General features: G+C 45.4%; 1 protein-coding gene across 2 annotated transcripts; it reads right to left on the minus strand.

Moving 5' to 3' along the window:
• Nucleotides 1-2,459: 2,459 nt before the first annotated feature.
• On the minus strand, nucleotides 2,460-36,759 carry C2H21orf62 (chromosome 2 C21orf62 homolog). 2 transcript variants are annotated; one of them, XM_040338887.1, is made up of 2 exons: nucleotides 36,527-36,759; nucleotides 2,460-3,242 (listed from the first exon to the last, which is right to left on the minus strand). In XM_040338887.1, exon 2 carries the CDS (start codon nucleotides 3,210-3,212, stop codon nucleotides 2,514-2,516), a length of 699 nt encoding a protein of 232 aa, XP_040194821.1. In that variant the 5' UTR covers nucleotides 3,213-3,242; nucleotides 36,527-36,759; the 3' UTR covers nucleotides 2,460-2,513. The 2 variants fall into 2 exon arrangements, with proteins under 2 accessions (XP_040194821.1, XP_040194822.1); XM_040338888.1 differs by lacking the exon at nucleotides 36,527-36,759 and adding an exon at nucleotides 22,696-22,894.
• Between the last annotated feature and the right edge of the window lie 35,330 nt (nucleotides 36,760-72,089).

Here is a 72,089-nt window from a genome sequence, read left to right on the forward strand (position 1 = left end):
CTGTCTGTCTATCTAATTATCTATCTAATTATATATAGCTCTATCTCTCGCTCCCTCCCCCTCCCTCTATCTATCTATCTATCTATCTATAGCTATCTGCCTAATTATCTATTTATCTATCTAATTATCTATCTATATCTATCTATCTATCTATCTATCTATCTATCTATCTATATCTATCTATCTATCTATCTATCTATCTATCTATCTATTTGTTTTATTATCTGTCTGTCTATCTATCTATATCTATCTATCTATCTATCTATCTATCTATCTATCTATCTATCTATCTATCTATTTGTTTTATTATCTGTCTGTCTATCTATCTATCTGTCTCTCTGTCTGCAGGTCCCATTGTCTGCGAGTGGCGGGGGGGGGGGGGGGGGGTTGACTGGGGTTTTGTTTGCGCCCCCCCAAAAAAATAGAGCACCAGCCGCCACTGTCCGCCACCGCCATAATATCCGGGTATCGTGGCTCCAGCGCTGTGTCTGGCCTGAGCTATCAGTAACGGCACAATCGTCTTCACTAACGGCACGCTCAGTGCGCCTGCGTCGTTGTCTATGGCACGCATGCGCCGTAGACATCGGTGCAGTCTTTTCTGCAAATATCTCGTAAACCATTGGTGCCTAACCTGTGGCCCTTCAGCTGTTGCAGAACTACAAATCCTATTAAGTAGTGCAAGGCTGGAAATTACAAGCATGACTCCCAAAGGCAGAGGCATAATGGGACTTGTAGTCCTGCAACAGCTGGAGGGCCACAGGTTGAGAACCCATGTCCTAAACCATGTAGGTTTAGGTGGTCTGTAAGGGTTTATAACCACTTTAAGTTTTTTCCAATGAGATTTGAAAAATTATGCTGAAACCAAAGCTCCTTATACATGCGTTAAAGCTTTGTATCGTGTTTTCCCGAAAATAACAATAATTTGGCAACAAAAGACACAGTAGGGCTTATTTTTGGGGTAGGTCTTACCATGTAATGTAATGTCTTATCTCCCCCTCTTTCTCCCTGCCTAACAGGAGGAGGCGGGGCTGTGGGAGCGAGCAGAGCGTAGGAAATTTCAATGCAAGTTTTAACAGCGGGCTATACCGCTCTGTGATCCCACAGCTCTCCTCTTCCTCTGTGCCATCGAGGCGATCACTGCGAGAATGGCTATCCTCTTCCTACTGTCATAATCTGGCCCGCAATGGGGGGCGCGGTGAGTCCGCAATGGTGGGCGCGGTGAGTCCACAACATTTCACAAGATAATTTATGAGGGCGTGATTAACGGGAGAATTAGGGGCGGGGTAGGGGTTAGGTGGGGCAACTAGTGGCGAGTAACCCTTGAGGCCTGGCTAGTGGCTCAAGACTTGAAATTTTGAGCCCTGAAACAATGTGTGTGTTTCTGTAATATAATTGTGCCAAATACCTTCCTTATAGCGCCGCTCTGCGCTTCTGTGATCTACCAGAGCTCCCTTCCTGGAAATGTTATTACAGAAACACACACATTGTACATTATATTCTACTGTAATAGAGTGGATTATAGGATTTGACAAGCATTTTAAACTCAGGGTAGGGCTTATATTGCAGCCCTCCTGGAAAATAGCGCTAGGTTTTATTTTTGGGGTAGGTCTTATTTTCAAGGAAACAGTGGGGCAGATTCACATAGAATCCGCGGCGGCGTAGTGTAAGCCATTTACACTACGCCGCCACAACTTACTGGAGCAAGTGCCGTATTCTCCAAGCACTTGCTCCGTAATTTGCGGCGGCGTAGCGTAAATGGCCCGGCGTATGGCCGCGTAATTCAAAGGGGGCGGCTTGTATTTAAATTAAGCGCGCCCCCGCGCCGATCGAACTGCGCATGCGCCGGCCTTAAAAATAGCCCAGTGCGCATGCTCCAGCTCACGACGGAAAACGTCAATGAAGCCGACGTGAGCGTCATTGAAGTAAAGTCCTATTCGCGAACGACTTGGTAAAACGGCGTAAACGACGGAAAAAGACGACGCTGACCCGACGCCATACTTAACATGGCATACGGCGGACTGACGTAAGGTTACCCCTCATATAGCAGGGGTAACCTTACGCTAACGGAAATGACGTAAACGATGACGAGGCGGCGCAAAATCGTTCGGGAATCGGCGTATCAGGCTCATTTGCATAGTCAAATGAGAAATCAACGTAAACGCCACCTTGCGGCCAGCGTAGAATTACATCTAAGATCCGACGGTGTAAGTGACTTACACCTGTCGGATCTACGCCGTATCTATGCGTAAATGATTCTAGGAATCAGACGCATAGATACCCGGGGGCCAAAAACAGAGCTACGATGGTGTATCTTGAGATACACCGTCGTATCTCTTTTGAGAATCTGGCCCAGTAAGTTTAACCTATTGTAAACTGTAAAGTAAAGCAAAATCTACAGAAACTAACATTTATTTAGCATTATTCACTTTCAGAGCACTTTTACAATAACACAAGATAAATACAAAAAAATTATTGTACTTTTATTTACAGTTAAACATAGTCATCCCTGTCTATCAGTAGATTAACGTCACTATGTAACTTGTGTCTGCTGTGGTGATCACATTAGACACAGGCAAGTTTGGGAAGTGTTCCAAAACACTGGAGATGTTCTCCACGCTGTATGATTTTACCAGGGAAAGCCCACTAAAGACAGACGTGTCCAGGTAAGAAATATGTTGTGACTGCTTGTCTCTGGATGTGGGACAAGGTCCGACTCCATCCTTGACCTTCTCATCACTGCAACTGTAAATGATCACACTTTGCTCCGCCATATCTTCTGTTTGTACCCTTAGATGCCGGAGTCCCAGAATGGCCAGATATTCAGTTGGCAGGACTGTAGTGCCGCAAAGTGAAAGTTTTAGGTTTTGCACAAAAGTGAAGTTCACCAGCTTGCCTAGAGTGGATGTATCGGAGAACCAGATGGTCAGGTTGCCACTGTAGCTCAGCCTAGATCCAGTCTTGTTCTTCGGGTGCACAGTCTTACAGCTACACTCCAGGTTGGCCAGGTTGTAATCGCAGTTATGGATGTTAGAGGAGCAACTGCAATTTCGGATGTTGTTGTCTTTGGAAAATATCAGCGTGTGGTTCTGACTGAGCACAAGGCCAGAAATACTACAGAGACCCAGAAAGCCTAATAAAAAGAGATGTTGACTGTAGAAGGACATTGATATCCTAATACCAAATCTGACAGTCTTCAAAGAGCACAGCTTCATCCATCAGGGGCTGCACAGGACAAGATTTCTCTAGAGACAAGAATGTATATCAGTTAGTCCAATGTAAGATATAGGGACATATTCATAATAAATCCACAAATCCAGGCAGTCGGGTTGCCGAAAGAAGCCGAACGGCGAGTCGGCGCTATACGGCGCCTGCGCACCGACGTTCGGCTTCTTTCGGCAACCCGTGACGCTCCTTATGCGACGGGTGGAGATCGTTTTTGTCATCACGTCAATCACCTGCTGGATAGGAACGCCCAGGGGCGGACTGACAACTCATGGGGCCCCTGGGGCAATAGAAGATTATGGGGCCCCCAGGCTTACAGATGGCCACCAAGCCAGGAGGCAGGGCAACTAAAATCTCGGGATTTTCACATCAAAAGCATGTCGGTTTTGGACATATCAGGGACAGATGGAAAAAAAACACAGATTTTTACATACTGTCCCTGGTTTTACTGAGCCTGGCAACCCTGATGGGGCCCCCTAGTGGCATGGGGCCTTCGGGCAGTGCCCGAGGGCCTCAATGGTCAGTCCGCCCCTGGGAACGCCCACTCCCGCGGGAGGCCCTACCCGGAAGCCGGGGAAGAAAATAGCTGTACAAAGGTATGTACAGCAAAAAATAAAAAATAACGGCATACTGTCAATGTATAGAGTGAGCTGGATGTAATGTTAGAAAATCGTTTTTAGGGTGAACCCCCACTTTAAACAAAAGTAATAGAGTGAGAAAGATTTACAATTTACGCAATGTATTTTACACCCATGTGCTAGAGCCTTTTTAACATAATTAAACTTTAAAGTAATACTAAAGCTTCGTTTTTTTTAAAATAACAAACATGTCATACTTACCTCCACTGTGCTGCTCTTTTTGTACAGAGTGGCCCTGAACCTCCTCTTCTGAGGGCCCCCCGGCAGCTCTCGTGGCTCCTCCCCGCATCAGATAACCCCCCTGGGAAGCGCTCTCCCGAGGGGGTTACCTTGCGGGCGCGCTCCCGAGTCCAGCATTTGAGTCCAGACACGAATGCCGGACTCGCCCCCCCCCCCCCCCCGGCGCCCACATCATTGGATTTGATTGAGAGCCAATGGCTGCGCTGCTATCAATCTATCCAATCAAGAACCTGTGGAGAGAGGGACGCGCTGACGGAAATTTAGCGCTTAGGTAAGAAAAACGGGGGCTAGGGGGCCGGTCACTGCAAGGTGTTTTTTCACCTTAATGCATCCTATACGAAGGTATACAAACCCCTTTAAGTATAACTAAACTAAAAAATAAAATAAATATTTATTGGAGCTTACCAACCAATAAGTAGCTCAATTCATTTCAAGCTTTTATTGCTATATTTTCACCTGTTGATCAGCCAGTAACCTACCTCCTGTCTTAGGCCCCTTTCAGACTGGGGCGGGAGCTGCGGTGGCGGTATAACGCCGCTAAAAATAGCGGCGCTATACCGCCGGAATTGCCGCGGGTATCAGCCGCTAGCGGTGCGGTATTAACCCCCGCTAGCGGCCGATAAAGAGTTAATACCGCCCGCAATGCGCCTCTATAGAGGCGCATTGCGGGCGGTATTGCCGCGGTTTCCCATTGTTTTCAATGGGAAGGAGCGGTGAAGGAGCGGTATACATGCCGCTCCTCTCACCGCTCCAAAGATGCCGCTGACAGGAGATTTTTTTGTCTCCCGCCAGCGCATCGCCTCAGTGTGAAAGCCCTCGGGCTTTCACATTGAGTCTGCAGTGAAGGAGTTTTTCAGGCGCGATAGCAGCGCTATTTTAGCGCTGTACCGCCTGAAAAACTCCTCAATGTGAAAGGGGCCTTAGGGTGGCTATATGCACTCCTCCACTGCATCTATGGAGGAGCAATCAAGTCCCCCTTGGAAAACAGCATTTTAAAGCTAAGGTAAAAAAGTGACCCTGATGGTTGTCCAAAAAAATTCATGCGTATGCATGCAGCGTCGTCTGACGTTTTTGTACTTCGAAGTTTTTTATTTTAGCCAATAGGATAAATTATCATCTTTTCATCACGTGTTGCTATGTTGGTAGATTTTATTTATCTTCTGCCTGGGTGAAATGTTCTATTGATTAAAGCGACAAAACGCCCGTAGCAAAGCTCGTTGTCGCGCTAGTCGCTTGAATCGAGCGTTTCCATTACTTTCTATGGGAAATACAAACACTCAAAAACGCCCAAACCGCCAGATTCGCGCGACAAAAAAAGGGTCCGGAACTTGTTTGAGCTTCAGGCGTTCGGCGTCAGGCGTTTTGGAGTGGAGATGTGAACCATCTCCATTAAGAATAATGTATTTTTTCCCCTCTAGCGTTTTGGAGCGTCGCGCTTCAGGCGACAAAACGCTCAGGTGTGAATGCAGCCTAAGGGTGTTGAATGCTGATATGCCTAATTCAGCACCATAAAAGAGTGATGGGCCACTGGAGAAGTAAGTATAATACTTCTTCTATTACAAGGAATCTCTATACTGGCGGATGTGCCAGTATAAAAAAATATTAAAAGCCAGCAGGTACAAATACTGCAGCTGCTGACTTTTAATATTAGGACACTTACCTGTCCTGGAGTCCAGCGCCGTCCGCAGCAGAGGATGAGCGATCGCTCGTCTCTCTGCTGCTCCCCCCGCCATCCTCAGTGAGGGAACCAGGAAGTGAAGCGCTCCGGCTTCACTACCCGGTTCCCTACGGCGCATGCGCGAGTCGCGCTGCGCCCGCTGATTGGCTCACACGCTGTGTGCTGGGAGCCGAGTGTTCCCAGCACACAACGGGCGACAGACGGGAAGTCAGAAAAACCCGTCTTTTGCCCGTAGCGTGTGGCCGGAAGTGGGTGCAAATACCTGTCTTTAGACAGGTATCTGCACCCCCCTCCCCCTGAAAGGTGTCAAATGTGACACGGGAGGGGGGGCGGGTGCCGATCAGCGTGAGTTCCACTTTAGGGTGGAGCTCCGCTTTAAGTTTTTTTAAACATAATGTTGAAGTTAGAGGAAGTTAAGGGTTAATTGTTAGGAACAGGTTAAAGTATAAGTAAACCCTCCTATTGTTTTCAGCCAAGGAAGTTGCCATCTTTGGGCCGGATTCAGATAGAATAGCCTATCTTTCTGCGGGCGTAACGTATCTCGCCGTAAATTAGGGCGCAAGTTCCGTATTCAGAAACCACTTGCGCCCTTAGTTACGGCGGCGTAACGTAATTCAAATGTGGATGATGTGGGCGTGTTTTATGTATATTAACTGTGACCCCGCTTATTTGACGTTTTTTACGAACGGCGCCAAATTACGCCGCAAATCGTCAATGCTTTAGACCTTTTACGAAAATAAAAAAAATTGTTATTTGGAAAAAATAAAATGCGCCGGACGGACGTACGTTTCTCAATCGGCGTTTCTAGCTCATTTGCATAATCCTTGCGTAAATATACGGAAGCGCCATCTAGCGGCCAGCGTAAATATACACTCTAAGATACGACGGTGTAAGACACTTACGCCGATCGGATCTTAGGGAAATCTATGCGTAACTGATTCTGTGAATCAGTCGCTTAGATACGATGCCGCACACTCAGAGATACGACGGCTCCATTCTGAATCTGGCCCAATGCCTCCGTTTAATCTACAACTGCCATGATGCTGCACATGTGATCAGTCATGACACCAGCCATTGGATGGTTTGACAGTTTGGTTGAGAGCACAACCAATGAGAGTGTTACATTTCTGGCAGTTTTATGGATGTGTTTACTTCTGCTTTTAGGGCCAGATTCACAAAGAGATACGACGGTGTATCTACAGATACACCATCGTATCTCTGACTTACACTGGTCCTATCTATGCGCCTGATTCATAGAATCAGTTACGCATAGATAGGGCTAAGATCTGACAGTGTTACATAGGGGGTTATTTACTAAAGGCAAATCCACATTGCACTACAAGTGCAAACTACAAGTGCAAAGTGCACTGGAAAATGCACTGAAAGTGCACTTGGAAGTGCAGTCGCTGTAGATCAGAGGGGGACATGCGAGGAAAATAAAAAAAACAGCATTTTAGCTTGCACATGATTGGATAATAAAATCAGCAGAGCTTCCCCTCATTTCAGATCTACCCCTCAGATTTACAGTGACTGCACTTCCAAGTGCAATTTCAAGTGCACTTTGCAATTGTAGTTTGCACTTGTAGTGCAAAGTGGATTTGCCTTTTGTAATTAACCCCCACTGTGTTACACTGTCGGATCTTTTTTTCAATTTAAAAATGGCGCCGGGGGCGTTCCCGCTGATTTACGATAAATAATATGTAAATCAGCGAGATACGCAAATTCACGAACGTACGCGGACCCGTCGCAGTGTTCTTACGTCGTTTCCGTAGCGGTTTTCCCGTCGTATACTTACCCCTGTTTTTAGCAGGCGCAGCCAATGTTAAGTATAGCTGGCGTTCCCGCGTCGAATTTGAATTTTCCAACGTCGTTTGCGTACGCCTAGTGACGTCAGTGGGAGCAATGCACGCCGGGAAATTCCCCGGACGGAGCATGCGCATTTAAATCGGCGCGGGAACGCGCCTGATTTAAATAGTACACTCCCCTAGCCGCGGAATTTGAATTCCGCCAGGGGATTTAGGATCCGTCGTCGCAAGTTTGGAGGTAAGTGGTTTGTGAATTAGCCACTTGCCTCCTAAACTTGCGGGAGCGGATCTTAATTCACGTAGATCGAGCGGATCTATAGATCCGCTGAGCTACGTGAATCTGGCCCACTGTGTTCATTGTTAGATGTTATGGTCATATTATAAGTTGTTTTAAATTAGGGATCAGCTTAACTTTTTGGGTATGAGTGAGAGCAGGGCTGCATTTTCCATAATGGAACCAGTAGGCCGATTGGCACGGCAAACTTTTTTTTTTTTCCAATTGTTTTCCTTCCTTCAACCCCCCCTGTATTTCCCCCATACATACAGTACTATATACAGAAATCCAGTGGTAGAATCGAGTGTGTTCAATTTCCTTATAGCATGCTGCTACTGTCTTCTAAACTGCCCTGCTGCCAGGTGCTGGGAAGTGTTTCAACACCCGGCAGTAGGACAGCTTAAGACCCCTTTCACACTGAAGCGTTTTTACAGCGTTAAAAATGGCGCTATTAAAACGATCATAAAACACTCTCCATGCATCTCAATGGATCCTTTCACACAGAGTCCTGAAAAAAAAACGCTCCAAAAACGCCCCTATCCATTGAAATGAATTGAAAGCACTGTAAAAAACATCTTACCCTTTCACACTGAGGCGTTGCACTGGCGGGGTGTTGAGAAAAGTCCTGCAAGCAGCATCTTTGGAGCAGCTTTTGGGCGCTAAAAAAAAATGCTCCAAAAACGCCCCTGTCCACTGAAATGAATTGAAAGCGCTGTAAAAACGCGTTACCCTTTAACACTGAGGCACTGCAAAAACTCCCTAAAACGTTAGGGTCTTAGCGGTGCTTTACCAGCACATTGGGATTGCAGATGAGGCTTCGCTCGAATAATGCTCGAATAACGCCCCAGTGTGAAAGGGGCATTAAGATCAAGGGGGCATATTCTTAAAGATCTGAGGCGGCGGAACGTATGTCCTTTACGTTACGCCGCCGCAAGTTTAAGTGGCAAGTGCCTGATTCCCAAACCACTTACCTGTAAACTTGCGGCGGCGTCGCGTAAAGTCCACCCGCGCAAGCCCTCCTAATTCAAATGATCCTGGTAGGGGGCGTGGATCATTTAAATTAGGCGCGCTCCCGCGCCGATCGTAATGCGCATGCTCCGTCGGGTAAATTACCCGACGTGCATTGCGCTAAATGACGTCTCACGGACGTCATTTGTTTTGACTGTAACGTAAATGGCGTCCAGCGCCATTCACGGACGACTTACGCAAACAACGTAAAATTTTCAAATTTCGACGCGGGATCGACGGCCATACTTAACATTGAGTACGCCACCTAGGGGGCATGTTTATCTTTACGCCACGTATCGCTTACGGAAACAACGTTAAAACACTACGGCGGGCAAGCGTACGTTAGAGAATCGGCGTGACTAGTCATTTGCATATTCTACGCTGACCGCCACCTAGCGGTCAGCGTAAATATTGCAGCCTAAGATACAACGGCGCAGGCCGTCGTATCTTAGGCATGTTTAAGTGTATCTCAGTTTGAGAATACACTTAAACATAGGATCGGACTTACGTCGGCGTATCTGCTGATACGCCGGCGTAAATTATTTGAGAATATGGCCCTCGGAGTGTGAGGTTCACTTTAATTTTAGGCTTGTTTTTAATGCCAAAATCCTGTACCAACAATTGAAAACATTATTTGAATAAGGCAGAACTACAATTGTCTTCCAGCTTTCCTATTTGACGTCACCTCCAAGTTCCCGCAGGGCATTTGTTCTAAAAATAACTTGTGCCGACAGCCAAATTTATAACTTTGGAATTACACAACACACATCTTCTGCAGATTACCATCGACTTCTCATACTCTCCAGTGCTTTTCATTGTACATGGACGTGATTCTGTAGAGCCTTAGTAGATCCCACATGTTAGCCCCTTCTATTCCATCCAACCTTCTGAGATGATAAAGAGAGCGACCTATAAGCACAGTGGGCCGGATTCAGGTACAGCGACGTATCTTTAGAGCGGCGTAGCGCATCTCATATGCGCTACACCAACGTAACATAGAGAGGCAAGAACAGTGGGGTAGATTCAGTAAGCAATTGCATCTGCGTAACCATAGTTACGCAGCGCAATTGCTTAGTTGCGCCGGCGTATCGACTGCTCCTGATTCAGGAAGCTCGATACACCAACTGCAGCCTAAGATATGACTAGCATAAGGCTCTTATGCCGTCGTATCGTAGGCTGCATTCTTACGATGGCTGCTAGGTGGCGTTCCCGTAGTGGTCAGCGTAGAGTATGCAAATTGCATACTAACGCCGATTCACAACCCTACGCGCGCCCTGCATATGCATTTTACGTCATTTGCGTTCGTCGGGTTCCGCGTTAGGCTGCTCCTGCTATTAGCAGGGGCAGCCAATGCTAAGTATACCCGTCGTTCCCGCATCGCAATTTAAAAAAATTACGTCGTTTGCGTAAGTGAATCGTGAATGGCTCTGGACGCCATTTACGTTCACGTTAAAGCAAATGACGTCCTTGCGACGTCATTTGCCGCAATGCACGTCGGGAAAGTTTCCCGACGGAGCATGCGCACTACGTTCGGCGCGGGAACGCGCCTAATTTAAATGATCCACGCCCCCTACGGGATCATTTAAATTACGCGCCCTTACGCCGGGCAGTTTTAAGGAGCGCCCGCGCAAATTACGTAGCTACTGCTTCATGAATGAAGCATAGTGCAGGTAATTTACGGAGGCGCAGTGTTAAAACGGTACGCTGCGCCTCCGTAAGAGGGCGCAATTCGTACCTGAATCTACCCCAGTATTCACAAAGCACTTGCTCCCTAAGTTACGTCGGTGTAGCGTAAATGGGCCGGCGTAAGTCCGCCTAATTCAAAGTAGCAAGGCAGTGGGCGTGTAGTATTATAATGAAGAGTGACCCCATGTAAATGCATGGCCAAACGAACGGCGCATGCGTGCGCATGCTCAGAATCACGTCGCATATACTCCCTAAGATACGACGGCTCAATGCCTTCAACGTGAACGTAACCTACGCCCAGCCCCATTCACGTACGACTCACGTAAACAACGTAAAATTCGACGGCTGTTCCGACGTCCATACCTTAACATGACTTACCCCTGCTTTATGAGGGGTAAACGTATGCAGGACGTACGTCTTACGTAAACGGCGTAGATTACAGCGACGGGCGCAAGTACGTTCGTGAATTGGCGTATCTAGGTCATTTACATATTCAACGCGTAAATCAATGGAAGCGCCCCTAGCGGCCAGCGTAAATATGCACCCAAGATAACATTTTTGTAGTCAAATAATTTTTAGAGCTGTATATGAAAGACAAAATGAGCAACATCTAAGGAGGAAAGTGGGATACGAGTATTAGGTTCCCAAAGAGGGACAGCTGGGAGCCATGCTCACCCCTACGACCTTTGGTCAGCAGTAGGAAGGAACTAAAAATTATCAACTGGTACTGCTGATTTTGACCTTTATGTCTGAAAATACTAGCTGCCTGGCTGTCATGCTGAATCAGTAGCTTGAGCGAATTCTGGGACACTGACCTGAACTAGTCCACTCCTATTTATACTGCATGCTAGATATAGCATGTCTGTGTGTGGTGGCTCTTGATGCACTGACTCCAGCCTCAGTCCACTCCTTGTGAAAGTCCCCAACACCTTTGTATGGCCTTTTCCTGACAATCCTCTCCAGGCTGCGGTCATCCCTGCTGCTTGTGCACCTTTTTTCCCACACTTTTCCCTTCCACATAACTTTCTATTAAAGAGCTTTGATACAGCACTTTGGGAACATCCATCTTCTTTTGCAATTACCTTTTGAGGCTTTTATTCCTTATGGAGGGTGTCCAGGGCCGTTTTTACCGCAGGGCAAATGGGGCAGGTGCCCTGGGCCCTGTCACTGTTGGGGGCCCAAAGCAACCCTCTTTAAAAAAAAAAAAAAAAAAAAAAATATTTTTTTTTTTTTTAGGGGTCCGGAGGCCCCCCGGGGCCCGGAGGCCCCCAGGGCCCCAGATGGCAACCCCCCAATTTTTTATTTATTTTTAAATAAAAAAACATTTTTTTTAATATATTGTTATTTTATATTTTATTAAAGGGCCATTTTTTTTTTTTAGAGGTCTGGGGGTCCCCAGGGGCCCGTAGTTCCCCAGGGCCCCGGATGACAACCCCCCTTTTTTTTATAAAAAAAATCTTTTTTTATATATTTCTTTATTTCTTATTATATATATATATATATATATAATATTATATATAATATAAATGTTATTATTATTATTAAAGGACCCAGAGGTCCCCAGGGCCCCCGGATGGCAACCCCCCTTTTTTTATAAAAAAAACATTTTTTTAAAATTTTTATTTCTTTTTTTTCTTTTTTTATATATTTTTTATATATATATATATATATATATATATATATATATATATATATTTATAGTATATATATTTATTAAAGGACTCAGAGGTCCCCAGGGCCCCATGTGGCAAACACCCTTTATTTTTTTTATAAATGTTTATATATTTTTTTTTATTGAAGGTCCCAGAGGTCCCGGATGGCAACCCCCTTTTTTTGTAATTTTTTTATTTTTTATTAAAAAACAATTATTAAAGGGCCCAGAGGTCCCCAGGGCCCCAGATTGCAACCCCCTTTTTAAAATATATTTTTTATATATATTTTTTATTTCTTTTTTTCTTTTTATTACAAGGGCCCAGAGGATGGCTACACCCCTTTTTTTATATATATTTTTGTTTATTTCTTTTTTCTTTATTTGTTTTTTTGTAAAGGGCCCCCCCCCGCTTCTAAATTCGTGGCAGCCCCCCCCCCTGCTTCTCAATTTCAGGCGGCAGCACCCCCCCATCCCGGTTCTCTGCTCCAGGGGGCCCATGCCTGAAGCTGTGTAAGTGGCCCCATAATTCCTGATGGCGGCCCTGCCGCCCGTTAAGCCCCTGTGCTGCCCACAAATCAGGCTGAAAATCATCAGCGGCACGCAGCCAGTGACAGTACTGCTTACCTTCCCAGTGTTTTAAAATGTACAGCACCCCTGGCTTCCCTTTAGACGTGCACTTCTCCCTTCCTGCCACTGGGTGCTGCTTGTATATAAAAGTGAATTAGAATGTGATTTTATAACATCCCCAGTTTTCTCTTCCCGAGGCTGACTTCTTCATGTCCTGCTCCTCAAGGTATGTCACTGTTTGCTAATCTATATTGTAAATAGAAGTTTTCTGTAGAGTGTGCCCAAAGTCTTTATAATATTTGATGATTCACTGCAGGTCTGGTCAGTGTTTTAAAAAGTTCCTCTATTTTACACATGGCATGGCATGGGGTCACAGCACCGTCTGTCCATTCTGCTTTAGCACCATGGGACCCCATGCCATGCCATGTGTAAAATAGAGGAACTCTTTAAATCACAGACCAGACCTGCAGTCCAGGCTGAGTAAGGCCTCAGAGCACATGGCATTACTGTCTGTATTTAACTGCTTGATGGGCTTATTTTGGGCCTGGCTGGTTCACATGTATGTGTTTTGGCGGCCCACATTTGCGCAGGCATAGCAGTCCATTCATTTGAATGGGCCGCCATGCCTGCGTTTCCTGCAAAGAAAAGCGCATGCCTCATGTATTAGGCTGCGCACACGGCACGCCTATGCCCATCAAGCACTGAAATACAGCACTGTCTGTCCATTCTGCTGTCTGCTGTGACTTATCTGCAGTTCCCGCACTGTCAAACTTGCTGCATTTTTAGACGTTTAGGTCACGCTTTTAAAAACACAGTGTGTTTGTGTGTGCAAGAACTGCAGGTAAGTAGCATGGTGCAAAAGCAAAATGGATTTCAAGGTAACTGTATTTTTAAAATGCTGCATGCAACTTTTTTCTGCAGGAAACAAAGGCATGGCAGCCCATTCAAATCAATGGGCTGCTGTGCCTGCACAAATGAGGACCGCCAAAACATACATGTGAACCAGCCAGGCCCAAAATAAGCTGGAGGGGGGCCCAAAAAAAATGTTTGCCCAGGGCCCAAACCATATTAAAGACGGCCCTGAGGGTGTCAATGATGGTTTTCTGCACAACTGTCAGGTCAGTAGTCTTTCCCATGATTGTGATTCCTACTGAACCAGACTGAGAGACCATTTAAAGGCTCAGGAACCCTTTGCAGGTGTTATGGCTTAATTAGCTGATTAGAGTGGGACACTTCGAGCCAAGAATATTGCACCTTTTCACAATATTCAAATTTTCTGGGATTGTGGATTTGGGGTTTTCATGAGCTGTAAGCCATAATCATCACAATAACTTTTGAACGATATTCTAATTTTTCGAGTTTCACTAAGGCCTTGTACACACGGTCGGACCAAACCGATGAGAATGAACCGAAGTTCAGTTTCATCGGACCAAACCGACCGTGTGTATAGGCCATCGGTCTGTTTTCCTTCGGTCCAAAATTTTAAAACATGCTTCAAAACCGAACCGATGGACCGCTGCCCCATCGGATCAAACCGATGGTTAGTACTGAAAAGCATCGGTTCAAAACCCGCGCATGCTCAGAAGCAAGTCGACGCATGCTTGGAAGCATTGAACTTAGTTTTATTCAGCACGTCGTGTGTTTGACGTCACTGCTAGTGTTGCTCACGATTGCGAATATTCGTTACGAATATGGCATATTCGAATATTCGCGAATAACTCGAATTTCGTGGCCAAAATTCGCTATTCCGAATATTCGTATTTTTTCAAATTTATTTTTAAAACAGATCACATCCTATCGACGTCTAAAAGCATTGCTGGTATGATTAGAGACCCTGGGCCGAGTAGCTAAGCTGAGGCGATCCTTTTATGTTGCCGAATATTCGCAATCGCGAATATTCGATTTCCGAATATTCGCGAATACTTTCTCCGCCCTTCTTTTGCATCAGAGCCAATCAGAGTTCTTCTACCACAGTTGTCAAAATTTCGCAATCAATTTCGCATTCGCATTAGTGAAATTTCGATAAAATATCACGAATATTCGCGAATACTTTCTCCGCCCTTCTTTTGCATCAGAGCCAATCAGAGTTCTCCTACCACAGTTGTCAAAATTTCGCAATCAATTTTGCATTAGCGAAATTTTGCTAAAAAATTTTTTTGATAAAATATCACGAATATTCGATTTTAGCGAATATTTCACGAATATTCGTCTATATATTTGTGATATATCGCGAAATCGAAGATGGCGTATTCCGCTCAACACTAGTCACCGCGTTCTGACCCGATCAGATTTTGGACTGACGGTGTGTACACATATCAGGCCGTACGGCCACTTCAGAGGTGAACCGATAAACGGTCCGACGGACCAGTCACATCGGTTTGGTCCGACTGTGTGTACAAGGCCTTACAGGGAGTGCAGAATTATTAGGCAAATGAGTATTTTGACCACATCATCCTCTTTATGCATGTTGTCTAAGGCTGGGTTCACACTACGGTTTTCCCGTCCGTCAGCCGCATACGATTTATATGAAAAAACGTATGCGGCTGAAACGGACGGGAACGTATGGCACCGCACATATGTGCTTTTTCGATTAACATTAATGTTAAAGGAAAACGTATGCGGTTGCCATACTGTTTTAAAAACGACCGCAAAACCGTGGTTGAACACGGTTTTGCGTACGTTTAAAAAACGTTTTGCCAGCAAATCGTACGCACCCGGATGCATCCGAGTGCATACGATTTGCAATGCATTGTCTATCTCTACGTTTTCCCGTCCGGGCCCGTACGTTTTCAATACTGAAATCGTATGCGGCTGACGGACGGGAAAACCGTAGTGTGAACCCAGCCTTACTCCAAGCTGTATAGGCTCGAAAGCCTACTACCAATTAAGCATATTAGGTGATGTGCATCTCTGTAATGAGAAGGGGTGTGGTCTAATGACATCAACACTCTATATCAGGTGTGCATAATTATTAGTCAACTTCCTTTCCTTTGGCAAAATGGGTCAAAAGAAGGACTTGACAGGCTCAGAAAAGTCAAAAATAGTGAGATATCTAGCAGAGGGATGCAGCACTCTTAAAATTGCAAAGCTTCTGAAGCGTGATCATCGAACAATCAAGCGTTTCATTCAAAATAGTCAACAGGGTCGCAAGAAGCGTGTGGAAAAACCAAGGCGCAAAATAACTGCCCATGAACTGAGAAAAGTCAAGCGTGCAGCTGCCAAGATGCCACTTGCCACCAGTTTGGCCATATTTCAGAGCTGCAACATCACTGGAGTGCCCAAAAGCACAAGGTGTGCAATACCCAGAGACATGGCCAAGGTAAGAAAGGCTGAAAGACGACCACCACTGAACAAGACACACAAGCTGAAACGTCAAGACTGGGCCAAGAAATATCTCAAGACTGATTTTTCTAAGGTTTTATGGACTGATGAAATGAGAGTGAGTCTTGATGGGCCAGATGGATGGGCCCGTGGCTGGATTGGTAAAGGGCAGAGAGCTCCAGTCCGACTCAGACGCCAGCAAGGTGGAGGTGGAGTACTGGTTTGGGCTGGTATCATCAAAGATGAGCTTGTGGGGCCTTTTCGGGTTGAGGATGGAGTCAAGCTCAACTCCCAGTCCTACTGCCAGTTTCTGGAAGACACCTTCTTCATGCAGTGGTACAGGAAGAATTCTGCATCCTTCAAGAAAAACATGATTTTCATGCAGGACAATGCTCCATCACACGCGTCCAAGTACTCCACAGCGTGGCTGGCAAGAAAGGGTATAAAAGAAGAAAAACTAATGACATGGCCTCCTTGTTCACCTGATCTGAACCCCATTGAGAACCTGTGGTCCATCATCAAATGTGAGATTTACAAGGAGGGAAAACAGTACACCTCTCTGAACAGTGTCTGGGAGGCTGCGGTTGCTGCTGCACGCAATGTTGATGGTGAACAGATCAAAACACTGACAGAATCCATGGATGGCAGGCTTTTGAGTGTCCTTGCAAAGAAAGGTGGCTATATTGGTCACTGATTTGTTTTTGTTTTGTTTTTGAATGTCAGAAATGTATATTTGTGAATGTTGAGATGTTATATTGGTTTCACTGGTAAAAATAAATAATTGAAATGGGTATATATTTTTTTTTTGTTAAGTTGCCTAATAATTATGCACAGTAATAGTCACCTGCACACACAGATATCCCCCTAAAATAGCTAAAACTAAAAACAAACTAAAAACTACTTCCAAAAATATTCAGCTTTGATATTAATGAGTTTTTTGGGTTCATTGAGAACATGGTTGTTGTTCAATAATAAAATTAATCCTCAAAAATACAACTTGCCTAATAATTCTGCACTCCCTGTATAGGTCAGTGACTCATAAAGCCCTGAAGCTGATATCAATAAGGCAGTCGCCTAACTAGTATTTTTACATGACAGGGTCAACAATGGCAGCCTCCATACTCTTTTAGTGCAGGTTTTCCTTAAATGACAGAAGAGCACAGGGGATTATAAGGAAGGAGTCCAGGCCTACTGTGGGCTACTTGTCCACATACCCACCTAGGGCCTACCCTTCATAAACATAGTAATTCTGTAATATGGCAATGATACCACAAGGGGCAGGGGGATCCCACCATAATATCCCCTGTACTCATACCTCCCAACTGTCACGGATTGGGCAGGACTTTCCCGCAATGACTACCGTTTCCCGCACTCCTGCAATAGAGAGCTATTTCCCACAGCAGAATTTTCTTCTCCAACCTTCTTCCCATGCCTGTTCGGCAGCGGCAGTCCCGCCCCCCAAGCAACTTCTTTCTCCCGTGATCGTTCAGCGGCGGCAGCAGTAGCACCCAGCCTCCCCGCTCAACTACTGCAGCGGCAAGGCAGCACCCCCCCCCCCGCTCAACAACTTCTTGTTTTTATGATCTTGCGGCGGCAGCAGTAGCACCCCCCCTGCTCAACAACTTCTTCCTCCTGTGATCTTGCGGCGGCAGCAGTAGAACCCCCCGCCCATCAACTTCTTCCCGTCATCTTGTGGCAGGAGTAGTAGCACCCCCCCCCCACTCATCAACTTCTTCCTCCCGTGATCTTGCGGCGGCAGTAGTAGCACCCCCCCCGCTCATCAACTTCTTCCTCCCGGGATCTCGCAGTGGCAGCAGAAGCACCCCCCCCATCAACTTCTTCCCCCCGTGATCTTGCGGCGGCAGCAGTAGCAAACCCTCCCCTCCCCCCCCCCCCCAACAACTTCTTCCTCCCGTGATCTTGCGGTGGCAGCAGTAGCACCCACCCTCAACAACTTCTTTCTCCAGTGAGTGTTTGGCGGCGGCAGCAGTAGCAGTGTCCCGCACAGCAATGTTGAAAAGTTGGGAGGTATGCCTGTACTGCCTGCCAGGAAATAAAAGTTGGATTCCTTTTGCTAAAGGCCAGAAGGCAGTGAGGGATGCACAGCCTACTTTCCAGGATAGAGCTAGGCCGTTCCACAACTGGTAGCTGTGAAGTAAACAGGCCCCAGGGTCCCCAGACTTCTTCACCAGTTTATAAAAGAGTGGATTGGTTTGCCTGGGATACGCAGTGATTCATGGTGACTATACCTCTTAACTTTCTGAAATTATAAAGAGGGACACTTTTTGGCACACAGGGGTAGATTCAAGAAGCAATTGCGCCTGTGTAACCATAGGTTACACAGCGCAATTGCCTACTTGCCCCGGCGTAACGAGTGCTCCTGATTCAGGAACCTCGTTACGCCGTCTGCAGCCTAAGATCTGTGCGGCATAAGGCTCTTATGCCCGCATATCTTAGGCTGCATTCTTGCGGTGGTCGCTAGGTGGCGTTCCCGTTGTGCTCAGTGTATAGTATGCAAATTGCATACTAACACCGATTCACAACGTTGGGCGAGCCCTGCGTACGCAATTTACGTCGTTTACGTACGGCGGTTTTCGCGCAAGGCGGCCCCTGCTATTAGCAGGCGCAGCCCATGTTACGTTTACCCGTCGTTCCCGCGTCGCGAAATTTGAATTTTACGTAGTTTGCGTAAGTGAATCGTGAATGGCGCTGGACGCCATTCACGTTCACTTTGAAGCAAATGACGTCCTTGCGACGTCATTTGCCGCAATGTACGTCGGGAAAGTTTCCTGACGGAGCATGCGCTCTACGATCGGCGCGGGAACGCGCCTAATTTAAATGATTCCCGCTCCCTACGGGATCATTTAAATTGCGTGCTCTTGCGCCGGGCATTTTGCCGGCGCGCCCGCGCAATTTACGGAGCTTCTGCTCCGTGAATCAAGGGCAGCGGAGCAAATTTGCGGGGGCGCAGGACAAAAACGTTGCCCTGCGCCTCCATAAATTATGGGCAATACTACCCGAATCCGGGCCACAGTATATAGAGAAAGGACATGCTCCTGCCAAATCCCCGGTTACCAACGACCACAAACATCTGATATGCAGATAATGATTGGCTAAATCGTACAAGGGCTTTTTTTAACTTCTATTTTTCTTCATATTGGCTTCTCAAAATAAAAAATGCAGTAATATAGAGGTTGGATTAAAGTGTTACAGCGTAACACTTTTGGTAATAAAATAGTACCTTTTTTTTATAGGGATCTACAAATCAGACAAAAAAAAAAAAAGGGACAACAGAGGCTGCATAAGGGGTTTGGCCTCAAAAGAGGGACAGTCCTTTAAAATGAGGGGCAGTTGGGAGCTATGATGGTGATCACATATCAACCAATCCACTCATCCTATGCTCGGTGTTAGGAAAGGTCCTTTAGCACCTATGTCATAAAGGCCAAGGTGTGCTTCCCCATGAGCTCTGAACCACTTAATTGACACAGGTTGCAAGCCTTGTTCTTTTTTTATGATCCTTCCTTCCCGCTAAAGTGCCCAAGGCACCTTATGCTGCCTACCCCTTGGCCTGCCCTGCCTATCCTTAACTGCTTGCCGACTGCCTCATACATTTATACGTCGGCAGAATGACATGGGCAGGCAAAGCAACATATATATATATATATATACGTTGCTTTGAATCTGCCACCTAGTGGGCGCACGTGCCACGGTCTCCGTGACCGCAGGACCTGCAAACTAGATGTCTGCCGGTGTCCCGCAATCGGGTCATGGAACGGCAGAACGGGGGGGATGCCTTTGTAAATAAGGCATCTCCCTGTTCTGCCTAGTGACAGGACACTGATCGTCTGCTCTCTCTCATCGGGAGCAGTGATCAGTGTCATATCACAGTAAGCCCCGTCCCCACACAGTTAGAATCACTCCCTAGGACACACTTAACCCCTTCCTAGCCGCCTAGTGGTTAACTCCTTCACCGCCAGTCACATTTATACAGTAATCAGTGCATTTTTATAGCACTGATCGCTGTATAAATGTGAATGGTCCCAAAATAGAGTCAAAAGTGTCCGATGTGTCCGCCGTAATGCCGCAGTCACGATAAAAATGGCAGATCGCCGCCATTACTAGTAAAAAAAAATAATAATAATAAAAATGCCATAAAACTACCCCCTATTTTGTAGACGCTATAACTTTTGAGCAAACCAATAAATAAACTTATTACGATTTTTTTTTTTTTTTAACAAAAATATGTAGAAGAATACGCATCGGCCTAAACTGAGGAAAACTATTTTTTTTAAATATTTTTTTGGGGTATATTTATTGCTTTTTTTTCAAAATTGTCGCTCTATTTTTGTTTATAGCGCAAAAAAATTAAAACGCAGATACTACCAAAAGAAAACTCTATTCTTTGCAAAGTGAAGCTTTACCTCACTAAGCTCTGGAGCAACTGCACTTTGCAATGTGCACAGTCTATTTGCCTTTAGTAAATACGGTAAACCCCTATGTCTAATTCCTAGGTTTGGAATCCTTAAAGGGGTTGTAAAAGATTTTTTTTTTTTCATAATAAGCATCCTTTACCTGCAGACATTCCTCTTTTCACTTCCTCATTGTTCATTTTTGCTCAGAAGTTGCTCTATTTCTTCTCTGTTCTGTTCACTTCCTGCTTGTCTGATTGTTACTCACCACCGTGATGGGAGGCTTTACTGCGGTGGTGAGTAACGTGCTCACCCTCACCTGGGAACTACATCTGTGCGGCAGGAAGCTCTCTACGTGTGGGGCGTGCCGCAATTCATACTGGGAAATGTAGTTCTTACATGAACGAGCGCCGCAAACCAGGAAGTGAATGAGAGAACAGAAACTAGAATGCCGGAGGTGATATAGATGAAGGAATTTAATAGGTATTAACTAGATTTTTAACAGAGGGCCATATTCTGAGTATAGTTACGATGGAGTATCTCAGGATTTTCGCATAGATACGCTTAAAGCGGGGGTTCTCCCTAAAAATTTTTTTTTTTTCTAGCATCTTATTCAGCATAGTAGCGTGAGCTACAGTATGCCTTTATATATTTTTTTGGCGCCGTACTCAGTGTGTAATCGCCTACGAAAGTTTCCAGGGAATGGGCGTTCCTATTCAGAGGGCTCGTGATTGACGGGCGGATGTTTGGCGCGTCACGCTTCACGGAAATAGCCGAAATAGGTGTTTGCTCTTCACGGCGCCTGCGCAGTCAGCTCCGATGTCTGTGCGCAGGCGCCGTATAGCGCCGGGAAGAGCCGAGACCTACTCCGGCTATTTTCGTGAAGCGTGACGCGCCATAGCCGGCCGTCAATCACGAGCCCTCTGAATAGGAACGCGCGCTACTATGCTGAATGAGATGCTAGAAAGTTGTTTTTAGGGTGAAACACCACTTTAAGATCCGACATGTGTAAGTCACTTACACTGTCGGATCTTAAATGTAATTACCCAGCCGGCCGCTAGGTGGCGTTTACGTTCAGGTCTCATTTGTTTATGCAAATGAGCCTGATACGCCGATTCCCGAACGAATTTGCGTCGCGTAACCGTCGCTAACGTCGTTTGCGTAAGGTTACCCCTGCTATATGAGGGGTAACCTTACGCCAGTCCCACGTACGCCATGTTAAGTATGGCGTCGGGTCCGCGTCGTCTTTTCCCGTCGGGTACGTCGTTTCCCTAAGTCGTTCTTGAATACGACTTTACGTCAAGGACGCACACGTCGGCGTCATTGACGTTTTCCGCCGAGAACTGGAGCATGCGCACTGGGCTATTTTAAGCCCGGCGCATGCGCAGTTCGTTCGAATCGGGGGCGCGCTTAATTTAAATTCAAGCCGCCCCCTTGGAGTTACGCGGGGATACGCCGGGCCAATTACACTACGCCGCCCCAAACTACGGAGCAAGTGTTTGGGGAATACAGCACTTGCTCCTGTAGGTTGGGGCGGCGGAGTGTAAATGGCTTACGCGACGCCCGCCCGAAATCTACGGGAATATGGCCCAGAATCATTACACTATTCTGTCTGTCTACCTTGCAGACATTAATTTTAGGCAAACATTTTTTTTCCTTTAGTGACCCTTTAAAATGAGGACATGCCCTGAAATAGGCTTGATTTCCTGTTACAGGCCACACATTTATAGAAGGTTTGTTTTCTTTCAGATAGTTTGTCATAAAACGAAAAATGGGTTTTGTTAACAAGAACTCGCATTGTATGTTTAGGACTGAATTTTAGTTTTTTCCTGGAATTTTCCTTTGATGAGAGAAGGAAAGAAGCTTGTAAAAAAATCTTTGCTGCCAGTATAAGATTTCTGCTGGATCCACCGGATGTTTTTCATTATGCACAGTTTGTAAGAAGTGAAATTGGACTTAATCCTTTCTAATCAAGATTCAAGGGATATGCAATGCATGTTAATAAGGGAGGGAGTAGCCATCATAGAGGGACTACAATTCCCAGCAAGCCCTTCAATCTCTTACAGGGAACCTTCAGTCTTCAGGTTGGCTGCCCACATCTAGAAGGGTAGCTTGGCAAATCTTTGTACACTGCATTGGCTGGATGGCATTAGCAGCAGTGCATAACAGTGTTAAATCAGTGGTGTAAACACTTACCAGCTCTGGGCATTTCTCATCAGTTCGGGTTACACTGCGGACGTACGCATTCCGCACACTCGAATCGCATTCTGTTTCTGAGCGCTTCCTCATTTTTGCTCTGTTTTTATTCAGCAATATAGTTTTTTTTTCTGATCTATCTTTGGTTCGTCTGCCACGCAGCAACACCAGTAGCAGGAAATGGATCTCAGACGTTTTTTGGCCAACCGTCTTGAGTTAGTTAAAGGAGCAATGACATTCTACTAATTTAATATGTCTGTGCAAATACCTAAAAGAGAGCTGGAGAAGGAGATTCCAGGGCTTGGAATATCTACAAAGAGATGATGCTTAAAGCGGAGCCCCAGCCAAGAAGCTACGCACCGCGCTAAAATACATCTATATCTGCCAAAAATATTTGGCAGGCGTTCTTGTGATTTGCACACTTCTTCTGCTTTGCATAACCAGCCGGGTGACACCATTGTTATCTACAGCAGCTATGCAGCTTAAATAAAAGCCAGGCAGTACGTTTATTGAAACATCTAAAGCATAATCTCACCACGATATTGCTCCAATGCTCCAACGCGTTTTACATCATAGGTGGAGCTTATTCATAGGGAGAATACACCCAGGATTGGAGGACGCTAGAGATATAAGTGTAGCGCCCTGCTCCTGTTGATCAGGCGCTGCTTTAAATTTAGTGGGGGTCTGAGCTGTTATTTGACCCAGACTAATGTGATTAAAGCGGTGGTTCACCCTTATTAACATGTTTTTAGCATAAAATGAGGCATAGTAGCGCGAGCTACAGTATGCCTGTCTTTATTTTTTTATCCCCGTACTCACAGTGTAATCGTAGACACAAGATTCCGACTCCCCGCGGGGAATGGGCGTTCCTATGGAGAGGGAAGGTGATTGACGGGCCGGCTCTGGCACGTCACGCTCCCCGAAGACAGCCGGAACAGGTCTCGGCTCTTCGCGGCGCTATACGGCGCCTGCGCATAGACTATGCGCAGGCGCCGTGAAGCGCCAAGTCCTATTTCGGGTATTTCCGGAGAAGCGTGACGTGCCAGAGCCGGCCGTCAATCATGCTGCCTCTCCATAGGAACGCCCATTCCCCGAGGGGGGTCGGAATCTTGTCTCTACGATTACACTGTGAGTACCGGACTAAAACAATAAAGACAGGCATACTGTAGCTCGCGCTACTATGCCTCATGTTATGCTAGAAGAACATTTTTTATTTCATTTTTTATTAATAGGGTGAACCCCCGCTTTAAGGGCAATTTAGCCTCTGTTCCAGCCATGGCTGTGCTGAGAGTCCCACCATTGTTCGCCTGGGGGTGTCATCACCACTCCAGGCCAAGGGTGGCAGCAGTAAGGTCAAGGTGCATTGGGTGTTCCTGGTTCCGGGACCACGTTGGTTCGGAACATTTGAGCTGTGGCTGGGCCCCAGTGATCGACTGGGTCCCTAATCCTGGGAAGATCCCAAGCGTTGTTCCTTTGAGAGAAAGTTGTCCGGTGAGGAGTCCGCCTGAGGAGAGCCAAGAGAGGTTGGCAATCCAATAGGGTCTCGACCATCCACCGGGGATGATGGTAACCAGGTCCTGAAAGGTTGGACGTTGGTCACCTATCAGTCGGTAACCTAACTATAAACTACCTGAAGGAGATCCAGGTGTGGAGTTTACTAAGGAAGATTATCTCTGCTATCTCAATTCTAAGGAGGGTCCGTGGCAGAGACTTTCCCCTTAAAGTTCGGAGTGATACTCTGGCTGCCAGGTCAGTGAGAGAGGCCTGTCCAGGTACACTAAACCCACTCTGGCTGGAGTGGCCAAGAAGAAAGTGTTGTTGGAAGCAGGACTGTTTCCCTATTGCTACGCCTGAATCTGCTATTTCTCCTTCTGCTGAATCTCTACTCTTCACCACAAGCTTTATTGTTTTTATCCGGCTGGGTAATAAACAGAAAAAGACACCTGTTGTGGACATTCCGTTACTACTACTTTCACCATACACCCCTAGATGGCGAAGGAGCCACGGGGTAACATGCCACCCAAAACAAACCAGCAGCTCCTTAGGGGGTAGTGCTACACATAGAATGAGGGTTTACTGCAGTAGAGAAAAGTCTTATCACTAGACTGATTGTACATTGTGGCTGAGCTATTTAAAGTGATACTAAAGGTTTTAAAAAAACAAAAAACAAATATGTCAGATTTACCTGCTCTGTTTAATGGTTCTGTACAGAACAGCCCCAATCCCCTTTTTCTCGGGTCCCCTGCGGGCGCTCCTGGCTCCCCCCCCTTATTCAGTGCCCCCAATAGCAAGCTGTTTGCTATGGGGGCACTGGTGAGTGCTTTCTCCCATGTCCCGCTCTATTCGTACATAAGGCACATAGAGCCGGGTTCGGGCCACCCCCCGCTCTCTCCCCATTGGCTCACTGGCTCTGATTGACAGCAGTGGAAGCCAATGGCTCCTTTTGCTGTGTCTCAGCCAATGAGGAGAAAGAGACCCAGGTCAGCTGAGGCCCTTGTGCACATCGCTGGATTGAGAGAGGGCTCAAGTAAGTATTGGGGGGCTATGGGGAGGGAGCAACTAATACAACCACTTTAAACCTATACACTGAATATACAGAAATGATAATTATTTTGCAAGTAAAAGCGTTCCCATATATCGTATTTATCGGGGTATTGCGCGCTCCGACGTATAGCGTGCACCCCTAATGTGGACCCGCATTCCTGTAAAAAAATCATTTTAGTACTTACAGTTTTGGTGTCTTGCGCGGCGTCCATCGGCAGCCTCGTCGGGTCCGGCGTCCGTCTGCGGCTTCGGTGGTGTCCTCCTCGTCGGGTCCGGCGTCCGTCTGCGGCTTCGGTGGTGTCCTCCTCGTCGGGTCCGGCGTCCGTCTGCGGCGGTGTCCTCCTCGTCGGGTCCGGGGTCCGGCGTCCGTCTGCGGCTTCGGTGGTGTCCTCCTCATCGGGTCCGGCGTCTGTCTGTGGCTTCGGTGGTGTCCTCCCGGCTTCTCCCCCGCTGTTACCCGTTGAATCGGTGCTTCCTGCGCTCAGTTTGAATGCCTGCGCCGACATATACCGTCGTGCAGTACACGCGGCTACATTCGGCCAGGTTCGGCTTCGCTCGTGCTCACGCTCTGTGACGTTTATGCGTGAGCACGAGCGAAACCGAGCCTGGCCGAATGTAGCCGAGTGTACTGCACTCAGTATATGTCGGCGCAGGCATTCAAACTGAGCGCGGGAAGCGGGTATCGGCGTATATCGCGCACCCACGATTTTCCCCTTATTAAGGGGAAAAAAGTGCACGGTATACGCCGATAAATACGGTATGTATTTAGCTGTTTGCCTGCAGTTCAGCTTTAGGGCTCTAGAAAGAACAAAAACCTGCGCTATAGAACAACTTTGCACCCCTCTTGTTTTCAACGGGGAGCTTATTTATTTTGACCCTCTTCCCTACCTTCTGAGTGACATTTGCAGCTTGTGTTGATTTCCTTTCTAGCCTCAGAAAACAGCAATAGAGAAAGTTGTCTTTATAGCTGAGCCATAAGAAGGATTTAAAGATTAATCTCCTTAGTTACTCGGAGAAAAAACTCAGTGGGGAATCAAAACATAAAGGTAATTAACAACTTAATTCAGTGCCGGGAGGACAATCCCCTCTGTGTTAGGCTGTTTGTTCTGCTCATTCTCCTGAAACAGATATTGCAATGTAAATAGAGATGTATCGGCGTGAACAGGCACCATGATAAAAAAAAAAAAAAAACAAACAAGCACCATGATAAAAAAAAAGTGGAAATGGGAAATATTCCAATAAAGCATTTAAGCCAAGGTACCGTATATAATCTACCCCATAAATTCTAAAAGCTACTGCAGGATGAAGCAATACCTTAAAGGAAACCGTTCTGTGTTTTATGTATGTACACATTTTTGTGCATGTCGAAAAAAAAAAAAAAAAGTCTTTGCACATTTATTAGTTGTACTGTGTTCAGTGGCCATCTGTCTTTGGTAAACCAGAGTGAAGTACGTTTAAAGCGGACCTTTATAATGTATTTGCACCTGTTCCACCCCCTCCCTCTCCCAGATAAAAAAAAAAAAAAATGCTTGACTTTTCTTTTGCTGTAGCACTCCCTAATATTCTTGCCTTATTGAGGATGATTTTGCGCTCCCTGTAGCCACACAGAGGGCCGGATTCAGAAAGGAGTTACGACGGCGTATCTCCAGATACGCCGTCGTAACTCTGAGTGTGAGGCTTCGCATCTCTGCGCCTGATTCATAGAATCAGATACGCCTCACTGTTGCCTAGATACGAGCGGCGTAAGTCTCCTACGCCGTCATATCTTGGGATGCATATTTACGCTGGCCGCTAGGTGGTGCTTCCGTTGATTTCCGCGTAGAATATGCAAATGAGCTAGATACGCCGATTCAGAAACGTACGTGCGCCCGGCGCATTGATTTACGTTAACATAAGGCTTTTTTCGGCGTAAAGTTACCCCTGCTATATGAGGCGTAGCCAATGTTAAGTATGGACGTCGGGACAGCGTAGAATTTTGCGTCGTTTGCGTAAGTCGTACGCGAATAGGGCTGTGCGTAAGTTACGTTCACGTCTAAAGCATTGACTATTTGTGGCGTAATTTGGAGCATGCGCACTGGGATACTTTCACGGACGGCGCACGCGCCGTTCGTTAGGAGCGTCAATTATGCGGGGTCACGAGTCATTAGCATACAACACGCCCACTACATGCCTACTTTGAATTAGGCGGGCTTACGCCGGACCAGTTACACTACGCCGCCGTAACTTAGAGCGCAAGTTCTTTCTGAATACGGGACCTGCCACACTAAGTTACGGCGGCGTAGTGTATCTGAGATACGCTACGCCTGCCGAAACTTACGCAATTCTATCTGAATCTGGCCCAGTGTGCAAAAAAGGTCTGGTCCCAGGAACAAGATGACTGCATGTAATGTAACCACTGCATTGCTGGAAGGATTCAGTGAGGGTGAGGATTTTGCAGCGTTTAGGTCCACTTAAATTAAAGCCGGGCTTTTTTAAAGTCAGAAGCTACAAACACTGTAGCTGCTGACTAGGGATGAGCCGAACAGCCCCCCCCCCCCCGTTCGGTTCGCACCAGAACCTTGGAACGGACCGAACGACGTTCATGCGAACATTTAGAACCCCATTGACGTCTATGGGACTCGAACGTTTGAATTCAAAAGTGCTCATTTTAAAGCCTAATATGCAAGTTATTGTCGTAAAACGTCTTTCAGAACCTGGGTCTTGCCCCAGGGAACATGTATCAATGGAAAAAAGTTTAAAAAAAAATATTTTTTTCAGGAGCAGGACTCCTGAAAAAACAACCGTCTTTAAAACTTTTTTTCCATTGATACATGTTCCCTGGGGCAAGACCCGGGTTCTCAAAGACGTTTTTACAGGCAAACTATAGACACCCAGCAGGTACAATATTTAACGGATTTTTTTATTTTTTAATTTTTTATTTAAGCATCATTAAAAAAAAGCATCAGGAGCAGTGATTTTAATGATGCTTAAAAAAAAAAAAAAATTCCTTTAAATATTGTACCTGCTGGGTGTCTATGCCTGTGATAACGTATTTAAATAGCACAATCACCTGCCTGCCAGTAAATTAGGAAGAACTGATCTAGCTAAGCTATACAGTGTTTAAATATATGTACAACACCTGGGATGTATATATATCCTCTACACACTGTAACATTAACTGACTAGCCTGCCTGCCTGCCTGCCTGCTCTATCTACCTGCAAAAAATGACACTCTCTCTGTCTCTCTCTGTTAACTGCCGCAACACACTACACAAGGCCGCCCTGCAGGCGCCCTTTTATAGTGTGGGGCGTGTACTAAACCCCCTGAGCCATTATTGGCCAAAGCCACCCTGGCTTTGGCCAATTATGGCTCTCCGTTTTTTGCGCGCTGTGATTGGCCAAGCATGCGGGTCATAGTGCATGCTTGGCCAATCATCAGCCAGCAATGACGCAGTGAATTATGGGCCGTGACGCGCCACTCGCATTTGGCGCGAATGGCCCATAACGTTCAAATTTCGACGAAAGGTCGAACAGACGATGTTCGAGTCGAACATACGTTCGAATCGAACGCGGAGCTCATCCCTACTGCTGACTTTAAATAAGGACACTGTCAGCCCCCCTGAGGCCAATCCCTTGATCGTGGCAGGTCTCGGCGCCGCCATCCTCACTAAGGGAAACAGGCAGTGGAGCCTTGCGGCTTCACTGCCCGTTTCCTACTGCGCATGCCCGAGTCTCACGACGCTTTGTGAATAGGCGGCTGCTCTTTGGGATACACACAGTTCCCAGAAGGCAGCGCGCCACATCGACCAGAAGACAACGCAAGGATGAAGACCTGCTGCGGACTAGGAAAAGGCAGATTAGGAATATCCACATAGCAACTGGAATTTCTGGTAAGTAAAACATTTTTTTCCAATTTTGTTTTGAGCATTTTGGTGTAATTTTTTTTTTAGGGTGGACCTCCACTTTAAATGTCAGGGTTCCTCTTTAATTATCCTATATATATATATATATATATACAGGGCCACTGATAGGGGGGACCACCAGTCCTCCTGTAGGGGGCCTGGGCAAACAGGGGGGCCCAAACAGCAGGGGGAATTCGGGCAGTTTGGCATAGGGGCATTTACAGAAGGATGCTCTGTGCGGCCCTCTGCAGCAGCTGAAAGCCAGTTGCTGCAGGAAGAGACACAGGGCATCATTCCTGTAATTGCTTCTCTGACACTGATCACTGATTCCCCTCCCTGTTTTGCCTGTTTTGGATCCTCCCCCCCCCCCCCGTGTGCCCCTCTGTCACTGTGAATATAATTTTTCTTTTTTTAAATGTAAAATACAAATATAAAACGGCTAATACACACAGGTTCTCTGTTATGTTTGTGTCCACTAATAATGATTTTAGTGTATTTTTTTGTGAAAATATGGTATTGATGTATTGGATGGGGGGGGGGGGGGATTTGCCAGGTAGGCTGTATGGGTCCCCGTGATTTCTAACAGCAGCCCTGTATATATATATATATATATATATATATATATATATATATATATATATATATATATATATATATATATGTGTGTGTGTGTGTGTGTGTGTGTGTGTGTATATATATATATATATATATATATATATACTCTCTGTGGAACACCTTCTTGAACGTCTCTCCTTCCTTCCAGCCCTCATAGTAACCTTAACTCACCCCTCCAATCTCTCTGGACACTGGCTGGCTCCCATGTTATTTTAAACATTAGATAATCCAGGCAACCCTTTCTAGACCACCCGGAAAAAAAAAGTCAGCAATGGACATTCCTAATTCTACAGATTATATAATTCTACTCAGGATCAAAGCTAAAGCTGATCTTATGGCCTACAAAGCAAATAGCACAATACCGGCAGTTTGGACCATACAACCTACTGTGCCATACAGCGATAGTGATGTATGATACAGAGATGGGGGCTGACCGGTGAACAGTAAAACAGAGGTTAATGCTCTTGCTGAGCAGGTGGTGAAAAAAAAGATTCCAGTACGCCTCGCCCCCCATTCATCACTAATGGTTTAGTGTCAACACACAGGCATTAATGGGAGTGCATAGCATTACATATTGTAAATGTCAGTTTTGGTTACATTTTCTCGCTAATCTGTGTTTATTTTGTGAATATTGTTCACACTCTGGCCCCGAGCGCGCTGAAAGATCCACCTGTGAAGATCAGTAAATTCTTTGAAAATTTTGCACTGAGCTCTTTTGATATCGGCCAGAATACAAGTTGTTGGCTAATTTATTACTCCAGAATTATTTTGATGGGCAGCCAGTTAAAAAACCAACACCATTTCATAATTAGTTACATAGTTACTGTATACACTCGAGTGTAAGCCGACCCGAATATAAGCTAGGCACCTAATTTTACCACAAAAAAATGGGAAAATGTATTGACTCGAGTATAAGCCTAGGGTGTCCATCTGCATGCTTCACTGTGCCCATGCCTCACTGTGCCCATGCCTCACTGTGTCCATGCCTCACTGTGTCCATGCCTCACTGTGTCCATGCCTCACTGTGTCCATGCCTCACTGTGTCCATGCCTCACTGTGCCCATGCCTCACTGTGCCCATGCCTCACTGTGCCCATGCCTCACTGTGCCCATGCCTCACTGTGCCCATGCCTCACTGTATGCATGACTAGACTTACGTTTAACATGGGAGTATATAGAAGGGGTGCCCGGGTTTGAAAAATCGGTGCTCCCCGGCCGTAGGTTCCCCAGACAGCAAACTTTGCACACTTGTAGAGGAGAACTGGGGCTAAGTTTCAGGTCCAAGGGACCTACGACTGGCCAGTATTGGGTCCCCAAATTTACCAGAGAAATGACCGTTTAACATGGGAGTCTATGGAAGGGGTGCCCAAATTTGAAAAATCGGTGCTCCCTGGCCAACAAACTTTGCACACTTGTAGAGGAAGAGTGTGGCTATATGTGTGCCAAGGTTGGGGTCCTACGGCCGGCTGGTATTGGCCTGTGGACCACGGCTGAAGAAATCGGTGAAAAGGCGCCACAAAAATCTCAGTGAGGGGCGGAGCCAATGGGGGGGGCAAAATGAGGTTTCGCCTAGGGTGCCCTGCTTTAAATAACGCCTGAAAACCGCCTCCTATTCACTTCAGTGTGACTTTTCACACTGGGGTGGTGCACTTGCGGGATGTTAGGAAAAGTCATGCAAGCAGCATCTTTGGGGCAGTTTGGGAGTTCTGTATGCACTTCTGCTCCACTGCCCCTGCCCATTGAAATGATTGGGGAGCCCTTCCAATGCGCCTGAAAAGCACTTCAGAAGCGCCGCAAGATGGGCGCTTTTTTCACCCTTTCTTCGACCGCTAGCGGGGGTTAAAAACATGCCGCTAGTGGCCGAAAAGCTCCACTAAAGCGCTGCTAAAATTAGCGGTGCTTTAGAGCTAACGCTCTGTGGCCCCAGTGTGAAAGGGGTCTTATCCAGGGCTTTTTTCAGCGAGAACGTTGGGGAATGCAGTTCCAGCACCTCTGGCACTGAATGTATGCAATGGCTAGGACGTGCTGGAGGGTCTATTGCTGGGGGAACTGTTACCTCTGGAGATTTATTGTTGCAGGGGGACTATTGTTGCTGGTGGGGGAACTATTGCTGCTGAGAGGGACTTTCTATTGAGGGAGGAGTCTATTGATGCTCGCTGCTGGGAGATCTATTGTTGCTGGGGTGGATCTATTTTTCTGGGGGAGCTACTGTTTGTGTGGGGGGGGGGGTCTTTTGCTGCTGGTTGCAGGGAATATATGTTACTGCTTTCCTTGTTATTAACAAACATCATACAAATTACGTAGCACCACAGAATGATACTTGGTTCAGTATTTTCCAAAAGTGGTGATAATAGGAGGTAGGTAGGGGGTGGAACCAAGGAACAGTGCTCTGAGGTGGCTAGGGGGGGTGGAACCGTGGAACCAGGGGACACTGCTCTGAGTAGGGTAGGGGGTGGAACCAAGGGACACAGCTTGGAGGTGGAATCATGGGACACTGCTCGGAGGTGGGTAAGGGATCGAACCAAGGGACACTGCTCGGAGGTGGGTAGGTCATCCGCTGACACCCGTAATCACATAGGGACCAATGTATGTCCCGTTTTCATCCGCAACGGACGGATGAAAATGCGGACATACGGTCCGCACGTCTGAAAGGGCCCTTAATCTGGCCATAGATGGATCGAAATTTGGCTGGTTCAGCAGGAACTGGCTGAATTTCAGGGCCAGTTAACATCACATGCAGTTTTTTTTCTGCATCAATAACGCATGGAAAGTAGGTTATATGGTTTCCAATGGCATAGTTCACACCAGTGCGGGCAGTTCCAGGGATTTTCAGTTCCAGAAAAAAAAAAGTAGAACATGCTGCATTTTTCTTGCACTGGAAAGTACTGGAATGCCATAAAATGCATCAAAAATGCACAAGAATGCACTGGAAAGCATCAAAAACTCACAGGACCCCAGTACAAAATAAAAAAAAAAAACAGGAAAAAGAAGAAAAAAGCAAGAAGTAAAAATGTGCATGCAGAAACGCACACCCGGAATAGATATGAAGTGCGTTTTTGTGTTGTGAACCAGCCCTCAATCCATCTATGGGAAGGCTGCTTGTGGAAGTCAATCAACTTTAATATAACCAGCCTGTCGTTTTTTTTTCCGTATGATCACTGCTGCTGGCTATAGCCGCCTAAAGTAATCATTGTATTCTGATGGCGGGGAAACCTCCCGCTGTCATAACACAATAGCACTGCAGGAGCAATTCCCCCGTCAGCACTAACTGTGTTGATGGGGGAATCAAGTGATTTTTTTTCCCTTCAACCTGTAGTTGAAGGAAAGAAATATATATAAAATATATATATTATATATATATATATATATATATATATATATATATATATATATATATATATATATATATATATAATTAGAACTGCACGATTAAGAATTAAAAAAATTGCAATCTCGATTTAACCCACCTCACGATCTTAATCCAGCATTTCCACGATTCAAGAAACAAGTGCAGAGCCGTAAAAAAAAAAAAAAGCCGGCAAATGTTTATCAACATTCCTCAGCGCTGGGAAAAAATTGAAACATTATAGCATTTCATTCTTAAAGGGAAGAACTTCTGTCTGTAACTGAGGTCAGTTTAACCACTTAGGCTGCATTCACATCTAGACGGACGAAATCGCGGCGTTTTGTCGCCGCAAATCGCGGTAAAAATAGCGGCGTTTTGTACCGCGATTTGCGGCGACAAAACGCCGGTATTGTCCGCCTAGATGTGTCCCAAGATGACCCCCTCTATGGAGATGATTCCCATCTCCTAGCCGAACGCTCGAAGTCGCCTGAAAAAAAGGTCCGGGACCTTTTTTCACGCGGCAGGCGACAGGCGTCCGGCGTGGAGATGTGAACCATCTCCATAGAGGGACATCTGTTTTCAGCCCTCTGGCGGCAGTGGCGTAGCGCTACAGGCGTAAAAACGCCTAGATGTGAATGCAGTCTAAGACTAATGCCGCGTACAGACGGTCGTTTTTTGTGATGAAATAAAACGACGTTTTAAATCATGAAATAAAACAACATTTTTGAAACATCATTTTCAAAAACGATGTTGCCTACACACCATCGTTTTTTCACAATGCTCTAGCAAAGCGAGGTTACGTTTCACCACTTTTTTCCATTGAAGCTAGCTTCATAACTAGCTTCTGGGCATGCGCGGGTTTAAAAACGTTGTTTTAAACGTCGTTTTTTGCTACACACGGTCAATTTCTGTGAAACAAAAAACGACGTTTTGAAAAACGACACAAAAAATTCGAGCATGTTCAAATTTTTTTTTTGGTCGTTTTTTTTAAGACATAAAACAACGTTTTGCCCACACACGGTCATTTTAAATGACGTTTTTTAAAACGTCGTTTTTTTTCATCACAAAAAACGACCGTCTGTACGCGGCATTAGACTCCATACACACTATTAGATTTTCTGTCTTCAGATTTACCAAAACCATGTTCAGTAGTGCAAGGGCCTGCCTGATTGCATACAACTCTGAAGCCCTGTACACACGATCGGTTTGTCTGACGAAAACAGACCAATGGACTGTTTTCATCGGTCAAATCGATCGTGTGTGGGCCCCATCGGTTTGTTTTCCATCGGTGAAAAAAAAATAGAACATGTTTTAAATTTTTCCTATGGATAAAAAACCGATACAAAAAAAAACGATCGTCTGTGTGGAAGTCCATCGGCCAAAAATCCATGCATGCTCAGAATCAAGTCGACGCATGCTCGGAAGCATTGAACTTCATTTTTCTCAGCACCTCGTAGTGTTTTACGTCACCGTGTTGGACACTGTCGGATTTTTGACCGATGGTGTGTAGGCAAGACTGATGAAAGTCAGCTTCATCGGATATCCGACAAAAAAATCCATTGGATTAGATTCCATCAGATATCCGATCATGTGTACAGGGCTTTAAGGTTTGACCTCATATTATATGGTTTTGGTAAATCTGAAGACAAAAATGGGGCTTAAGCCTTTTTCTGACACTTGTTGCTTACAAGTTAAAATCTGTATTTTCTGCTAGAAAATAACTTAGGACCCCCAAACATTATATATATATTTTTAGCAGAGACCCTAGAGACAAAAATGGCGGTCGTTGCAATATTTTATGTCACAGTGTATTTGTGCAGCGGTCTTTGAAATGCAATTTTTTGGGAAAAAATACACTTCAATGAATTAAAAACAAAACGAAACAGTAACGTAAAGTTAGCCCAATTTTTTTGTACAATGTGAAAGATGTTATGCTTTATTTTGTTAAGTGTTGCGCAAACTGTTGGCGCTATATATAATGGCCAGGATTCACAAAGCACTTACGTCGACGTATCTACAGATACGCCACGTAAGTGTAAATATGCGCCGTCGTATCTGTGCGCCGTGCCCACAGAACTAGATACGCCTGAAAATAGGCTTCATCCGACCGACGTAACTTTCCTACGCCGGCGTATCTTAGGCGCATATTTACGCTGGACGTATTTGGCACTCCCATTGATTTTCTATTCACATATGCAAATGAGGGAGATACGCCGATTCACGAACGTACTTGCGCCCAGCGCATAATATACTCAAATGGCTGCACCAGGGAACACAGCCGTCGTATTTTACGTCGTTTACGCAGTACGTGAATAGGGCTAGGCGTAGGTTACGTTCACGTCGTAGGCAGCGATCCGTCGTATCCTAGGGAGTAGTTCCGACGTGATTCTGAGCATGCGCACTGGGTCACGCCTCATTAGCATGTCTCACGCCAACTTCCACCTACGGCGGCTTACGCCGAGGAAACCCAACGCAGTTTGGGAGGCAAGTGCTTTGTGAATACTGTGCTTGCCTCTCTGCGCTGGTTCGGCGTAGCGTAAAAAAGATACGCTACGCCGGCATAAATATGCGCCAATGTATGTGAATCCGGGCCAATCTGTTTAATAATAATAATAATAATAATAATGCGGAGAATTGTGAGCGAATCGTGATCTTTATTCTAAGCATTATAATTGTGATTCTCGTTTTAGCCAGAATCGTACAGTGTGTATATGTATGTATATAATATATATATATATAAATATATATATATATATATATATATATATATATACACACACACTCTTAGAGCCGGTTCACACTGGGGCGACTCGACAGGCGGCTCAGCCGCCTGACGAGTCGCATCCCATTCTGTGCAATAGAACCATTCTAATAGGAGCGACGCAAGTCGCTTCGACTTAGAAAAAGGTTCCTGCACGACTTCGGGGGCGGCTCGGGGGTTCTATACAGAAGTCATTTTGCAGAGTCGCCCCCGAAGTCGTCCCACCGCTGTGTGAACCGGCTCTCACACATACATACAGACCATATATAAACAAAAACATAAACATTTCACACACATAATATAAGCAAACAAAAATAAACAATATTTGTTTTTTAAATATAAATGTATACACACATTATATAAACAAACAAAAATAAATACATTTTTTTATATATATAAATGTTTACACACACACACACACACACACACACACACATAATATAAACAAAACAAACAATATATATATATATATATATATATATATATATATATATATATATATATATATATATATATATATATATATATATATATATATATATAAAGTATATGAAATATTTCAGAAGGCATGGTCCAGTTTTGTTGTGAGCATTCTATTTGAATGGCAGTCTCTAATTTCTCGAATCTTTCTATTTTTCCTGCATATATGATACAGATGGGTAGAGCCATGTACCAGTATACATACCCTGTGCTGGGACTGTCGGGGAGGGTTCCAGTCCTCAGATAAGTCAGTGGTTAGGTTATCAGGAGCTGTGTGAAGACCTGGCTCTCTGCATCTAACTGGCCCCACATCCCAGACTGTGCCAGCTTAATGAGCCCACAGTTCATGGAGAATGGGCCGTGCCGCTGATTAGCCAGGCGTACCTTCCAATGCTCTCTTTGATAAATGCCTGTGTTTAGATTTGATATGTACTTTGCATTCCAGGGAAACACTCCCTTTCGGGAAAGTTTACCAATCTCAGAAATGCATGTCTGACAAATTACCTCGGGAGTTTAATTATTACTAGAGCTGCATGCAGAGCGGTCTCATCCAGTCCTGTCTGACGAATTAACTCTGGAGTTTAATTATTACTAGAGCTGCATGCAGAGCGGTCTCATCCAGAAGAATCACAGCCCTGGTTCTTCCAACACAAAAATGTTTTCATATCATTTTATCACAATCTATGAAGTGGTACGCTGCAAGATAATAAGGGCCAGATCCACGTAGCGTGGCGCATTGTTGCGTCCAGCGTAGCGTATCTCTGATACACTACGCCGCCGTAAATTACAGTGTATTTTCCTTATCCTGAAAGAATTTGCGCCGTAAGTTACGGCGGTGTAGTGTAACTTTGGCGGCGTAAGGGCGCGCAATTCAAATGGATGAGATGGGGGCGTGTTTTATGGTAATACGTCTTGACCCAATGTAAATTAAGTTTTTTCTGAACGGCGCATGCGCCGTCCGTGGGGGTATCCCAGTGCGCATGCTCGAAATTAACCCGCAACTAGCCAATGCTTACGACGTGAACGTCATTCTGCACAAAGCCCTATTCGCGAACGACTTACGCAAACTACGTAAAATTTTCAAAATTCGACGCGGGAACGACGTCCATACTTAACATTGGATACGCCTCATTTAGCAGGGGTTAACTATACGGGGGAAAAAGCCTTACGGAAACAACGTAAAAAAATGCACCGGACGTACGTTCGTGGATCGCCGTATCTAGCTAATTTGCATACTCGACGCTGAAATCGACGGAAACGCCACCTAGTGGCCAGCGTAAATATGCACCTTAGATCCGACGGCGTACTAAGACGTACGCCAGTCGGATCTAGCCCAGCTTCAGGCGTATCTTGTTTTGTGGATACAAAACAAAGATACGCCGGAGCAAACTAGAAGTTACGCGGCGTATCAATAGATACGCCAGCGTAACTTCTTTGAGGATCTGGCCCTAAATGTTTGCTTTTGGGTTTAACATTGCTTTAGGCTAGGTTTACACTTATACGAATCCTGTGTGTTTCTTGCATCGCCTTGCAATCGCACGGCGTCCATGCGATATGCGATATGCGGCAGATGTTTTCTTAACAACTCCCCAAAACAGATTGCAAAACGCAGCCATGGATTTCTATGGCTCACATCGCTCCACATTCGCACCAAACTGGTGCAGGATCCTTGCATGGGTGTTCAAAGTTGGCACCTTTGGACAGCTGCATTGTCAATCTGGGGGGAGGGACTTTATGGCCATAATTGTCTGTTGGACGTGTTGTGTCGGATAATCCGACCGTGTGTATGCTCCATCAGACAATTGTTGGCTGAATTAACAACAACAAATGTTGGCTGTTCATGTTCACCAACTGTCTGAAGCCTCGTACACACGACCGAGAATCTCATCGTAAAAGAAACCTTGTTTTTCTCTACGAGAATCTTGTCAAGCTTTCTTTGCGTCAAGACAAAATCTCGTTGTTCTCAAACGCGGTGACGTACAACACGTACGACGGCACTATAAAGGGGAAGTTCCATTCCATTGGCGCCACCCTTGGGGCTGCTTTTGCTAATCTCATGTTACTGTGTGTTAGTAAAAGTTTGGTAAGAGACGATTCGCGCTTTTCAGTCTGTTACAGCGTGACGAATGTGCTATCCCCATTACGAACGCTACTTTTACCGAAGGTGCGATCCCGTCTCATACTTTATTCTGAGCATGTGCTGGTTTCTAAACATACACACGAACGTGTTTCTCGTCGTAAACCTGCCCGACGATAAACACACCGAGAAAATTGAGACTCCCGACGGGAACAAAGAGAGCATGTTCTCTTTTTTTCTTGTCGAGATCCACAACAGTTTTCTCGACGACAAACATACACACGACCGTTTTTCTCGGCAAAAATGCTTTGCCAGCATTTTTCTTGATGGATTTTGCAGAGGAAAACGGTCGTGTGTACGAGACCTGACAATAAATCTGTTACGTTGGATTATCCGATTGTGTGTACTAGGGGTGCAACGGATCACAGGTGATCCGTGATCTGAACGGGTCACCCCCTTCGGATCGGCACACACTGTGATCCGCGGATTGCCGCGGCTCCAGAGCTAGGCCGAAGCCGCGGCCTTTCCTAATGTTATTTAGCCGCGGCTCCGGAGCTAGGCCGAAGCCGCAGCCTTTCCTAACATTATGGCTGCGGCTTCGGCCTACTTACGGAGCGGCGGCCATAACGTTAGGAAAGGCCGCGGCTCCGGCCTAGCTCCATCTTGGTACACCCGACAGCGGCCCTCCTCATCTGTTTACACCCACAGAGGAGGAGCCCGCACTCGTGGCCGTGGGACACACCGCTGGAAGTTTCTGTACTCCCTGAGGGGGGGGGTTGTCTTACCTGAGAGGGGGGGCTGTCTTACCTGAGGGGGGGCTGTCTTACATGAGGGGGGGGCTGTCTTACCTGAGGGGGGGTTGTCTTACCTGAGGGGGGGTTGTCTAACCTTTAAATATGATTCTTGTCTTGATCTAAGACTATTTCTGTACCTTTCTCCGCTATTGCCCTACCTGCTATCAGAACCAATGCATTGGACCTCTTTGTCATGTGTACTCTCTTGTACCGTGCCCTGTTTTCTCCTATTTGCTATTCAGATTATGACACTCTAGGTCTGATGTTTCTCTGTCAGCCAGCAGCCTTGACCTCTGTCTGTAATTTCAGCATGAACTCTGCCTGTTCTGTTCTCAGCCTGACTTCACCTTATACAATGCCTTGAAAAAGTTTTCATACTCCTTGAAATGTTCTACATTTTGTTATGTTACAACAACCAAAAACGTAAATGTATTTTATTGCGATTTTATGTGATAGACCAGCCCTCAAAGAATCCACTCGCCTGCTCGCATTTTGCGAGTGGATTTTGAGGGCTGACGAGAAAGGGCTGCCTGGGAGCAGGGGGGGGGGGGGGGGGAACCGCGGGAAGCCTGTGTATAATGGGAGTCCTTCTCCCAGTGACCACGGAGGGGGGAAGAGAGAGAGAGCCGCCCCGGTGTTTAGAGCGCAGCGTGGGGAACAGCGTGGGCAACACAGGATAACAGTTTTCATTTTAATTACCGTGTTCCCCGCCGCTTGCTGTCATATTCAGCCCCGTCCCCTGGTCCCGGGACTTTGATAGACAGATCACCCGTCAAATCCTGGTGACGGGTGATCTGTCAATCAAAGTTCCCCGGCCAGGGGGTGGGGCTGAATATGACATTGAGCGACGGGAACTCGTCAATCAAAAAGAAAACTGTTTTCCTGTGTTCCACGCGCTACGCTCTGATCACCTGGGTGGCTCTCCTGTTCCTCTCCTCCCCTGCACAGGTAGGCTGCATAGTGGACACAGGCTGCATTTGGTAAACACAGGCTGAATGGAGGACACGGGCTGCATGTGGTGGACACGGCCTGCATGGTAAACACGGGCTGCATGTGGTTGACACGGGCTGCATGTGGTTGACACGGGCTGCATGTGGTGGACACGGGCTGCATGTGGTGGACACGGGCTGCATGTGGTGGACACGGGCTGCATGTGGTGGACACGGGCTGCATGTGGTGGACACGGGCTGCATGTGGTGGACACGGGCTGCATGTGGTGGACACGGGCTGCATGTGGTGGACACGGGCTGCATGTGGTGGACACAAGGCTGCGTTTGGTGGACACGGGCTGCGTTTGGTGGACACAAGGCTGCTTTGGTGGGCATAGGCAGCCTGCATTGGTGGGCACGGTTTCGGTTGTTGCTAATATTTATTTTTATAACTTAATTCAGCATAAAACATTTAAGTGTCATTTCATGAGATAATTTATGAGGGCGTGTCTAGGGGCAAAATTAGGGGCGGGTTGGGTGGGGCAAATGGTGAGTAACCCTTGAGGCCTGGCTAGTAGCTCAGGATTTTGAGCTCTGTGATAGACCGACACAAAGTGGCACAAAATTGTGAAAGGAAAATAATAAATGTTTTTTGATTTTTTTTTTACAAATAAATATCTGAAAAGTGTGGCAGGCATTTGTATTCAGACCCCTTTACTCTGATACTCTAGCTAAAATCTAGTGGAACCAATTTCCTTCAGAAGTCACCTAATTAGTAAATAGAGTCCACTGTGTGTAATTTAATCTCAGTATAAATACAGCTGTTCTGTGAAGCCCTCAAAAGTTTGTTATAGAACCTTAGTGAATAAACAGCATCATGAAGGCCAAGGAACACACCAGACAGGTCAGGGATAAAGTTGGGGAGAAGTTTAAAGCAGGGTTAGGTTATAAAAAATTATCCCAAGCTTTGAACATCTCACAGAGCTCTGTTCAATCCAACATCCGAAAATGGAAAGAGTATGGCACAACTGCAAACCTACCAAGACATGGCCGTCCACCTAAACTGACAGGAAAACATTAATAACAGAAGCAGCCAAGAGGCCCATGGTAACTCTGGAGGAGCTGCAGAGATCCACAGTTTAGGTGGAAGAATCTGTCCACAGGACAACTATTAGTTTAATAGTTGTGTTCTCCACAAATCTGACCTTTATGGAAGAGTGGCAAGAAGAAAGACATTGTTGAAAGAAAGCCATAAGAAGTCCCATTTGTAGTTTGCGAGAAGCCATGTGGAAGAAGGTGCTCTGGTCAAAATATAACTTTTTGGCCTAAAAGCAAAACACTATGGGCTAGATTCAGGTAGGGCACATTTGTACGGCGGTGTAGCGTATCGTATTTACGATACACCGCCGTAAATCAGAGAGGCAAGTGCTGTATTCACAAAGCACTTGCCTCCTAAGTAACAGCGGCGTAGCGTAAATGGGGCCGGCGTAAGCGCGCCTAATTCAAATGAGTATGAGGAGGGCGTGTTTTATGTAAATGGGTGGTGACCTGACGTGATTGACGTTTTTTACGAACGGCGCATGCGCCGTCCGTGTACATATCCCAGTATGCATTGCTCCAAAGTACGCCGCAAGGACGTATTGGTTTCGATGTGAACGTAAATTACGTCCAGCCCCATTCACGGACGACTTACGCAAACGAAGTAACATTTTCAAATTTCGACGTGGGAACGACGGCCATACTTAACATTGGCTACGCCACCTAGGGGGCAGCTTTATCTTTATGCGACGTACCTCTTACGGAAACAGCGTATCTTTACTGCGACGGGCAAGCGTACGTTCGTGAATCGGCGTATCTAGTCATTTACATATTCTATGCCGAAATCAACGGAAGCGCCACCTAGCGGCCAGCGGAAAAATTGTACCCTAAGATACGATGGCGCAGGCCGTTGTATCTTAGCTAGGTTTAAGTGTATCTCAGTTTGAGCATACACTCAAAGTGGTGTTCCAGCCTTTTTTTAAGTTTATTAAAAGTCAGCAGCTACGAAAAGTGTAGCTGCTGGCTTTTAATAAACAGACACTTACCTGCTCCACGGCTCCAGCGACGCGCCGGCCGGGGCTCCGCTCTTAGCCCCCCCTCGCTGGCCGGCGTCTTCATTCTTAGTGTGGGCACCCGGCAGTGACAGCGTTCGGCTTCACGGCCGGGCACCCACTGCGCATGCGCGAGCGGTGCTGTCTGATTGGACAGGTGCTCGCCTACAGGGAGGGGCTGTGAAAAGGCGATTAAGCTAATCGCCTTTTCAAGCCCCTCGGCAGAAGGAGGAAGTGGGACAGGAAGTCCCCTTCTTCTGAAGCCCCCACTCCCCCCCAAAAAAATGACATGCCAAATGTGGCATGTAAGGGGGCGAGGAGTGGGTTAAGCGGAAGTTCCATTTTTAGGTGGAACTCCGCTTTAAACTTACGACGGGCTTAGATTCCGAGTTACGCCGGCGTATCTACTGATACGCCGGCGTAACTATTTGTGAATCCAGCCCTATGTTCGTTTAAAGCAACCTGTCAAGTAAAAAGATTTTTTTTGTGTGTTTTTTATTAAATATTTAACCCCTTATTAACCCTTAATTTACTCTAATCAACCTTGATTCATTTCTTATTCCCCTCCATTTAATTATTATTTCCCTGCTGATTTTTTTTGTTCACTTTTTTTTATAAACTATTAATAATTAAAAAGTTTTTTTTTTTGTTTGCTTTGTTCGTTAATATTTTTATACCTTTAGCATTTATTTACACATTTCACATTGAAAAAAAGAGCAAAATTTAAAAAATATATATTTCATTTGTAAGTAACTTTACAATGCTCTATATATATATATTCTGACAGGTAGATATTGATAATTGATATTAGCGAGTACTAAAAAAAAAAGTACTGGTACTCGTAAAAAAAAAAAATGGGGTTTCCATGCATCCCTAGTATTTTCATTATCATTGTTTTTCCCTCAATTACCATAATTTTATCAACTCTGGTAAATTGTTTTTGCTCTCTCTACCTCCTCATCCTAATTATTCTACTTATGCTGCTGTTGATTTCCAAGTTCATATTTTTGGTGTGGATCTCCTGCCCGCCGGGTTGTCAGTGCCCTAGTGAGTATTGTGTTTGCTGTGGAAACTTTCAGCAGTAAGACAAGTCTGTGGGAAAATTCAGTAAGACAATGAGATAATCCCATCTAGTGCATTTCAATCTTCCTAAACAAAGGAAAGCTAATTACAAAACTTCTTACCCATTCAGACTAGAGAACAGAAGTGGGAAAGGGGGAAAGAGGGGCTGTACTTCATTTTATACTCAAATCAAAGTCACATTCTATTAGAAGTGATGAAAAAAGGGAAATGCATATGGGCCTTATTTATAAGACCACAATTGGGCCACACATGATTAAAATGAAAAAAATTGTCACTTTGTAGTGTATATATTTTTAAAGTAAATCCGTCTTTATGCCGGCCATAAAAAAACACACCAAACAAAATATTGAAACAACGGTCATCTAGTGAGATTTTAACAGGGCTGCTGTTAGAAAGCATGGGGTGACGGGTCCCATACTTCCTACCTGACAGGCCCCCCCCCCCCCCAAAAAAAAATTATAGTTTTACTTAACCACTTGACCACCGGGCCTATTCTGGCACTTCTCTCCTTCATGTGAAAATCACATTTTTTTTGCTAGAAAATTAATCAGAACCCCCAAACATTATATATTTTTTTTTAGCAGACATCCTAGGGAATAAAATGGCAGTCATTGCAATACTTTTTGTCACACCGTATTTGCGCAGCGGTCTTACAAGCGCACTTTTTTTTGGATAAAAATCACTTTTTTGAATTAAAAAATAAGACAACAATACATTTTGCCCAATTTTTTTATATATTGTGAAAGATAATGTTACGCCGAGTAAAATGATACCCAACATGTCACGCTTAAAAATTGCGCCCACTCGTGGCATGGAGTCAAACTTTTACCCTTAAAAATCTCGATAGGCGACGTTTAAAAAATTCTACAGGTTGCATTTTTTGAGTTGCAGAGTAGGTCTAGGGCTAGAATTTATGCTCTCGCTCTAACGATCGCGGCGATACCTCACTTGTGTGGTTTGAATACCGTTTTCATATGCGGGCGCTACTCGCGTATGCGTTTGCTTCTGCGCGCGAGCTTGTCGGGATGGGGCGCTTTAAATTTTTTTTTTGTTTTCTTATTTATTTTTATTTAGTTTTATAATTTTTTACACTGAAATAAAAAAAAAAAAATTGATCACTTTTATTCCTATTACAAGGAATGTAAACATCCCTTGTAATAGAAAAAAGCATGACAGGTCCTCTTAAATATGAGATCTGGGGTCAAAAAGACCTCAGATCTCATATTTAGACTTAAATGCAAAAAAAATAAAAAATAAATAAAAATGTCATTTTTTCAAATGACAAAAAAAAAAATGTTTCTTTAAGAGGCTGGGCGGGACTGACGTTTTGACGTCACTTCCGCCCAGCAGAGCTATGAGGACGGGTGAAGGAGATTTCTCCTTCAGTCCCGTCCCCGCTCAGCTGCCGGACACATCCGATCCCCTCCGCTGCTACCGACGGCTCCGGTAAGCGGCGGAGGGCGCGGGAGAGCGGCGGGAGGGGCCCCTCTCCCGCCACCGATAACGGCGATCTCGCGGCGAGTCCGCCGCGGAGACCGCCGTTATCGTGTACACCACCGCCCCCTGAAAAGATGAATATCTCGGTTGTGGCAGCAGCTGCTGCCGTTACCGAGAAATTCAACTTTAAAAACAGGACGTCTTTTTGACATGGGGCGGTGGTCAAGATGTTAAAAGACACTAAAAGCATTATTATTTAATGATAATTAAGGACGATGGACGGAGCCATGTACCGTCAAATCTTGGGTGAGAACCTCCTTGAAAATGGGTCATGGATGGGTATTCCAGCATGACAATGACCCAAAACGCATGGCCAAGGCAACAAAAGAGTGGCTCAAGAAGAAGCACATTAAGGTCCTAGAGTGACCTAGCCAGTCTCCAGACCTTAATCCCATAGAAAATATGTGGAGGGAGCTGAAGGTTCAAGTTCCCAAATGTCAGCCTGACTCGGGGAGGATCTGAAAAGAGGAGTGGGACAAAATCCCTCCTGAGATGTGTGAAAACCTGGTGGCCAACTATATAAAAAAGGTCTGAACACTGTGGCCCGGATTCACATACATTGGCGCATATTTATGCCGGCGTAGCGTATCGAATAGGCAAGCACCTTGCGCAGAGAGGCAAGCACCTAATTCACAAAGTACTTGCCTCCCAAACTGCGCTGGGTTCCCTCGGCGTAAGCCGTCGTAAGTGGAAGTAGGCGTGAACCATGCTAATGAGGCGTGACCCCATGTAAATGATGGGCCGAGCGCCATAAAGATATGAATAACGAACGGCGCATGCGCCGTCCCGTGGACGTATCCCAGTGCGCATGCTCAGAATCACGTCGGATCGAATGCCTAAGATACGTCGAATCACTGCCTACGACGTGAACGTAACCTACGCCTAGCCATATTCACGTACTTGTAAACAACGTAAAATACGGCGGCTGTGTTCCCTGGTCCATACCTTTGCATGAGTTGCGCCTCATATATGGGGAATAACTTTACGCCGGACATACGACTTATGCAAACCTCATATTTTATGCCCTGGGCGCAAGTACGTTCGTGAATCGACGTATCTCCCTCATTTACATATTCTAATCGTAAATCAGTGGGAGCGCCCTTTGCGGCCAGCGTAAATATGCGCCCACGATACGCCGGAGTAGGAAAGTTCTGTCGAGTCGGATGAAGCCTATTTTCAGGCGTATCTTGGTTTCAGATACGACGGCGCATAGTTACACTTACGCGGCGTATATCGAGATACGTCGGCGTAAGTGCTTTGTGAATCCGGGCCTGTGACTGCCAACAAGGGTTTTGCCACCAAGTACCAAGTCATCTTTTGCAAAGGGGTCAAATATTTATTTAATTTATTAAAATGCAAATCAATTTATAACTTTTTAAAAAAGGGCGTTTTTACGGATATTTCTGTTGTTATTCTGTCTCTCACTGCTTAAATAAACCTACCATTAAAATTATAGACTGATGATTTTCTTGTCATTGAGCAAACGTGCAAAATCAGCAGGGGATCAAATATTTTTTTACCTCACTGTACCTAGTGATGCAGAGTGAGATGCTGATTGGGGGGGGGAATGGGGGCATCCTCAATTTCTATAGCAACCCACTGTTTGCAGTTGGCATTACAGTGCCAATCAAGAGGTGTACTGCTCTGTAATACCTAAAGATGTCAGGAAGGCCATATTCGTGCATATTGAAAAAAATCAGCACTAGTTATAATAAGTTATTTCTGTAAGGCCTCGTACACACGACCGAACATGTCTGCTGAAACTGGTTTGCGGACAGGTTTCCGCGGACATGTTTGGTCGTCTGTACGGCCGACCGGACCGGATTCCCGGCCTAGCGGACAGGTTTCCAGCGGACAAATGTTTCTTAGCATGCTAAGAAACATGTACGCTGGAAGCCTGTCCGTCGGACATGTTCGGTCGTCTGTACGACTCACCGGACATGTCCGCTCGGCCGAAAGCCCTTGCATGCGTCGAAGTGATTCGACGCATGCGTGGAAGCATTGACCTTCCAGGGTCGCGCACGTCGTCGCGTCATCGTCGCGGGCGCGGCCACGTCACTGCGTATCCTGTCCGCGGGAAATTTGGTCTGATGGTGTGTACAGCCATCAGACCAAATGATCCCAGCAGACATGTCCGATGAAAACGGTCCGCGGACCGTTTTCATCGGACAGATCCGGTCGTGTGTACAAGGCCTAAGGACTAAAACATTTTGAGGGAAGGTTGGGCAAATATCATTAAGGGGGTAAATCCTTCCGGTCTTTAAGTGGTTAAAATGTATTGACATAATACATATAATCAACCAATAATGAAGGACAGATGAAGACAAAAAGTCCCCATTACTTTTCTCCTCTGTCTGTCTGTCTGTGCTCCCTGAACTCGTACAGCATGTAGGGTGAAATCACTCTCTTAGTTGGCTCTAGTTCAAGCATTATCTCATATTCTCAGTAGGAGGGCTGGGCAGTAATTTCTAGTAGCCGAACAAATCATGGCAGAATAAATCATTATATGAAATAGATAACTAGGAAGACAGCTTCAAAGGGGAAACCTTTAATTTTCCTTTCATAGCAATAGAATAAAGCAAAGCCAAACTAATAAACCTGTTACTCAAACAGACTGTACATTAATATTCCCGATTATAGTCCAGACACCGGCTTTTCAGTCTGGACATACATGACCCTAAAGCCTGTTTTGCCAACATTTTTTAAATAAATTCTATATTTTAAGGGTAACTCCCTTTCTGTAGGTAAAAAAAATACCAAAAAAAAAATAAAATAAAAATATAGCATTTACACTTGCTACACAAGTAATTCAGTGTTATTAAAAAGATTTTTCATTTTCAATCTGTAGTATTCAGGGCTCAGGTCCTGCAGGAACGCGTGGGAACGGAGTTCCTGCACTTTTTTCACAGCAGGAACGCAGTTCCCTTTGCAGGACTAGAGCAGCCGAGCCACCTGAGCCAATCCTTCACTAAGCGGCGATGCCCAGCTCGAGTCACTGTCAGGGGCAGGCGGACCTTAGTAATCCTTTGTGTTACCGGCCGCTTCCTGTATATTGATTCATCAGGTAGTGTGCGGGTATTCCGTCACTTCCTCGATGCCGCAATGTCTCCTGGGAGCTTTTGTCATTGTTCCCAGGAGACATTGCGGAGGTCTGCCGCGAGTTATCGCGGGATTTAGAAAGAACTTGCTTAAAGTTGTGGTTTAGTAATTATGCATATGAGCGTATCATTTTTTTTTTGGTGGGGTAGTGGATCTTGGGTGGGGGTTCCCACACTTTTTTCCTCAGGACTTGACCCCTGGTAGTATTGTACTTTTCTGTAAAATGCAATTCAATATTGCAACCTGGAGGCATTCTGTACAAAGTTGGTGTATAGAACTTCTCTAGAATTTAATTTCCTGCTTGTGTGATTGGATCACAGATTTGCTCAAAACTCTGCATTGAGATATTGCAAGTCAAATTTTAGGCATTCTCTGCAACAAAAATCACATTTTTGATGAGATACTCCCAAAAGGTTAATCATTTCGAATGGGATGCTGCTGACACTGCAACGTTTCTCATTTCCTCACTGAAAGTGAATCAGCTGAATAATAATAAATAATAATGAATAAGACATGGGAATGTAGGCTGTACCAAATAAATATAACTAATACCTATAAATAAAAACTCAACAAATAATTTTATTGATAATTATTTTTTTATTCATTTTCTTTTTTGGTAATAGAAATGGCCGCGGCACCTTTATTGGTAAATATATAAATATATATAAATAAATAAATAATCCAATTAATAATTTAACTTCTTAATAAATAAAACTTTCAATATTCAACTTCTTAAAATAACTTTCCAAACTTAAAATTCTCTCTCAAGATCTCGCTCAGTCATAAAACTCGAGCGAATACCATAAATAATAAATAAATACAAGTCCCCCCTTGACTTCAAGGGTGACATACCACATAACAGGTGCTGCGACAGGGTGGGAGGGAAGGGGGAGCACACCACGCTGATCCAGGTTACAGCTGGTTAATGCCTCGGGGTGCTGGGCTTATATAGCCCCAAAAAGACCGGGAAAAACGTGACTTGAAAAAGACCGGGAAAAACGTGACTTGAAAAAGACCGGGAAAAACGTGACTTGAAAAAGACCGGGAAAAACGTGACTTCAGCCTTCCCGCTCAAAATCACGTTTTTGCCGCCCAAAACCAGGCTTCTACCCGCCCAAATTATACCTGACAGCCATAGTGAAGCTGACAGGACGCCATTTTTTTTTTTTTTAAACAGACATATAAAATTTATTTATTTTTTATTTATTTTGCCAGCCACTCTCCCCATGTTGTGGGCACTAATTAATGCCCCCTTTTCATTCTTATTCAGATTCACATAAAACAGCCTTTTCTTAAAGCAATAAAACAGGAAGAAGTTCTGGACAGCCACACTCCAAAAAAGTTTTTGCCTTTTATTCAAAAAAATGAAATAAAAAATACATGCCACAGCAGAACGGACAGAAGACTGACGCGTTTCACACTAACAAACAGTGCTTAGTCATGACTAAGCACTGTTTGTTAGTGTGAAACGCGTCAGCTCTTCTGTCCGTTCTGCTGTGGCATGTATTTTTGATTTAATTTTCTTGAATAAAAGGCAAAAACTTTTTTGGAGTGTGGCTGTCCAGAACTTCTTCCTGTTTTATTGCTATATGCATTGCCAGAACCTGGGGTTCTAAACTGCAGGAGAGGGTTTCACCTTCGTTTGACCTACCTAGAGCAGTAATATCCCTTCCCTTTTCTTAAAAGCAGATAGAGGAATCTGTAGATGGTAGGAATCTGCAACAAAATGTAGCACCCTCTACCATAGGTAGGTACTAGAGTAGGATTTTTGTGGGGTAAAGCTGCCAGCACAGGTAAATTTAGGCAGGCCTATGCTGCATGCTAGGCCTGATTGTTTTGATTCCTAAATATGATGGCAAAGCATCTTGTTCTATAAGCATCCCATATTTCCTTTCCCCCAACCAAGTTATATCCCCCCAATAAACAAAAACAAAACAACGCAACTGACTGTTCATTGTCTCTGAGGTGATAGATGAAGATCTGGCAGCAGGGTGATATGGTGGATGTTAGTAACTAGTAGCAACCATCCGCTACAAAAGTGTGTTAAAATCCTTGCAATGTGCATTGATTACCCAGAGGGATTTGGGGGGGAAAGGGGGATAGGTCTGTTTCAAGGCCCCCCTTTTCCAAGGCCCCTGCCCCCCTTAGGGTTGCCACCTGGCCAGGATTCCCCCGGATAGTTTGGGTTTTAAATCATGTGTCTGGGTTTCAGTCCGCCTGAAAACCAGACACATTATTCAGACAGAAATGTGGCTCAGAACAGGGCTTGACAGGAGGGCAAGAGGGCACTATGCACGCCGCATTACTGTTCTCTTTGGCGTGCCCAAAGGTGTCCCAGGTCTGTTAGAACCCTACGGTGTATACACAAAAAAAAATGTAATTGCTGTGCACCGCTAAAGTGTTCAGGTTTAACTTGAAGAAAAAGTAGCAACCTAACCACCTGGCAGGGCCTGAGCCAGACAATCCGCCCCCCCCCCCCCCCTCCCCCAAACTGCAGGCAGTGTGAATCATAGAGACATTTGGGTGTGGCAAATTGTTCTAACACTGGGGTCAAAAGTATGTAACATACAGAGTGCATGTGTCTAGAATATGTAACATACAGAGTGCAAGTATCAGGTGCATATAATGTACAACATGCAAGTGTCTGGAGTATGTAATATACAGAGTGCACAGGTCAGGAACGGGTAACGCATAGCGTACAGGGGTCAGGAGTGAGTAATGTACATAGTTCAAGGCTGAGGAGTAGGGATGAGCTTCGTGTTCGAGTAGAACGTATGTTCGACTTGAACATCGTATGTTCGATCGTTCGTCGAAATACAAACAAAACGGGTCGTCGAATTCGAGTTACGTTTCACAGACCATAATTCACTGCGGCATCGCTGGCTGATGATTGGCCAAGCATGACCCGCATGCTTGGCCAATCACAGCGCGCAAAAAACGGAGAGCCATAATTGGCCAAAGTCAGGGTGGCTTTGTAAAACAAGTAAATTATGCGCAAGAACTTTTCAGAATATTGTTATTGCAGCAGCATAGTCAGTATAAAAACAGCACACAGAACAAGTATCTGGGGTCAGAAAAAGTTCAGGCTGTTATGGTGGTGATGGGAGATGTGCGGGTATGCTTAGATGGGGGTATGTACTCAGGGCTGCCGTCAGTGGGGAACAGAGACCATGTTCCAGATCTAGGAGACAAACAAGGAGAGAGGCGCCTCTGGGTGCAATACTTTAAAACAGTTTAATTTTTAAAAAAGGCCAAAGGTTAAAAACCACTCACATTTTGGTGGTCAAATATAGGCATGTAGATGCGATTCTCCAGAAGGAGAAGTAGATGTCATCTGCTGCGTCTGGTGGATTTCTTCCTCGGGTCCCTGGTATGGCGCTGTGAAGTGAGGGGGGATCAGTCCTTCTGCCAATGATGGTAGCCGGTGGTTTGCGGTGATAAAGGAATGCGGCAGCCCTGTCATTTGCTGCAAAGCATTCGGAAACGCGTCGCTTGCCTGGTGACGTCATCTTCCATCGCCCATCGGTATACCCGCGCATGCAGTGCCTGCTGAGGATCGCCCCGTCCACCGCAAACCACCGGCTACCATCAGCGGCAGAAGGACTGATACCCCCTCACTTCACAGCGCCATACCAGGGACCCGAGGAAGAAATCCACCAGATGACATCTACTTCTCCTCCTGGAGAATCGCATCTACATGCCTATATTTGACCACCAAAATGTGAGTGGTTTTTAACCTTTGGCCTTTTTTAAAAATTAAACTGTTTTAAAGTATTGCACCCAGAGGCGCCTCTCTCCTTGTTTGTTAGGGTGGCTTTGGCCAATTATGGCTCAGGGGGTTTAGTACACGCCCCACACTATAAAAGGCTGCCTGCAGGGCGGCCTTGTGTAGTGTGTTGCGGCAGTTAAAGTGGTAGTATACTCTGTACTACCATTTTCACTTACAGGTAAGCCTATAATAAGGCTTACCTGTAAGTATGAAGAATATCTCCTAAACCTCTACAGTTTAGGAGATATTCCCCTCGCAATGTGCCGCTGATTGCAGCGGTGCATGCGCAGTCGGGATCTTCGGCTAAGGGGCCAGCAGCCGCCAGACCTTGCCGGACAGAAGTCTCCCGCACGCATGTGCAGGAGTGACGTCATCGCCGCTCCAGCCAATCACAGCGATGGAGCGGCGATACCCGGAAGACACACCAAGGAAAGATGACATCTCCCTCGGCGTGGACCAGGTAAGTTCCCCTAACCTCGTTCCAAGGTAAGTATTGCATAATGACCTAGTATGCAGTACATACTAGGTCATTATGGCTTTTGCTTTACAGGTGTGAAAAAAAACAACAACTCATCAGCGGCTTTACTACCGCTTTAACAGAGAACAGAGAGAGACAGAGAGAGTGTCATTTTTTGCAGGTAGATAGAGCAGGCAGGCAGGCTATTCAGTTAATGTTACAGTGTGTAGAGGATATATATACATCCCAGGCAGGGGTCAAGTCCTGGGGAAAAAAGTGTGGGAACTCCCACCCAAGATCCACTCCCCCACCAAAAAAAGAAAATTATACGCTCATATGCATAATTACTAAACCGCATGTTTTTTTTTTTTCGATCCACTGTACCTTAGTAATCCTTTATGTTACTGGCCGCTTCCTGGGATTTAGAAAGAAGCAAGTTCTTTCTAAATCCCGCGATAACTCGCGGCAGACCTCCGCAATGTCTCCTGGGAACAATGACAAAAGCTTCCAGGAGACATTGCGGCCGAACGGGGGGGGGGGGGGGGGGGGGGTTCGGCTCATCCCTACTGAGGAGTGGGTGATGCATAGAGTGCAGGGGTCAAGTGTGTAATGTACATAGTTCAGGGGTCAGGAGTGAGAAGTATACAGGGTAATTTACATGTGATGTTTTGCAATACAGCGTGGCAAAAATGATCCCTTTGTCCGGTGATTGAAAAAAACTTCCCCGGCCCCCGTTGCTCAGCAAAGAGTTGTCCTGGTGTAGACAACTTCCCAACAATTAAAGTACCATCCTGCCCCAGCTGATTGATACAGAAGAGGCTGGGACTTTAACCACTTCCCGACCTCCTCATGTACATACACGTCAGCAGAATGGCACGGACAGGCACATGTACGTACCTGTACGTCCTCTGCTAGACGTGGGTGGGGGGTCCGATCGGGACCCCCCCCCCCGGTACATGTAGAGGTCGGGTCCGCTCGGGGAGCGATCCGGGACGACGGCGCGGCTATTTGTTTTTAGCCGCTCCGTCGCGATCGCTCCCCGGAGCTGAAGAACGGGGAGAGCCGTGTGTAAACACGGCTTCCCCGTGCTTCACTGTGGCGGCGCATCGATCGGGTGATCCCCTTTATAGGGGAGATCCGATCGATGATGTCATTCCTACAGCCACACCCCCCTACACTAGTAAACACACACACAGTGATCCCTAAATGTTACAGCGCCCCCTGTGTTTAACTCCCAAACTGCAACTGTCATTTTCACAATAAAGAATGCAATTTAAATGCATTTTTTGCTGTGAAAATGACAATGGTCCCAAAAATGTGTCAAAATTGTCCGAAGTGTCCGCCATAATGTCGCAGTCACGAAAAAAAATCGCTGATCGCCGCCATTAGTAGTAAAAAAAAAAAAAAAAAAAAAAAAAACCGATAAACGATTATTGCCCCTTGGGTCTTTTGGCAGCAATATGGTCCGGGGCTTAAGTGGTTAATTATTGGCACCCATGGTGCTTCAGATTACTCCACCTGCACTCAGAAGTCATTAAATAGCCCTCTTTCTTACCTGGGCCCCCTTCCAGAAAAAATGGGGCTCACGTTTTTTTGGTTGCTGCAGTTGCCTAGATGTTGGGAGTCCCCATTCTTCTGAATTGCTGGGTTGCTGTGGGTAGGTGGATGAGCACCTGGTGAGTTGGGTAATAAGTGTTATATTTGCATAGCCTGCCAGGAATCCAGAGTGAGGATGTCTTTGTTTAAATGCATTGAATAAAATACATTTTAGAGATCCATAATGTGGTGCATAAATTCTCCTTGTCACATGACAGAGGGCTAATTATACTCTCAGTAGCTGGACAGATTAAGAGGTTCACCTTTTCTGATTTAAGACAGCATAATTCTAAATATTAGTAGCATAATGGTGTTGGATAGGGTCTGGAAAACCCATCCCTTCCTAACGTTTAGGCGAGGAAAAATCCTGCAGGATTAATGGGACCAAAAAATGCGAGAAATTCCCCCCTCATCACCTTGAGGAAGAGATAAAGTAGGTGGAGGAGAATATTAATCTTCCATTCACTGTTCCTGCCAAACCACCAGAGTGAGTCAGTGTCATTTCCACAAATTCTGTCTAATCTGTGTGAGAAATGGTGGAAAGTTAGCCATTAATATTTTGTCCACCAACGCTGTTTACTCCCAACTATTTAATGTGAGTCCATTAACAGGGAAAGTGAGCTTTGAAGGCAGAGAGCTGTTGAAATTGTGAGGTTTAGAGTTTAAGATTTTTGCAAACTTATTTAGGAAATAAACCTAATTGAAAAATTAAGGGGAAGATTCATGGAGCCTATTCGAATGATTGACATATTCACAATGCATTTTTTTTTTATAGACCTGAAAACTTTTCCGATAGTTTATTATATCTGCGCTTAGGAAATGAGTATTGGCTGCTGCCTCCCCTCAAAGTCCCTGAGGTCAGGGTCTAAAATGTGTAAAGAATCTGTAGCGTTGGGGTAATTGGCGTTGCCGGCCACTTAATTAGTGGTAAAGGTACAAAAGTGCTAAAGTGCTTCAGTAAAATAAATAAAAGTGGGATAAGTGACACTGACACTATGCAACGTGGCTTGCTGGTCAGTGTAGCTGTAGGTTATCAACACTAATTGTAGTTGTATGTGTCGGTCTTGTGAGACCATGCCACCCCTGAAGAGGGTGCCACCACGTGGGTGGCTTTTCCCAGGTTAATAATTTAAAGATAAATTAATGTGAGTGATGCGATTTAAACCTTAATGTGAAGTCTCAAAAAGTGAGGCCCAAATTCCCTCAATCCAATAATAAATACAAATAATAATAGTGGTATCTTTCTTAAATGATGTAAATGATAATTATCCATATTTTTCTGTGTTCTTTTATTGCTTGATTTAAAAAATAATTTGTTTGCATATGATGCGATTGGATAGCGCATCTTTTTCCTCTGGTTTTGTGAGGATATCAGGAGCTGGAACGCAGACACCAGGAAGAAAAAACATTGAACTTGGGCAGAAAAATTGAGAGCACAATATTCTAGCATAAAAAAAAAATGGCAGAGTAGTTTTCAGAATCTGTAGTGTTGGGGTAATTGGCATTGCTGGCCACTTAGTGGTAAATGTACAAAAGTGATAAAGTACTTCAGTAAAATAAATAAAAGTGGGATTAAATAAATTAAATCAATTATTAACCTCTGACCTACAGCACCTGGGAAGAGCGACCCATGTGGTGGCTCCCTCTTCAGTGGTGGCATGGTCTGACAAGACCTACACATACAACTACAATTAGTGTTGATAACCTACAGCTACACTCACCAGCAAGCCACATTGCATAGAGTTCAGTGTCACTTATCCCACTTTTATTTATTTTACTGAAGCACTTTACCACTTTTGTACCTTTACCACTAATTAAGTGGCCGGCAACGCCACTTACCCCAACACTACAGATTCTGAAAACTACTCTGTCATTTTTTTTTTATGCTAGAATATTGTGCTCTCAATTTTTCTCAATATTTAGCGCCAACAGTGAACGCAGCGATATATATATATATATATATATATATATATATATATATATATATATATATATAGAAGGGCTGTTACTGATTCAAATTTTTGTGTTCGATTAATCGATTTTTTTTAAATCGATTAATCGACTAATTTCGATTAATTATAACGCACATACAGATCCAACTACTTTTAGCTGATTTCCTTGCAGGCTGGTTCCCAGTGCATCTATCAACCACTTGAAACATGGATAGCAGGATACAAAAAACCCACAGGCAGCGCTCAATGGGAATAACATTAAAACTTGTATTGTCTTCAAGTAGGTAACAAAATAAATATTGCACTGGAGATAAAATCGATGTAGCTATATAAACTGTAAAAATGGTGCGAGTAATTCCAAAGCAAAGGCAGTGATAAAAACATGTAGCTAAGTATGATACTGGTATAAAAATGTGTACAACGATGCCACTGCTGAATCCAGATGAGGAGGGGTTAACATCAGTCCGTCGGCATGTAGATGTCCCGTGAAGGGAACTATCACAACTCCCAGTGGATGGTTGTAGAATCCCAGGTTGATAGAGGGAAGTGTAACAGCCCTTGCGTGTGGCAGATAGTAAGGTCCCGCCGGCATGCAGATATGAAGGCACAGCAAAGGAGCCCTTCAGATGGACATGGCAAGCCCCGCCGGTGTCCGTGAGGTCACCGGATCTCCAACGGAACTCCCTGAAGGCCCGGCAGCCAGCGGAGAGGAGTACTAATCAAAAGAATTTTGATCGATCAAAAAAATTAAAGATTAATCAAGGAATTAATAGTTAATTTCCCCAGCCCCAGTATATATATATATATATCTATAGTGCATTTGTTTGTTTTTTTATTGTGGAAAATGCATATTCCATCCAGGACATAATTTGCAATGACAAAAATACATTCACACATCATTGCCTAAACCGTTTATTGGGGCATTCTAATACTAGTGTGCAGGTTGAAAATATGACATGTTTGAAACTCTAATGCCCCGTACACACGACCAGGTTTTCTGACGGTAAAACTGCGAGGAGAGCTTTTGGCCAGGAATCCCTTGCAGTTTTTCCCGACGGGAAAACTGCCAAACCTGCGGACAGAAAAAAGAGAACCAGCTCTCTTTTTTCCTGCCGGGATTCCCGACAGAAAACCCGGCCGTGTGTAGCAGAAACCGGCCATTTTTGTCAGTTTTCCTGTGGGGAAAAACTCAGATGGAGCATAAACCCGGTCGGGATTCCCAAGGAAAAGCTCTCATCTGATCGTCTGTATGGGGGAAAAGTAGAGAGAGCAGGTTCTCAGTTTTTTCCCTTTGGATTTCCGACTGACCTTCTCCCGTCGGGAATCCCGGTCGTGTGTACTAGGCATATAACATAAATAAATAACATTTTATTAATTCTTTCTGTTTGATTAATTGGGCAGAATTACCTAACCATCCCTGGGGATCTGCAATAGCCTATAGTTACCATGGACTGAAATCTCTGCAGATACTAAAGATGTGCAATTTTTGCATGAAAAAACAAACATTTGGCCATTATTTAACTTCTTGAGGCCCGCGCTATAGCCGAATGACGGCTTCAGCGCGGACCTGAAAACCCAGGAGGACGTCAATTGACGTCCGCCCCTTTGCTCGTTCCCCGCGCGCGCACCCGAGCACGCAGTGGGGAAATTCTGTGCTGGCCGTGTCCCTTGGACACAGCCAATCACAGATCGCAGTGAACGGCCAATCAGAGTGGCCGTTTGCTATGCAATCTGTGCGGCCAATGAGTGATAATCTCAAATGTAAACATATGAGATCATCTCTCATTGCCGGCTCACACAGAGACAGCGTCCTGTCATGGAGAGAGGAGACCGATCTGTGTCCCTTGTACATAGGGACACAGATCGGTCACCTCCCCAGTCAGTCCCCCTCCCCCACAGTTAGAACACTATGCAGGGTACACATTTAACCCCTTTCTCACCCCCTAGTGTTAACCCCTTCAATGCCAGTCACATTTATACAGTAATTAGTGCATATTTATAGCACTGATCGCAGTATAAATGTGAATTGTGCCAAAAATGTGTCAAAAGTGTCCGATGTGTCCCCCATAATGTCGCAGTCCCAATAAAAATCACAGATCGCCGCCATTACTAGTAAAAAAAAAAATTATAAAAAATAATAATTCTGTCCCCTATTTTGTAGGCGCTATAACTTTTGCGCAAACCAGTCGCTTATTGCGATTTTTTTTATTTTTTTTTATCAAAAATATGTAGAATACGTATCGGCCTAAACTGAAAAAAAAAAATGTATTTTAAAAAAAAAAATTGGGCTATTTATTATAGCAACAAGTAAAAAATATTGTATTTTTTTTCAAAAATTGTCGCACTTTTTTGTTTATAGCGCAAAAAATAAAAACCGCAGAGGCGATCAAATACCACCAAAAGAAAGCTCTACTTGTGGGGAAAAAAGGATGTCAATTTTGTTTGGGAGCCACGTCGCACGACCGCGCAATTGTCAGTTAAAGCGACGCAGTGCCGGAAGCTGAAATTTCACCTGGGCAGGAGGGGGGTATATGTGCCCAGTAAGCAAGTGATTAAAGTAATGAAATGAAACACTATTTGTGACGGATCTCAGATTCCCCGGCTTGGCACCTCCACCAGATCTGTGTATCCTGTTCTCCAAACACACCCGCAGCTGGCAGACTCGCCATAACCAGCCCTTAACCCCCCAATCAAGAGGCAAACCACACAGGTGTTGAGGGTTAAACATGCAGAGCATACAACTGTTTATTAGGTACAAAACATACACTTTTAAACACAGTTAGGGACACTTCTCTTAGCCTTGTCTTAGAGGGGGTAGGGGACAAGGAAGAACCAATGGGAACTCAACACTTTTACTTTGAAACAGAAACTACAGCTGAAACACATAAAGGGATTATGATTTTTTTTGTCTACGTGCCATGACCTAACATGATTAAACATGGGGAAGAAGGGATGCAATGTATATGGAGACATTACATTATCCCAACACCATTTTGTCCCCAAGTCTCTTGTTCTCTGCTGGGCATAGTCTTTGGCCCCATACACACGGGAGGATTTATCCGCGGATACGGTCCAGCGGACTGTTTCCGCGGATAAATCCTCTCGAGGATTTCAGCAGATTTTAATGCGATGGAGTGTACTCACCATCGCATTGAAATCCGCGCCGAAATCCTCTGGCGATGACGTGTCGCGCCGTCGCCGCGATTATGACATGGCGACGTGCGCGACACTGTCATATAAGGAATTCCACGCATGCGTCGAATCATTACGACGCATGCGGGGGATCCCTTCGGACGGATGGATCCGGTGAGTCTATACAGACCAGCGGATCCATCTGTTGGGATGGATTCCAGCAGATGGATTTGTTTAGCATGTCAGCAAATATCCATCTGCTGGAATCCATCCCAGGGGAGATATATCCGCGGAAACAGATCCGCTGGAGTGTACACACCATAGGATCTATCCGCTGAAACCCATTTGCTGGGATTTTTCAGCGGATGGATTCTATCGTGTGTACGGGGCCTTAGAGTAGGAGGCCAGCCCACAGCCCCCTCCAAAACACACAGTGGAAGTGGGTTCTGTCACACAATTTTTTTAACTTTTTGGATTTACAGTAGTAGAGAGGAATTAGAACCCCTGTCACATTTTTATTGCTGTCTGTGTCCCCATTAGGGAGATTCCCCCGCTTTGGATGGATTTTATACCCCGGAAAAAAAAAAAGCAACAAAAAAACCTGCAAGACAAAGGCATAATGAGCTAGTATGCATTGCATACTAGCTCATTATGAAATACTTACCTTACAACGATGCCCTGGATTGGTGTCGGCCCTCCGAGTACAGCATGGACATCTCCCATTGACGTTACTTCCGAGCATGCACAACTCTTAAAGAAACTGCACCAGCGGCCCCATTCTACCTGTAGGTAAAATGGTGTAACAGGGTTTACAACCACTTTAAGGAGATAACACACTGGCAAATGTGCATGTATTCTAGAGATGTGGGGGTAGATTCAGATAGATCAGCGGATCTTTAGATCCGCGTAATCCATCTGATTTACGATCCGCCGGCGCAAGTTTAAGAGGCTAGTGCTGTATTCAGAAAGCACTTACCTCAAAACTTGCGGCGGCGTATCGTAAATCCCCCAGCGGAATTCAAATTCCGCGGCTAGGGGGAGCGTACTATTTAAATCAGGCGCGTCCCCGCGCCGATTTAACTGCGCATGCGCCACCGGCTAAATTTCCCAGCGTGCATTGCTCCAAATGACGTCGCTAGGACGTCATTGGTTTCGGCGTGAGCGTAACTTGCGTCCGGCCGTATTCTGAATCGACTTACGCAAACGACGTAAAAATTCAAAACTCGGCGCGGGAACGACGGCCATACTTAACATAGGATACGCCGCATATAGCAGGGGTAACTATCCGCCGGAAAAAGCCGAACGCAAACGACGTAAAAAAAAAACGACGGGCGGGCGTTCGTTTCTGAATCGGCGGAAATCCTAATTTGCATATTCGTCGCGTGTAAAAAACGAAACGCCACCTAGCGGCCAGCGGGAGAATGCAGCCTAAGATCCGACGATGTAAGTCACTTACACCTGTCGGATCTAAGGGAGATCTATGCGGAACCTGATTCTATGAATCAGCCGCATAGATCCGACCGTCGGATCTCAGAGATACGACGGCGTATCAGGAGATACGCCGTCGTATCTCTATCTGAATCTCCCCCGTGCTGCATAGAGGTTTTTTTGTTTGTTTTCGCATGCATGTCCCCATCAGCTGGTGAATGTCCTCTGACCTGAGCTGTGAGGCCAGGCTGTTCCCATGTCCCATCACATTGGTGGCTTCCTTGGGTGTACCAGAGCTGGATTTAGCTTGTACTGGGTAGTTTTGCACACACTAAACCGATTCAAACTAGACAGATCAAAACATTCTAACAGGTCATGACATGCCTCATCTTCTTATCAAGATGAACTTCCAGTCTGATTCCCCAACTGTGTTTACTGAAATTTGTAATCCCATTAAGTACTCAAATAGCTAACGGAGGTATTTCAAGGAGTGCCAGATATATTATGCGCACTGGCAGAAGGAATTCGATAAATGCTAGCTGCTAATAAAAAAATTAAAAAAATATTGGAACTGGTACATTAGAAAATAACTAAATGTCTAAATGATAACTCGTATATAGATTGTAACGAGTTATTAAAATTCTATAATTGTGTATTGATCCTGTTCAGTTTTGTTGCTGATAATTTGCAACTCCTGGACTAGTGGACCTAAACTCAAAAATGAAAGATTTACTATTTTAAAATATTTAGCAATGATAATTGTGCTTATGCTTTAGCCTGCAAATTGTATCTTTGTCTTAAAGTGGAGTTCCACCCATAAATATAACATTACATCAGTAGTTTTAAAAAAATGTCATTAGTCCTTTACAAATTTTTTTTTTTTTTTTAGATGTCTTCAAAGTGTTGTTGCTAGGCAGAATAGTTAATCTTCCCACTTCCTGCACCTAGGTGCTTAATGCTTCCTAACCTACACCGCACAGACTCCTGGGAATGTAGTGGGTGTAACGTTCCAGGAGTCTGTGCACTCCCCAGTCTCAAAGAATCATGTGACTTGGACAGCACAGGTGCTGAAACCTGATCTGACACTGCTTGTGCAGCACTGAGCATGTGCGAGATCTGCAAGGCTGAAATCCAGGAAGTCATACAGTCTGGCTTCATGATGCCCACACTTAAGATGGCCCCAGTCAATTTCTATTTTATAAAGTGTCTAAATGCTGTAACAACCTAACAAAACGGACCTTAGTTTACATGCTAACTTTACTAGAATACATTAAGCTTGTGTATTGTGAAATTGTGGCCGGAACTCCGCTTTAAATTCCTTCCTAAAAATAACAGTAAAAAAGGGGGTGGTATATGTGTGAAAATATCTGAACATTTTTGCATATATTTTTTTTTCAGATCTTTGGTCAATGTTTGAAGAAGAAGAAGACCAATAATTAAAAAGGTCGAAACGTGTAGGGACGTGTAGGGATATCATGTGAAACTCTACAGAAGCATAATGGGTTTATATAACATGAGCTATGTGTATTTTTTCTACTGTTGATGAGGAATGTCTTTTATGTTAAGGCCAGAGTTGCTTTTTACGACTCCTATTTATGTAAACACTTTTTTGATACTATGACATAAACAAATAAATATACATTTTTATGTAAATTGATTGTTACTCCTTTTAAATACACATTTCACTGCTAAAAAAAAACCCTTGAGGGATGTTCCATTCAATATTTTCATTATTTGCCTAATTTTAATTCTAATTTCATAAAGATTTTTATCAATATGTTTTTTTTTTTTTATATTATTTTCGCTAATAATCATATATCAAGCTGTGATTTGGTGACTAAACATCTAGCCATACACTTGAAAACAAGGTGTGGTTGTGAAGAAAGTGAAGAATGGGAAGGAGGCTTGAGATTATGTATCATGGTCGCGGTATTGGCTCAGTGCGTTGCCTGTGCCTCAGGAAGACGTCACCTGTGACGAAACATGTCGGGAGCAGTCAGCAGCAGCGAGGAGGACAGAACTCCTCTGCCAGATTCTGCACCTCTCTGTGCAGCTGAGGAGAGGCTTGTCCCTGTCCCCTGCCCCATCTGTCAGGGCTGGTCTTCTGTTAGCAGCTTTCTTCTCAGTGCACAGAGGCTGCTCAGCTGTCAGTTAATTATCAGCCATTCATTGTTTCCACAGTGACTCACCTGGTTACCATTCCCTGCCTCATTAATCCAGCCTACAGCCAGCCCCTTTTTGCTATTTAACCACTTCAGCCTCAGAAGGTTTACTCCCAATCATGACCAGGCCATTTTTTGCCATACGGCACTGCGTTACTTTAACTGACAATTGCACGGCCGTACAGCGCTGTACCTGAATAAAATCGATGTCCTTTTTTCCCCCACAAATAGAGCTTTATTTTGGTGGTATTTGATCACCTCTGCGGTTTTTATTTTTTGCGCTTTAAACAAAAATAGACCAACAATTTTGAAAAAAAAACAACAATATTTTTTCATTTCTGGTATAAAACATTTCTTTATCAATTTAGGCCAATATGTATTCTGCTACATATTTTTGGTAAAAAAATCCCAAAAAGCATATATTGATTGGTTTGTGCAAAAGTTATATCGTCCACAAACTGTAGTATATATTTATTGAATTTTTTTTTTACTAGTAGTGGAGGCAATCGGCAATTTTTTTAGCGGGACTGCAACATTGTAGCGGACAAATTTGAAACTAAGTGACACTTTTTTGGGGGCCAGTAACACCAAACAGTGATCAGTGCTTAGCAAGAACACAAGATCTCCATCTTCCCCTCTCACAGAACAGCCTTGTTTACATAAGCAGACCGCCGTTCTGCCTCTCCTGAGAACGATTGCCGTGTCCCAGTGGATATCGCGTTCGCCGGACCCGCTAATTGGCTCCCGCTGTGTCCAATCACGCCCCAGACCCAGGTACGTGATTTAACGCAGGAGAGCCGCCCTGCCGCAGTATATGTGTGCGGGGCAGTCCATAACAGGTTAAACTGCCTTGCTTATTCCCTCCGTGTCCTCGCATGGTCTATATCTCTAGTGTGCCTCTGCTGTGTTCCTGTTATGACTTAGCCAGGCTGACGTTTCTTCTGGTTCCTGATCCTGATTTTTGGTTTCTGACAATTCTGACTCTTGGCTTCCTGATCCGGCCTCGTCTGATTACCCGTTTTGGCTTCCTAACCCTGGCTTGTGGTTTCGACTATGTTCCTGAGCTGTATGATTTTTACTATTACATTAAAGGTGCGATTTAACTGCATTTTCTGTCTCTGCCTGGTTCATGGTCTATGTCTCAGCAGTCAGCAACAGAAATGAGGACAGAACTCCCTTGCCTGATCCTGTGCCTCTCTGTGCAACTGCAGCACCCCCTTATCTCTGCCTCCCCTGGTCTTAGCATTCAGAAGACTCTGGCAGCTGACTCCAGCCCTCCTCCATTCCTTCTCCAAACTCTGCACATTCTGCTTCTCAGCTCCGCCCCCAGCTTCTTCCTGGCAGCAGCACAAGGTAAGGAGGGTGTCAGGAACGTTACTTACCGAGGCTGAGATGCCAAGGGCGGCTCACCTTTGCGACTCGATGCGATCCACCCGCTGGGGTTTGAGACAAAAGGAAGGACGCACCAAGAGGCACCGGGTCCAGTGGCAGGAGGGAATCCAAGGTGGACCGGGAACTGGATAGCCAAAGCTCACTGGAGGCTGTTCAGAAGCACACAGGAAATAGTCCAAACAGAAGGTGCTCAAACAGGAACAAGGCTGAAGAATAATCCAGAGAACAAGCCGGGGTCAGGGGCTGAAGCAAGCAGAATATCCAAAGTCCAAAGCCAAAGGTCAGGGAATAAAGAGATCAGGTAGTCCAAGTCCGAGCCGGGGTCAAAGGGTTACAGAAAGCGACAATCCAAAAGCAGGCCAAGGGTCAGGTAAACAAGATATCCAAACAAGGTTTTCAGCAGCAAGGTAAATCCAGAAGCTGTAACGAACCAGCCATTTGCAAAGAGGAAGGGGCTGGCTTAAATAGGCCGCTCAGGCCACTGATTGGTCCAAAGTAGCACGAGTTCAGAACCAGGCTCCAATGGACAGCAAGAAGAATAACACTGAGCAGTGGCTCAGAGGCAAAGACCTGTACCAGCAATGGAGAGGTCCTGGGTTCAATTCCACCCAGAGCCAACTGGGGGACGACCACGCCTCGCTGTCTGTTTGGCATGGTAGCGATCGTGACAGAGGATGCACTGTGTTTTAAGGGAGGGTGGAGGACTCATGACCTCTGATGGTGGGGTGGCTCTTGATAAGGAGTGTGAGGTGCTTTGGACTTCTGCTTATAACCATGTTCTATCTGAGCAGTCTCCAATAAAGTTTCTTGTGGATGATACAAGTGGTATGCGACCCTCATTTTCAGACTTGCATCATCCCCTGCAGGACGGTGAATGGGCTCTGTGCTGATGTGTTTACTTCCTCTTTTGTTTCCTTCAAACCCTGCAAAGTAAAAGCGTAATGGGCTAGTATGCATCGTATACTAGCTCATTATGTGGAATTTATTTGCAAACGAAGCCCACGCTGTCCCCGTTGCAGGCCGCATCTATCTTCACCTCTCTACCTTCCCGGGGCTGTGGACTCTGGCTGTGTGACTGGCCGGAGCCACGTGACGTCACTCCCACGCATGCGCGCCAGAACCGCCAGTCACAGCACTCGCATGGAAAAAAAACGACTGGGAGGGCCATTTCTTCACAGCGCAGTACAAGGCAAATATCACGAAACAGTGCACTTTTAGGAGATATTTACAGTACAGTAGGTGTTTGTGATATTGTGCTTTTAGCACGACAGCGTCGCGCTGATTCTCGGCGACAGGGTGCCGAGATCTCGCCGGCATCTCACACTCACTGGAATAGTGACAGCACATCCCAGCAAGCGCGTCATAGAAGCGACGGGAGATCCGACTTGGATTCCCGCCAATTCTACACGTGTGCGGCGTTTGTTATGAATCCTGAGGGGGAAGTCCCCGCCGGATTTTAAATAAAAATCCGGCATGGGTCCCCCCCTCAGGAGCATACCGGACCCTTAGGTCTGTTATGGGTTGTAAGGAGAGCCCCCCCTACGCCGAAAAAAACGGCGTAGGGGGTCCCCCTACAATCCATACCAGACCCGTATCCAAAGCACGCTACCCGGCCAGCCAGGAAGGGAGTGGGGACGAGCGAGCGCCCCCCCCCCTCCTGAGCCGTACCAGGCTGCATGCCCTCAACATGGGGGGGTTGGGTGCTCTGGGGCAGGGGGGCGCACTGCGGCCCCCCCACCTCAGAGCACCCTGTCCCCATGTTGATGAGGACAGGGCCCCTTCCCGACAACCCTGGCCGTTGGTTGTCGGGGTATGCGGGCGGGAGGCTTATCGGAATCTGGGAGCCCCCTTTAATAAGGGGGCCCCCAGATACCGGCCCCCCACCCTAAGTGAATGAGTATGGGGTACATCGTACCCCTACCCATTCACCTGCAAGAAAAGTGGTAAAAACACAAATAAACCACACAGTGTATTAAAATATTTTATTTTTCTGCTCCGGAGGCCGCCCCCTGTCTTCTTTATTAGCTCTTTTACCAGGGGGGGCTTCTTCTTTGACGTCTTCGGGTGGGTGGGGGCCGCCGTCTGGTTCTCTTCCACCGCCGGGGGGGATGGCTTTTAAAAAAGCCCCCACCCCCCCGGCGGGTTTCCTCCGGCGTCTTCGGCGGGGCTCTTCTTCTTCCGCTATCCCGACGGGTCTTCTCAACTCTCCGGGGTTCTCCTTCTGTCTTCGCCGCTCTCCGTTGTTGACTCGTCGCACCCCGGTTCTTCGTCTCGCAGTCCGGTCCCTTCTTCCGTGCTGTACGTCTTCTTCTGTGCTGTGAGTTCTTCTTCCGCGCTGTGACGTCATGTTCTTCACTTCTCTTCTTCTCCCCATGTTGACTCGCCGGTCCTCCTCGCTGAAATGACGGATGCGCGCCTTGCATCGGACCTATATAGGCCTCGCAGTCCCATCATGCTCTGTACCTACCCATGTGATACCTACCCACGTGGGTAGGTATCACATGGGTAGGTACCAGAGCATGATGGGATTGTGAGGCCTATATAGGTCCGATGCAAGGCGCGCATCCGTCATTTCAGCGAGGAGGACCGGCGAGTCAACATGGGGAGAAGAAGAGAAGTGAAGAACATGACGTCACAGCGCGGAAGAAGAACTCACAGCACAGAAGAAGACGTACAGCACGGAAGAAGGGACCGGACTGCGAGACGAAGAACCGGGGTGCGACGAGTCAACAGCGGAGAGCGGCGAGACCCCCCGGATAGCGGAGAAGACCCGTCGGGATAGCGGAAGAAGAAGAGCCCCGCCGAAGACGCCGGAGTTAACCCGCCGGGGGGGTGGGGGCTTTTTTAAAAGCCACCCCCCCCCGGCGGTGGAAGAGAACCAGACGGCGGCCCCCACCCACCCGAAGACGTCAAAGAAGAAGCCCCCCCTGGTAAAAGAGCTAATAAAGAAGACAGGGGGCGGCCTCCGGAGCAGAAAAATAAAATATTTTAATACACTGTGTGGTTTATTTGTGTTTTACCACTTTTCTTGCAGGTGAATGGGTAGGGGTACGATGTACCCCATACTCATTCACTTAGGGTGGGGGGCCGGTATCTGGGGGCCCCCTTATTAAAGGGGGCTCCCAGATTCCGATAAGCCTCCCGCCCGCATACCCCGACAACCAACGGCCAGGGTTGTCGGGAAGGGGCCCTGTCCTCATCAACATGGGGACAGGGTGCTCTGAGGTGGGGGGGCCGCAGTGCGCCCCCCTGCCCCAGAGCACCCAACCCCCCCATGTTGAGGGCATGCAGCCTGGTACGGCTCAGGAGGGGGGGGGGCGCTCGCTCGTCCCCACTCCCTTCCTGGCTGGCCGGGTAGCGTGCTTTGGATACGGGTCTGGTATGGATTGTAGGGGGACCCCCTACGCCGTTTTTTTCGGCGTAGGGGGGCTCTCCTTACAACCCATAACAGACCTAAGGGTCCGGTATGCTCCTGAGGGGGGGACCCATGCCGGATTTTTATTTAAAATCCGGCGGGGACTTCCCCCTCAGGATTCATAACAAACGCCGCACACGTGTAGAATTGGCGGGAATCCAAGTCGGATCTCCCGTCGCTTCTATGACGGCTCTGTCTCCATCGCGGCAAGCCAGCTCGGCGCTGGCTCCCGCGATGGGGCTCGTAGGTGCTCAATCTCGCTGAGAAAGAGAGCGAGATTGACACAAAATCGGCTTCACCTACAGTACCTATAGGTAAGCCTTTTTCTAGGCTTATCTATAGGCACAAGTTCTAAAAAGGGGGTTTACAACCACTTTAAGTCTTAAGTTATTACTAAAACCAGTAATAATCTAATGCAAAGGCAATTATTTAACCACTTCTAACAAAACGATGTACCTGTGTGCAGTGTGCGGCGTATGGTCTACCCACTGACAGGCTGACCCCCCATTCGAAATCCAAAATAAAAAAAGGCTTTCTTTTCGTATCCATTATATTTTCGTATCATTGCGACAACAGTTCGATATAGATAGATAGATAGAAGATACGACATGACATTGACAATAGCGATCTGTGTCTATCAATCCTGCGGTCTGATGTGCCTAACCTAACTCTATTAGTCCTAGATTTTTCGACAGAGAGAGAAAATAGTCAATATTATAGAGACATGAAGATTCGACGAAGCAGCTAAAAACATACGATCGCCACGAGCGGACATTTACGGTCAAATGCGCCGCCCATGGTCTATAGAAGAATTCCAATGTTGGTTGACTAGTAATAATAATTAATAAATATACTAGTCATACAACATTAGAATTCTACTATAGCTTCTTAGAACATCCGACAGACACCATAAGCCTTCAATTGATAGTTTTGACCTTAATTAATTCGGATTTTTGGATGAATGCATTTTTTAACAAAACAAAATAAATAAAAACGAATTTCGGGAGTAACTAAATAAAAAAAAATATTTCGGACAAAACCGAAATTCTGAAACAAAATAATTCAGTGTGCACATGTCTAATAATGGACATTATGGGCCAGATTCACGTATCTGGGCGCATCTTTGTGCGGGCGTAGCGTATCCTATTTACGCTACGCCGCCGCAACTTAGACAGGCAAGTGCAGTATTCACAAAGCACTTGCTCCGTAAGTTGCGGCCGCGTAGCGTAAATTGACCAGCTTAAGCCCGCCTAATTCAAAGTAGGCCGGTAGGGGGCGTGTTGTATGGAAATGAAACGTGACCCCACGTAAATGACGCGCCTAACGAACGGTGCATGCGCGCATGCTCAGAATCACATCGCAAATACTCCCTAAGATACATCGTCTCAATGCTTTGTCGACGTGAACGTAACCTACGCCCATCCCCATTCACGTACGACTTACGCAAACGACGTAAAATACGACGCTGTTCCGACGTTTCCGACGTCCATACCTTAACATGACTTACCCCTGCTTTATGAGGGGTGAAGTTACACCGGTCGTACGCCTTACGTAAACAGCGTATATTAATACGCCGGGCGCAGGTACGTTCGTGAATCGGTGTATCTAGCTAATTTGCATATTTATAATGGGAACGCCGAATGCGTCCAGCGTAACTATGCTCCCACGATACGCCGGCGTAGGCAAGTTACGTCGGACGGCTGAAGCCATGTTTTTGGACGTATCTCGCTTTGTGAATCGGCGTAAAGATGCGACGGTGCACATTTGAAATTACGGCGGCGTATCTGGAGATACGCCGGCATACATCTTTTATGAATCTGGCCCAATATATATATATTTATTTTATATATATATATATATATATATTTTATTAGCACCTATCCCCTGTACAATGATAAAGAGGAAGTAAACTCCTGTGCATTATTTGTACCTATAGGTAAACCTATCATAAAGTACCGTAAATATCTTCTAAACGTACAACATTTAGGAGATATTTATATAACCTGCAGTCGATTACGTCATGAGCTCTGAAGGAACGCCCCCCCGAGCCGTTCCTTCAGATACGTGTGCCGTGAATGACGGCTCCCCTGTGCATGTGCGGGAGTGACGTCATCGCGGCTGTCACTGACCCGGAGTCGCAGACCTAGAAGGAAGACCTGGAGAAGATGGACGCTGCTTTCAGCCATTACATCACATCTGTGGAAAGTGATGGTGAAGCGCTGTGAACTAATAATAAAAGGGGGATCTCAATACCTAACAGGTAGGTAACCCTAAAGTGAAATAAATAAATAAATAAATACTAGGTGACTATTACAGGGAAAGAGAGGTGAATAAACAGCATATAATGTGACCATAAAATGACACGAATGTACCAGGCTGGATAAACCAGAAACACAGTAGTAAAGGTGCACGGATGTGAACCAAACAGTAGCTTATACAAACTAAAATAACTGTGTACAGAAACAATGTATAACAAAAATACGTGAAAAAAATCTACGCGTATTCGTCACATCACATGACTTCTTCAGGGGATCCCCTGAAGAAGTCATGTGATGTGACGAATACGCGTAGATTTTTACTACTGTGTTTCTGGTTTATCCAGTCTGGTACATTCGTGTCATTTTATGGTCACATTATATGCTGTTTATTCACCTCTCTTTCCCTGTAATAGTCACCTAGTATTTATTTATTTATTTATGTATTTCACTTTAGGGTTACCTACCTGTTAGGTATTGAGATCCCCCTTTTATTATTAGTTCACAGCGCTTCACCATCACTTTCCATATTTGTATTTTTTTCTGTGTAATGCCGCGTACACACCATCGCTTTCTGCGATGGAAAAAAACGTCATTTTCAAAAACGTCAATTTAATTGACCGTGTGTGGGCAAAAACGTCGTTTTATGTCTTCTAAAAAACGACAGAAAAAAATTGAAGCATGCTTCAATTTTATGTGTCGTTTTTGGCCGACGTCGTTTTCTGTGTTCTAAACATTGACCGTGTGTACGTAAAAACGTCGATTTAAGCCCGCGCATGCTCAGAAGCAAGTTAGGAGACGGCAGCGCTCATTCATGTAAAACGACTGTTCAGAATGGAATCAGCACATTCGTTAAGGTGTTTTTCAGCTTATAGACAAGAAAATAAAGCGCTTCTTTAACCCCTGCTTTTAACTGCTACCCAGAAATGGACGTTTGTTGCGGCTGATCTTGTTACATAGTTATGACAAGCTTTTAATTAGTTTCTTTCTTGTTTGATAATGTTTATGTTTGTGTTCTGTTATTTAGTTGTATCTTCCATCTTAAACATTTTAAATATATATATTGGTCCACCTTATTTTTTTTTTTTTTAATTTTTGTCACCAATTTGATTAGTAATCTCTATTTTGTTTTTATTTAGGAGTGTGTGAAGTGTCTGCAACAACCTAATTTTTTAGTTAACTCACCCACAAGCATGTTTTTTTACCTTGTTAATGTTTGCATTATTTATTTTGTAATGGGTCTGCCCATTCAATACTGATCTCTCAAATCTACAATAAAGAAACATGTTGAAATTTGGCTGAAAAATTAACATTTATTTTAGTCTTCCTAAAAATTTCAAACAAAAAAGGTGGCAACCCAAAAACACAACATAATAAAAACAAAGATGCCAAGGTAGGCAGCACTTTAGAGCATGCTTGATTTTTTCTGAAAACAAGGGTCCCCGAAGCCACAAATACAGCCTGTGAGTCCACATTAAAATTCCATCAGGGGCACCGTATTATTTCTTCGCCTTTTTCTTCCCAGCAGCCTTCCCTGCAGTCTTCCCTGCAGCCTTCCCTGTAGCCCGAGTCCTTGGGGGCTGGGTTCCTGGAGGAGATGAGGTGGCAGGAGCCAGAGCAGCTTAATGAGGTGGAGGAGCAGGAGCAGGTGCAGGAGCAGGAGCAGGAGCAGGAGGAGCAGCAAGGACAGGAGGAGCAATCCGCACAATGTGGGTGTCGTCATCGAGCTGCCCCAGGGATGCCATGGTTATGGCTTGGAAGATGAGGAGTTCGCAGCGCACACGCTGGCTCTGCTCCAGATTGTACATCTTGGCTGCAATGAGCGCTGCAAACCCCTCAACTTCACTGGGTGGCTCTCGGATGGCTGCAGTAGCTTGGCGAAGCAGGCCCTGGGTCTCCTCCTCCATTTGTCGCATACTCCTGAGCCGTTTATTGGGATTGCGGAATGGAGGGATCCGGGAGATGGTATCCCGCCGGCGTGCCTCCTGGGTCCCACTGGGGCCTGCCACCTCCTGGCTCCCAGTGGGCTCTGCCACCTCCTGCCTTGCAGTTGGCCCTGGCTCCTCCTGGCTCCCTGTGGGCCCTGTCTCTTCCTGGCTCCCTGTGGGCCCTGGCTCTTCCTGGCTCCCTGTGGGCCCTGGCTCTTCCTGGCTTGGGTCTGCCTGTGTATCAAAAAAAGGAACATATGTTATTTGTGTTTGTCATTAATCACACACATTTTTACAATCATGAGTGATGTAGAAAAAAGGGGTGGAGATAAGGGCCGTCTAATGTGAGCCACCCTCACTGCGCGTAGCTGGAGAATAAATGTGAACACTAGTGATATTTATAAAATAAATGAATAAATTAATAAATATGCAAGAGCTGCTGCTTTAAAAATTATAGAATCCAAAATAGTTAATATGCAAATACAGTGATACCTGTTATAAATAAGGTGCCAAATGTGATATTAAACAGCGCTCAAAAAAATATGTGAAAATGTAAATATCAACAAATATAATATTGGTACAGTGACATAGTGAAAAATAAATAAATAATCCACCCTCTAAGTGAGTCAATATATAAGTGTCCAAAAATCCGTGCAAAAATCGCATCAAAAAATACCAGGTTGGCAAATAAAGTCCATGAACTGTCTAAGTGA

Source organism: Rana temporaria, chromosome 2, assembly GCF_905171775.1.
Source record: "Rana temporaria chromosome 2, aRanTem1.1, whole genome shotgun sequence".
NCBI classification, from domain to species: domain Eukaryota; kingdom Metazoa; phylum Chordata; class Amphibia; order Anura; family Ranidae; genus Rana; species Rana temporaria.

Bases quoted from the DNA above. Each gene is read 5' to 3' on its own strand.
- C2H21orf62 (XM_040338887.1), bottom strand. From the start codon at position 3,212: ATGAAGCTGTGCTCTTTGAAGACTGTCAGATTTGGTATTAGGATATCA.